Source organism: Rutidosis leptorrhynchoides, chromosome 8 (genome assembly GCF_046630445.1).
Source record: "Rutidosis leptorrhynchoides isolate AG116_Rl617_1_P2 chromosome 8, CSIRO_AGI_Rlap_v1, whole genome shotgun sequence".
In the NCBI taxonomy this organism is placed as follows: Eukaryota; Viridiplantae; Streptophyta; class Magnoliopsida; order Asterales; family Asteraceae; genus Rutidosis; species Rutidosis leptorrhynchoides.
In genome coordinates this window covers 347,258,696-347,330,784 of record NC_092340.1, presented here as the reverse complement: position 1 = coordinate 347,330,784, position 72,089 = coordinate 347,258,696, and the positions used below count along the sequence as shown (strand labels likewise).

Genomic DNA, 72,089 nt, shown 5'->3' with positions numbered 1-72,089 from the left:
TATTTAGTAAACGATAGTAACATTCGTTTATTGATTCGATTGATATTTAGATAAGTTAACTAAAGCGTTTAAGATGAACCAGTTAAACACTAATTTGTTACAGTGTTTTCAAATTGCCACATTACTCAAAATGCTACAGTGTTTTCGAAAATCACTATTTGCTACAGTGAAATTGACTTTGCTACAGTGAATTGCTACAGTAAAAATTGAATTCAGAACCCATGCTTTGAATTCAGAACAGTACTAGAACATCATATGATTATATTTTGCGTTCAAACCCATCGAAATTCTTGGAAACACTTCAACTAATGAACAAACGAGAAGACAAACCAACTACACGATATCTACGAGAAGAAAGATTTGTACTTATAATCATATATCTGGAAAGCTCTCGAAACTTAAGTAAAACTTTAACACGTATCTGTGATAAATCCTTCGGCATTATTATTACTGAAAGTAACCTTGCAATTCCTTTTTAAAAGTATCCAGTATTATCACCCATTCAACTAGTCAACGACGACCTTTCAGACTTATAACTTTGGCATATACGTTTTTGTTACTGGGGAACCTTTTATGTTCCACCATATTAGCAGTAAATGTACCAGCGACTCCGTCACTCTGCTATTTGAAACTCTCCGAAAATCACTATATATACATTGAAACCCTATCATGTACTCATCCACATCTTGTAACAATAGTTGCCATTCCAACTATCGGGAATTTGCAATCAGTATTTTGAAATCTTGCAGCACGTCTACGCCAACAGTTATATGTGTACATATAACGTCTACCTCCTCGAATTACATACTTCGAATGTGAAGTTTTTGAAAAACACCCCAAACTATGAAACTAGTTCTCTGAAATTGGAACAATGCTGATGAAGCAGCAAAAACTGTAAACGACCTTAACAGTCAAAAGTTTGATGATAAAGAATAGTATGGTGGTAAAGTAGAGAAAAAGAGAAGGTTTGGAATTGAAAAACGGATTGAGCAGACCATGAAGGAGGCTGTGGACAAATCACAAAGACTAAATCTACCTTCAAAGAATCCAAATGATTCAGAGTCTGCTGAAATCATTAAAGAATACCTTGCTCCTTACACTAAAACCTTTGCGGACAATATTCTTCATCATCATCTTATCTTAAATATTCTAAGATATCATCGTATCTCCCATTATAAATATCCTCCATATTTCTGAAAATATTTTTTGAAACCATTCTTATCTGAAATCATTACCTCTTCGCGCTATCTGTGTTACATCATAAAAGAAACTATTTTAATTTCTAAAATCTGAAAAATTCGAAAAAAATGGATGTTTTGAAGTAATGTTGGGAACTGAAGCATGAGTTAGTATAATATAATGACACTTGATCAACGTGATTATATTACAGTAAGTCATGTTGAGTTTCTAATGGAACGTGACAAAGGTTCACAGATCCCACCCTCATAATGAACCATGTTACATAACTCTTTTATTCTATTTAACCTCTAAACATATCAAGAAAATATTTTCTTGATGATTTGGTCTTTTCCGGATATTCTGGTAATTTGACAAATCAAGATCGTGCCATTACGATTACCTTCTTAGAACATTAACTATGTTCATTCTGAAATGTATACCTACGAATTCTGGACCATTATTCGCTTGATTTAAAGTCGGGAAGATAAAACAAAAGCATGAAGCTTCAAAATATCAATGAGAGTATATATAAGTAAATTGGAGAGAGTATTAACTGTGGATGTCAATAATTATGGAAAGACAGAAGCAGAGACATCGAAATATAAGGGAAGATATAAAACCCAACAACTACCCAGAAATTACAAACCGTGTATATCAATGCGTATAGCAATATAAAGACACGGGAGAATGAAAAATACTATAACCCCAAGGTAATGGTAGAAAAAAATAACTTCCTCCGGTGGTAGATGAAAAAGAAGAATGACAGATATGAAAGTTAGGAGTATATCAAGAATCAGAACTGGATGAAGCATTTTTTTACAATCTTTTGAAAATAGGAAATGAGGAAGAAGATGTAAGAGTGATGAAAATAATGAAACGGAAGAGGTCAATTTATAGCGAAATATCAAACATAGCAATCGAAGCAAATTACGCATTTAATCAAAAGAAATCTTAATTTCCTTAAATTCCGAAGAATCAAATCTTATTTAGATTATGAAGATTTTCTATTCCTTAAATTATGGAAATCAATCGTTAATACGTCAAGAGTTAAGACGAATCTCTATTCTTCATTTCACTCTTTTACGATAACTTCTCTCATACGCTTCGAAAAATCGGATTGTTTTATCCATATTATTTAACGGTGATAAAACTCTATTTATCTACACATATACGGCATGAAAACATTTTTATTGTTAGCCATGACGACCTCACTCAAATTTCGGGACGAAATTTCTTTAACGGGTAGGTACTGTGATGACCCGGAAATTTCGACTAAATTTAAACTTAATCTTAAATGATTAATGATTTCGACACGATAAGCAAAGCCTATGAAGTTGAATCTCAAAATTTTGAACTATTCAATTACCCTTCGGTTGTTCTCAACGATTCGCGAACCATTATATGTAAATAGATACATATATATACTATAACTTGAAAACGTAACAAAGTTTTAATTGCATGATACCATACATTAAACTTATTGGTTTATATATCTATTTGAATATATATGATTTCAAGTTATTTAGTAAACGATAGTAACATTCGTTTATTGATTCGATTGATATTTAGATAAGTTAACTAAAGCGTTTAAGATGAACCAGTTAAACACTAATTTGTTACAGTGTTTTCAAATTGCCACATTACTCAAATTGCTACAGTGTTTTCGAAAATCACTATTTGCTACAGTGAAATTGACTTTGCTACAGTGAATTGCTACAGTGAATTGCTACAGTGGTATATTTTATGGATGATTTAAGACTATATTTTGACAAAGGTACGATTCACGAAACGTAAAGTACAAGTTTTCTCAGCGTACGAAAGGGCGTTCGAAAAACCGAAACCGGGACATAAGTCGAGTGACAACGTACGACTTATCGGAACAAAAATTACAAGTCAACTATGCACGTGAATTTAATATAATATATAATTAATTAATTTAAATTATATATATTATATTTATATTTATTTTATATTATGTCGACAAGCTAGGAGCCAAAACAATGTGAGCTGTCCCTGGTCCTCATGCGAGTCGCATGGCCAGAAGGCCATTTCCATGCGAGTCGCATGACTCCAGATTTCAGGCCACATCTATAAATTTCAGTGTTTTCGCTCGATTTAAAAAAACACACATACACAAATATATATTACTCCGTATAATATTTATTATTATTATTATTATTATTATTATTATTATTATTATTATTATTATTATTATTATTATTATTATTATTAAGATTATTATTAATCTTATTAATCTTATTATTAGTATTATTATTTTTGTGATACAAAAATAATAATGTACATAAAATATTACGACGGAGTACTGTCCAAGTAATTTTCAAAACGAGTTTCCGAGCGAGCTAGAGCTAAGGAAAATATGGGTTATTGCCAAGGAAATTATGGGTAATGTTCGGGGGTATTTTTGTGAATCAAACCTCGTGTTTATCATCTCCGATGCGTCTACGTGCTTTCCTGCAATATTGTATATCAATATTAAACTGTGAGTTTCATATGATCCCTTTTACTCAATATATTTTTGGGCTGAGAATACATGCAACTGTTTATACATACTGAAAATACTAGATTTATATGAGTGAGTTTCATTGCTCCCTTTTTAATTGCTTTTGCAATATATATTTTTGGGCTGAGAATACATGCAATTTATTTTAAACGCAATGGATACAAGTACATACTAAATTCTACACTGAGTTTGAACCGAAAATCCCTTAGCTTTGGTAACTGTTAACTGCCAGTTATAAGAACTGGTGGGCGCGAGTAGTAGTATATGGATCCATAGGGCTTGATATCCCCGTCCGAGCTAGAGCGCTAGCCTTTTAACGGACGTATGCTATTTGAGAAGCGTACACGTTGGTTTGCGTGTATTATTAAGATGATTATACAAAGGGTACAAATTATATATACGTTAAGTTTAGTTACCAGGGTGCTCAATTTCGTAGAATATTTTGATAAACGTTTCGGATGAAACAACTGAAATCTTGTGATCCCCCCTTTTATGTAAAACCTATTGATAAACGTTTTGAATAAAACAACTGAACTTTTGTAATCCACATTGATATACGGATTATGTGTAATATGAGCTAGAGCGCTAGCCTTTTAACGGACGTATGCTATTTGAGAAGCGTACACGTTGGTTTGCGTGTATTATTAAGATGATTATACAAAGGGTACAAATTATATATACGTTAAGTTTAGTTACCAGGGTGCTCAATTTCGTAGAATATTTTGATAAACGTTTCGGATGAAACAACTGAAATCTTGTGATCCCCCCTTTTATGTAAAACCTATTGATAAACGTTTTGAATAAAACAACTGAACTTTTGTAATCCACATTGATATACGGATTATGTGTAATATTAAAACTATGAACTCACCAACCTTTGTGTTGACACTTGAAGCATGTTTATTCTCAGGATTCTAGAAGTCTTCCGCTGTTTGCTTATACGTGATACAAGATATGTGCTTGGAGTTATACATGCTATATACAAGAAACTTGCATTCACCAAACCATTACCATGTATCTAATTTTGACTGTATTGTCAACAGATGTATTATTGTAAACCATTTAAATGGTGATTGTCTATACGTAGGAATCATCAGATGTAAAAAAACCTGGAATTTATATATTCATTTATGAAATACCTTTTCAAACGAATGCAATGTTACAAAACGTATCACATAGAGGTCAAATACCTCGCAATGACATCAATGAATGACGTGTTCGTCCATATGGATTTGGAGCGATCGTCACATTACGCGGTGTGTAAGTAACACTAGTGGATGTTATGAACTCCAACGGACTATCATGTACCGTTCTCTTGTGTACTTGGTTAACCATGGTTGTGCGAATTGTGCTTAGCATATTATATTGTGAACTATATGCTATTAGTGTTGCTAGCTTAATGTGGAACGTGGGTAGTAGTTTATGCATGATCGATTGCATGTTGTTGAATTGCTAGCTTGTATGTGGTATTGTGTAATTGTATGCAAGTAAGTAGATTATATATGATCATGTATAATTATTGCATTCACTAAGCGTTAGCTTACCCCTCGCGTTGTTTATCTTTTTAGTTGCAGGTGAGGATAAAGGGAAGGGGATTGTTGGACACTAGATGTCCTTGACGATGTGCTTGTAGGAGCTTTTGGAAGTTGACCACCTTTTGGGTAGTTTAGTCCCAAACCATGCTCGTTGGGTCGTTTGGTTTATAAACTATCATTGTATTCGGTCAAAATTGTATTAACTTAATTAATGGCCTTTGTGCCTTTTGTAAACATTGGAAATGGTTGTACGTTTTAATGGAACTTGTGATTTGGTCTACATATTTAATTGGCGCATAAATGTGTATATATATATATATAAAAAAAAAATTTATCGTACGGAGTACGGGTTGGGTTGTTTCACCATTGGCAACACATTCTCAGCTTCTTTAGTCCCTTGATGTGAAACTTTCAGCCTTTTTACTCTAGAAGCTACTTCGTCAGACAACTGTATATTATCTATGAGTCAGCAAACATACGCAAGGACGCAAGATATATCTTGCGTAAACCAAGACGCAAAATGCAAGGACTTATAAACATCAGGCGCAAGGACGCAAGGAAAACCTTGCGTCCGGTGAATGTTACATACATACCTTCTCCAATGGTTTTCTGTAGCCCGGTGTTGTGAAAGGGGAATTTAAAAAATGAGTGGGTCTTCTTTCTCTTTTCCCACGTCTAACAACCCTCGGAGATGTATCATTGTCAGAGAAAGATCGAGGATCCACATATGCATCCTCGTTATTAACATACTATAATGAACAAAACGCAAAAAATAAGAAAAGAAGCCATACGCAAGGTCGCAAATAAGTCCTTGCGTCTGAGTTAGGGACGCAAGTACAACCTGCGCCTAAATTACAATTAAGACGAAAGGACGCAAGATGGTACTTGCGTCTGATTTAACGTCAGGCGCAAGGACGCAAGGAAAACCTTGCGCCAACATAACAGGCAAGACGTAAGGTCGCAAAACAACCTTGCGCCTAGTTTACCTGATGTTCCTGGTGTTCCTGGTGTTCCTGTTCTTTCAAACGTTTTTCATGATCATCAAGCTTCTTTTTACAATCAGCCAACTCCTTTTCTTGATCATCCACCCTCTTAGTCAACATATTAACCATACACAATAATTCCTGCAAATTGTTGCCTTTTTGTGTTGGATGAGGGTCCGAGGTCTGCTCTGACTCCTCCTGCAATAATTCCTTCAAACTGCCACCCAACTCCTCTTCAACTTGATTATCATCTTGTGTATTTTCCTCGTCTTCAACAACATCTCCTTAAAAGTAAGAGGAACTCTGGATCCACCATTGACAACCTCTCTCTGTCTCAGATGGGTGCAGGGAACGAAAAGGTCTTTTTCTCTTCGGACAATCATCCTGAAATGAACTTATATTAGTAAAAACAAAGGACGCAAGGACGCAAAAGTCATTTTGCGTCTAGACGCAAGAACGCAAAGAGCATCTTGCCAGTAGACGCAAGGACGCAAGAGTAAACTTGCGACATACGCAAGGACGCAAGCATGATTCTTGCGCCCGTAACAAGTATAACTCAGGGATCACACGCAAGGACGCAAAGACATCCTTGCGACATACGCAAGGACGCAAGGTGTATCTTGCATCCTCTTGCGACACACAAATCTGCTCTGTTAAAACAGAAACTGCTGTATATACACTATATAAAAAGCTCTTGGAGATATTAACTAACCATTATATGTAGAAGTTTTAGGTAGTCAGACACTGTAAAGGTTTCAGCAGATGAACGCTTCCAAAATAATGCTCTTGGTACTCCATCCTTATCAGTTTTGGTTGCAAAACTCTTAATGGTACGACGGTATGCCTCGAGGATCCAAATCTTAAATGCCCACATAAAACCAGCCAAAGTGTAAGCCTTTCCACCCCCACTCTCTAATTGGCTTTCTCGAACCTCAAAACCTTCGCTCACCACTGAGTAAGTAGCATCCCAAATACGAGACCCCCATGGGTACGCGTTCACCTTATTGAAATCTTCAACCAACCATAGAAATTTTTTACTAACCACATGTTGCCCCTACTTCCCCATAAACGCTCTCTCTACGATCAAAATTATAGCTAGTCGAACAATGTCATTGTCACTAACCTTGGGAACCTTTACATCACCTTGTTTTTTGATAAGGATGTTTTGTATATCACTAACCAAAATGTTGCTGGCATCGGGACGCTCTGGAAAACAATGCCGTCTAATGGGTGCGGTCTTAGATTCATAATTTCGAGAGATGTAATGTACCATGTCCGTCCGGCTACCAAACATAAAGTCGGTGACTAAACAAAATTCACGCCGACCAAATCTAATCATAAAATTAGGAGAAAAATGAAACCATATATCTTGTTGCTCTTCAGGGTACTTACTAGCATCTAATTTTGCTGAACGCTCACATTTCCGTTGGAGCATGGCATGTACTAGGCCAGGATCATTACCCGTGTATGAAAGATCAAACCAGGGAGCAAAGCATGTACTTCTAAATAATTTTTCTTGTCTCTCAGTCAACATTTTCTTGACCTGAGGAATCACGGTCAACATATTCTTCATGGTCAATTTACCTTTCACATAGCCCTGTAAAAGTCAGAAGAACATCAGAAGAAAATCACATAGACGCAAGCACGCAAGACAGAGATTGCGTACAAGGCCGCAAGGGCGCAAGGTTAACCTTGCGTAACCGATGTGCAAGACGCAAGGACGCAAGGTTAACCTTGCGTAACATATGATCAAGACGCAAGGACGCAAGGATTACCTTGCGTGCATATGCAAAGGTAACCTTATGGCAAACGTAAGGTAGCAAATATCACCTTGCGTACATTGTGAGGCATACGCAAGGACGCAAGGATTGTCTTGCGTCTACATAGCAACAGAGTTACACAACTTGAATCTAGCAAAAATTCCTGGGTATCGTACGCAATCTCAATAATATACAATCAAAAACACAAAATATAAACAAATTTCGTTGACACATTTTTTCGAACAGTTGGTGTGCAAAGAGTGCAAAAACTTTGTTTTAGCACATAAATCTAAGAACTATGAAGTAGATCGAATAATATAACATAGATCTAAGAAATATAACCTGTTCTTGAGACATAGTGAACGATGATGGTGATTCGATGATGTTGGTGGCGTAGAAGCTCGCTTGTACTCGGGAAGATCGAAGATGGAAGCATGAAGAAGATCTAGTAACGATGAAGATGTGAGGAGGATGACGTGAGGATGATGATGAAGATTTTGCGAGTGATTTGCAAGTGTTTGGAGAATGTAAGAAAGCTTGATAACGATCTTGCGAATGACGAGCGAAAGGGCACCAGAGAGGAGTTTGCGTATGTGTGTGGGAACAGTGAACGCAAACTGATCATTTAACTAGTTCTTTTACTGAAACACGCAAGGTCGCAACGTCGCAACGTCGCAAAGACGCAAGGTCGCAAGGACGCAAAGTGTCTTGCGCCTTGCGAGGGCAAATTGCCAAACTTTTTTTTTTAGGGCTGTCAGTCAACAAGCTTAAAAAAAAGGGCATTTTGGTGATAATCCCCAAATTAATTTAAGTGCCTTTTTAATATGAAGTATTTTTTGGTCTTATTTAATTAAACGTCTTTTGTTTTTAAATATATATATATATATATATATATATATATATATATATATATATATATATATATATATATATATATATATATATATATATGTAGTTAAATAAAAAAGGAAATGCCCCGTCAGCTTAATTCTTTCTCAACAACACCACAACAATACATTTACCAGCTCATTCATCCCACAACAATGCCACGTCAGCAAAAATCTCCCTCACAAAAACACAACAACTCCTTTAGCGTAGGGGGAATGGTCTTATAGCGTTTTGGTTTTTCACTTTTTTGGTTGATCTTTTCCATTGAAGTTAGCATGTAACAAACTAAAAAAAATACTACTGAGTACTCCGTATTATATATATATACACTCAAGAAAAGCGCTACATCCCATTTTAGTAAATACTTAATTTTGTGAATTGTTGTTTAATTTGTAAAATGTTAGTGGCCCTTGCTCTTTTTATTGACAACTAACAAAAGCTAAAAAAAAATACTCGTATATACGGAGTAATAATTAAATACATAATACGATTCACGTAGAATCAATATGTTTGAACTTTTTTTTTTCTCGCTTTTTAAAAAATAAAATATGTTTGACCATTTCCCAACCCTAGTTTCCTTGGTCAACACGTGAGCCATTGCATTCGCCTCCTATTATTCAAAAAAATACAAAATCATTCAAATCAAACTTCCAACGATCAATAAGTCAATAACTACCATAACTTGATGGCTATCTATCTATCTATATATATACCACCCACAAAATAATTAATCACACAAAAAAGCTACTCTCAAAACTATAAACGTTGTAGTTAAAGTTTCATATACAATCCCATTTACAGTTTAATAATTAGTCTTGCTATTAAATATGGCATTGATCAAGAAAGCAAGCAACTTTTTGTTTGTTATGGTGATCATGATTGTTGTTGTGAGCCCACTTGTTCAAGGTAGAGTCTTGTGTGATGACTTTTCCAACACAAACCATCTTGCTACAAGCGTGTACGAGAAGGCCACAACAGGTGTGTCGTTTTGGCTCCAACGGCTTGCTTCAGGACCTAGCCCCAGAGGACCTGGTCATTAGCTAGCTAGCTTAGTGCCAATTAATTAAGAAGATATTCATTATTTCTTTGTTTTTTCATGAAGTTGTGTATTTACAATTTAAATACACCTGAATAAAGTCTCCAAATTTTATAACTATAAGGCGTTATAAACTATAATTAATCTACTAGTGAAGTTCCTATTTGCACAGCAACAAGTCTATGTTAGTTATTTCTGAAAACAAGTAACGAGTTTTTTTATATATGACATATATAATATGCGTGAACATTCATGAACGTGTTTGTGGTCGACTAAGCTAGCTATATATTGTTAAATATGTGAAGAAAAAAAATTGAAGTATTTCAGCCACACACAAAATTTGAGATGAAAAACCTTTTTTATTGAGCTTAATTGAAGTATTTTAGCCCCACACAAAATTATGGCTCTATTAATCGAGTCAACACCAAACATCCATTTATTGACGACTTACTGTCACTTAAAGACTAAATTAAACTTAAGGCACATTTAAAATCATTGAAATTTGATTTTAACATTTTCACGTCGTCTTTCACTTTTTCTTTTTTTAAACTACTTATTGGCCGGAGGTCCATTTGGAAACAATCTCTTTATTCATTGTACATTGAGAGAGATGTCTTTTTCAACTCTTAGAATGTTTGAAAAAATGACTTCTATTTATTTTAGGATAGGAAAAAAATTGTCTACATCTTACCTCCTCCATACACTACTTATGTGAGATTGAATTTTGTTGTTGTCGTTCAATTGAAAAATGATATGAAATTAGATATTTTTATGCATCAAGCTAGGTCAAATAAATTAGTGTCAAATTTTCTAATATGTACCAACTTATAATCGGTAATCTATTAAACGCATAGAATATTTAAAAATTTAAATCGTATGTTTTCAACTTGTTTGTATGTATATTTTAAAATCAAATAGTTAATTATTCACAAATGCACAAATTTGACCCAACTTTGAAATAAGACCAGTTTTAACGATGCGTCAGATTTCATCCGTCAGTTGATATGGCAAAACTGACGGATTATAAGGGGGCATTAGTTTTAACAAGCTTGGGACGTCAGTTGGGCTTCTGACGCCAAAAAAAAAAAAAAATGTTAGTTACACGTGTCGCTGTGTGATTGGTTAATGCTTGTTGACTCACTCCAACGATCATCCGACCGTTTTCCTTATATATTTTTGTATTCCAAATTTTTTTTAATTTTAAATATTATTTTCTTCTTCTCCATATATACATACTATACTCAATATTTATCTTCATCTTCATCAACAAAAACCCACAAAACACTTTATCTGTATCTAAAAAATCATGTCACACCCAAATCGAACACTACCAAACCTCAATGACTACAACGAACGGCTGCAATACGGAAGCTATTTGGGTGGTAGTTCAACAAACTAGAATAATCTACAACAAATCCCAATCGTTATGCCTCAATATCGTCCTCTCACACAATAACAACAACGTCAACTTTTCTTGGAGCAACGACTTTTGAAACAAGCTCATCGTCAACAAACAGAAGAATCATCCGAAGATGACGAGTAGTTCACTAGTTTGATCCTTGTTTTTTTCTTCTTAATTTAAGTACTTTTTTATTTAGTATTTTGCAAAAAAAAATTATTTTAGTACTTTTTTATATCTAGTATTTTGTAATTTTTTCTATCTGACTGAATATTATATCATTAGTTTTATTTAATAAATGTGTTAATTTTATTAACAAAATGTAAAAAATAAAACTGGTGAATCCTGCACAAAACTGGCTAAAAAACTGACATTTTGAGTTATTTTGAGAGTTAAAAACTGACATTGACCCATCACAGACATTTTGCACTTTCTGGCTAAAAAAATGTATAAACTGCCTGTAATATCACATGCACCATTAAAAATGTTCTAATAAGCAGGTAAAACGTATCAACGACTAATGGAACACACAACACACGGTCCAGCACGCACCGTGTTTGATGTGTGATCAGGGGTCATTTGGGCAATTTCGAAATTTCAAGCTATATCGTTAAGCAATGAGTCATTTCGACTAACTTCCCTTATAAAAAGCTACGGGATCCCAAAAGCTATTACATTCATGCCAAACATGGGCTTGGGCCAACATCAATCTCAGGCACGTCAAACATTTCAGGCCCATAACTCTCTTTTTGCGGGCTCGCAGATAACCGTCAATCAGTTAGTGGGCCAACGCTGCATGGGCCAAAACCACCTGCAAACTATTCCTGGCATGTACACTGGTCGACAATCTGCTGGGCTTCAATCATTTATGTTGTCTCGGTAAGAAACCATTGTTTAAGTTGAGGATACAAACATGTTTAAATGCCAATGTTGTATCATATATTCGCTTTTTACTAGATTATACTCAATTTATTTAGAAAATTCTTTGGTGAAGGTGGATCAGTTAAAGTGAGTCTGGCTTTGAATGATTTACTGCTCTATTTTTTATACTAGTTTTATGAGCCCGTGCGTTACACGGAAATTTTAAATTTATGTTTTTGTAAATGTAAATAACGGTATTGAGCCTGTATGTTGCACGGAAGTAGTAATTTTATGTTTTTTGCGAATGTAAATATCAGACTTTGAGTCTGTGCATTACACGATTATTAATGAGCGGGCATAATATATGTGTAATTGTATCGAATGATGACGTTATTTAAATGGATTTGCAGTTACAACAAATCAATAACCTCTAGTGATATTATTGACATATTGATTTTGAAATTGATTATCTTATAATTGAAGAATATTATAATTTATAATTATAAGTATAATTATCTTTATTTGACACTCATACTTAAAACTCGTATTTACACATGGGTCTTCAAATTTGTTATGTCATAAATATTTGTATAATCTTTATATCCCCTACTACTGTAATAATTAACATGTTTATATGAATTAAGAGAAATGAATTGATAGTGTAGATAGTAATTTATGCAGAGATCTTAATATTTAATTAATATCTAATATGAGAGGTTTCTTTTGATAATGTCAATATTCTCTTATTTGGTATTATCTCACGTACAGTGTGATGACCTGGAAATTTCTGACCAAATTTAAACTTTATCTTTAAATGATTTAATGTTTCCGATACGATAAGCAAAGTCTATGAAGTTGAATCACAAAATTTTAGAACTGTTTCATGTATTAAATTACATTTGACTGCTCTTGACGATTCATGAACAATTATATGTATGTATATATATATATGTACAGGTAAAAACGACTTTCCTACCGTAAAACACTATTTGCTACAGTAAAACACTATTTGCTACAGTGAAACCGAATTTTGCTACAGTGCTACAGTGAAAACACTATTTGCTACAGTAAACACTATTTGCTACAGTAAATACTATTTGATGTCGACGAACTAGCAAACAAAAACAGGATAAGGCGGCCATGCGATCGCATGGCAAAAACACTGAAAACTCATGCGATCGCATGAGGTACTGTAGCAGGCCACATACTATAAAAGCTTGATTCATTCCTCTGTATTATTTTTTTTTTATATTATTATTATTATTATTATTATTATTATTATTAATATTATTATTATTAATCTTATTATAATATTATTATTAGTAGTATATATACCTAAAATACTACGACGAGGTTATGAGCGTGTCACCTTCAAAATGGGTTTTTGAGCGGGATAGAGCTAAGGAAATTATGGGTTATTGCCAAGGAGGTTATGGGTAATGTTCGAGGGTATATTTGTGAATCAAATCTAGTGTTTATCATCTCTGTTGCGTCTACGTACTTTCCTACAATATTGAATCTCAATATTGATACGTAAGCACTCATATTTTATCTTTTATACATTAATTGTGTATCCATGTCTAGTGCTCGAGTATATATATTTATGCATGCTTGTATGCTAAATTTTGTCGTTAAACAGTTATGATGAATCACGAAGTAAATACATATATTACTGATAAAAGGTATATGATATGCATGTTTTTGAAAAGCTGGCGAAAAATCAATAACTTTTCATTTAGAAATCGCGTAATTTCGGTGAACGAATTAAGAGATATGATCAACTGAATTATGATTGACATTGATTGAAATTGCTTTTGAAACTTGTTTGTAAGAATGATAAATTAGATTTTTGAATATTACCAGCCAAGTAAATAAATCCATATATAAGGCACGTCTCGCTTTGTTGAATTATTGTCAAAATTGACTTTTTGAAACGACTTTGGATAACTTTTGTATGTCGATCTCGAGCATTAGGATTGTTATACACTATGACCTGACCTAGCTTGATAGACATTTATTGACCAACATATGTTCTCTAGGTTGAGATCTACGGTTATTTGGTAATCCGAGTTTCGATCGCATTTTGGTGAACGACTTTATATGCTGCTAAGGTGAGTTTCATTTGCTCCCTTTTTAATTGCTTTTGCAATCTATATTTTTGGGCTGAGAATACATGCACTTTATTTTAAAAACAATGGATACAAGTACATACTAAATTCTACACTGAGTTTGAACCGAAAATCCCTTAACTTTGGTAACTAGTAACTGCCAGTTATAAGAACTGGTGGGCGCGAGTAGTAGTATATGGATCCATAGGGCTTGATATCCCCATCCGAGCTAGAGCACTAGCCTTTTAACGGACGTATGCTATTTGAGAAGCGTACACGTTGGTTTGCGTATATTATTAAGATGATTATACAAAGGGTACAAATTATATATACGTTAAGTTTAGTTACCAAGGTGCTCAATCTTGTAGAATATTTTGATAAACGTTTATGGATGAAACAACTGAAATCTTGTGATCCACCTTTATATACAGATTATACGAAACATTAAAACTATAAACTCACCAACCTTTGTGTTGACAATTGTTAGCATGTTTATTCTCAGGTTTCCTAGAAGTCTTCCGCTGTTTGCTTAGATGTTAGACAAGCTATGTTGTGATGACCCAGAAATTTCGACTAAATTTAAACTTAATCTTTGTATGATTAACATTTCCGACACGATAAGCAAAGTCTGTAAAACTGAATCTCAAAATTTTTGAATTACTTTTATATATTTAAATACCTTCGGTTGTTTTCGACGATTCGCGAACAATTATATGTAAAAAGATACATATATACTATAACATGAAAAGGTAACAATGTATTAATTGTTTGATACCGTACATTAAACTTATTGGTTTAAATATCTATTTTAATGTATATGATAAATTTAAATATTTATTATTAAAATTTATTTATAAATAACGTCCAATGTGTATTTAAAAACTGATTTATGTATATTAAAAAGATATATACATATATATAATAAACGATAGTAACATTCGTTTATTGATTCAATTGATATTTAGATAAGTTAACTAAAGCGTTTAAGATGAACCAGTTAAACACTAATTTGCTACAGTGTTTTCAAATTGCCACATTACTCAAAATGCTACAGTGTTTTCGAAAATCACTATTTGCTACAGTGAAATTGACTTTGCTACAGTGAAACACTATTTTAAAATGTATTTTTAGCAAATAACGAGATGATGATTTATAGAAGTAAATGACCAAAATACTCGAAAGTTTAAGATATACTATGAGTGGTATAGTTTATGGATAACTTAAGGCTATATTTTGACAAAGGTACGTGTCACGAAACGTAAAATGCAAGTTTTCTCAGCGTACGAAAGGACATTCGAAAAACCAGAACCGGGACATAAGTCGAGTGATGACGTACGACTTATCGGAACAAAAATTACAAGTCAACTATGCACGTGAATTTAATATAATATATAATTAATTATTTAAATTATATATATTATATTAATATTTAATTATGTCGACGAGCTAAATTACAAAACAATGTGAGCTGTCACTGGTCCTCATGCGAGTCGCATGGCCAGAAGGCCATTTCCATGCGAGTCGCATGACTCCAGATTTCAGGCCAAGTGCTATAAATTCTCGAGTTTTGGCCAGATAAATCACACACACATATATATTATTTTTACTCCGTATTTATTTATTTTATTATTATTATTATTATTATTATTATTATTATTATTATTATTAATAATAATAAGATTATTATTAATCTTATTATTTTTATTATTAGTGTTATTATTTTTGCGATACAAAAATAATAATGTACATAAAATATTACGACGGAGTGCTGTCCAAGTAATTTTCAAAATGAGTTTTCGAGCAAGCTAGAGCTAAGGAAATTATGGGTTATTGCCAAGGAGGTTATGGGTAATGTTCGGGGGTATTTTTTGTGAATCAAACCTTGTGTTTATCATCTCCGATGCGTCTACGTGCTTTCCTGCAATATTGTATATCAATATTAAACAGTGAGTTCATTTGATCCCTTTTTACATATATTTTTGGGCTGAGAATACATGCAAATGCTTTATTAACCGATATACAATATTTATATGCGTGAGTTTCATTGCTCCCTTTTTAATTGCTTTTGAAATCTATATTTTTTGGCTGAGAATACATGCACTTTATTTTAAACGCAATGGATACAAGTACATACTAAATACTACACTGAGTTTAAACCGAAAATCCCTTAGCTTTGGTAACTAGTAACTGCCGGTTATAAGAACTGGTGGGCGCAAGTAGTTATATATGGATCCATAGGGCTTGATATCCCCGTCCGAGCTAGAGCACTAGCCTTTTAACGGACGTATGCTATTTGAGAAGCGTACACGTTGGTTTGCGTGTATTATTAAGATGATTATACAAAGGGTACAAATTATATAAGCATTAAAGTTTAGTTACCAGGGTGCTCAATTTTGTAGAACCGATTGATAAACGTTTCGGATGAAACAACTGAAATCTTGTGATCCACCTTTTATGTAAAACCTATTGATAAACGTTTTGAATAAAACAACTGAACTTTTGTAAATCCACATTGATATACGGATTATGTGTAATATTAAAACTATGAACTCACCAACCTTTGTGTTGACACTTGAAGCATGTTTATTCTCAGGTTTCTAGAAGTCTTCCGCTGTCTGCTTATATGTTAGACAAGCTATGTGCATGGAGTCATACATGGGATATTTTTCAAGGAAACGTTGCATTCACCAAATCATCACCATGTATCTTATTTTGACTGTACTGTCAACGGAAGTACTATTGTAAACTATTATTTACAGTGATTGTCTATATGTAGAAATCATCAGATGTTGAAAACCTTTGATTTAAATATTCATTTATGGTGTGCCTTTTCAAAAGAATGCAATGTTTACAAAACTTATCATATAGAGGTCAAATACCTCGCAATGAAATCAATGAATGACGTATTGTCCATATGGATTTGGAGCGATCGTCACACATACAGTGACATTGAATGTTATCAATTTTATCGTCATTTGAAGATATGAGTGTTTTACTTATTGTATAATATAATATTAATTAATTACTCCGTAATAGATGGGAAGAACTGATAGAATGACATGTAGTAGAAATAAAATAGAAGTTCACACGTAAAAATATTTGCAGATATAATGTTGCTAAATATAAAAAAAAAGTAATGTTGCTAAATATAAATCATCGGCGCTTAAATAATTTTAAATATTAACTAATGTGTGTATGTTTTAGTTTGGACGATGGTAAAGGAATAATATATTTGAGTTTATTAAAATATGTTAACACGATATTAACTTAAATAGATGTGTGATTAAATGGAATGTTATTAAACACTTTACGTGAATATATACTTAAGAAATTATTGAGGATGAGGATCCTCTCAAGTTATAAAAGAACTTGATAGATCATGTTATGATTTTTGTGAAGAAAATTATAAGGGTCTATTAAAATATTTATTATTTGTTTAATTTATATATTTCACAACAATCATAATTTGAGAAATTTCAATTCAATTATTGAACCATCACAAAATAGTTCAATGATTAAGATCACATATTTGTAAGAGGTTTCAAGTTCAAATAAATCATGTGGTGGTGGGGATTGGTTGAAAATTAGAAAAGGCTACGAAATAATTCGAATGGACCACGTATGAGGTTAGAATCCTCGCTCTTTCGAATAACCAAAAATGAAAAAACCTTGTAACTTTTATAAGAAAATAGTTAAATGCTCAACTTGACTTATTCAAAAATTGTTTTAATGACAAAGTCACGTAACAAATAGAAACGGATGTAAGATACTCATGAATTCGCTAAGAAGTTATTAGACCTTATTTTAAATATGTATGTGGTCTAAGCCCGTATGATATACACATATTTTATCTGTATAATTAATAATATCAATATCAATTACACTAATATTGTGTAATTAAAGTTAGCAATTTATAAATTTTTTTAAGTCTTTAAGTACACTAATATTATCTATGTATACTAAATGTGGTGAGATGTGGTCCTTATTCACGATGGCAATGTTGTAATTACCTTCAACTTCAGGGATAATTTGATACCCTCTTTAAAACACTTTTAAACATTATGTTTTAACTTTTTGGTTCATTTTCTTTTTCCATCTTCGTTTTCCCTTTATTTTTAAATGTTTTACTAACCAACCGTTAACCTTTTTTTAACCAACCGATTGTTTTAACGGGTAATTTGAAAACCTTTTCTTAGACACTTTTAAACATTATTTTCTAACTATTTTTTTCATTTTCTTTTTTCACTTTCGTTTTCCCTTTATTTTTAAATGTTTACTAACCAACTGTTAACCGTTTTTTTAACCGACCGGTTTTTTTAACGTTCAAGTTAATCTTTTTTGTTAACTGTTCAATTAACCAACCGTTAATTGACCAAATTTGTTTCACTTCTTTTTTTTCACTTCTTTTTTTTCATTCCTTTATTTTTTAAACGTTCAATTAATAAACCGTTAATCGTTTTTAACGTTCAATTAACCGATAATTAACCAACCAAAACTACACCGCAGCGTAGCGCGGGTATTTTATCCTTGTTGTATAACTATAATCGAATTGAATATTTCTTTTTTACCATACACAACAAATTTAATATTGTGGACGATTAGGAATTTTTCCTTTCTTATTATATTTAGCTAGCTTTAGATTTCTTTTTGAGTTTTCATTAACAAACTGAGATCGATTAGTATTACCTCATCATAATATATTGAACTCGTGAATCACCACATAACAATAGCTAAAAAATAGCACACGGTAAATTTTATTTCTTGTATTTGCGGCACAAAAAAAAAGAAAAAGAAAAATCACCACAAGATAACAATAGAAAACTAAATAGCTTAATTGGAAACTAAATTTAATTTATATTAATAATATAATCCGTATTATTTAATACGGAGTTATAACACAACAAATACATCAAAAATTTAAATAATAAAAAAATAATTTACATAAATAGATTATGATTATTTAATATTTAATTCAGTTTGATAATAAAATGACACATAAGAGTAGTTTAATTAGAGAATGACACGTATGATTATTTTATTAACTTTAATTGTGGAATTGACACGTATGATTTATATCACACGCTTTATAATAATGTATAGATGTATAGATAGATAGATATTTATTTATTGAGAGGTGATTCTCACACACTATTTTTTATCCATACACACTTGTTTTACATAAATTGACAAGTTTGCCTTTACTTTTAACATAAAGACAAAGATAGTAATGTTGACTAATATAAGGGTAGGATTGAAATTTCATATAAAATAGTGTGTATGGATCAAAAAGTGATGTGTGAGAATCACTTCCCTTATTTATTTATTTATTTATTTATTTATTTATTTTTGCAAAAAACAAAACTTTATTACTAATATAGGTACACTTCATTAATTCGATGAACACCAACTTATACCAAGGAGCAAGAGGATAACAAAACCACAAAATCCAACCAAACAAAGCTAAAAACGTTGCCCGAGCAAGAACCTAACAATCACCTAAACAAGAAGAGGGAAAAAATATAAACACAAGAAAATATTATAACAACAACAACAATACTCAATTTCACGCACAAGATTGTAATCTTATAGATTGATCGTAATCTTACAACAAGAAAAGATTACAATCCATCTAAATGGGCTTATCCGGTAAATCGTTTTTACGTCTTTGGATCACCCCAAAATAGGATGCTAATGAGGCTTGAACCCACTATTACAACAACAACAACAACAACAACAACAACAATACCCAATCCCATATGAATGTCGTATGGGGGAGGTGAGATGTAGACAATCCTTCCTCTATCTTAGAATAAAGAGAAATCATTTCTCCACCCCGAGTTAAACACTCACAAGAGCGAAGAAAGTCTCCCTCTCTCTATTCGACGGGTAAAGAGATTGCTTTCGAGGGGACCTCCGGCCATAAAAAAATGAGAAAAAAAACTAAAAAATAAATTAAATAAATAGAAAAAAAAAGCATGAAATAAATAGATAAATATATAAAAAATACGTAGTAGAAATAATAAATAAGAAAATAAAAAATAAAATAAACAGAGACGCCATGAAAATGGTAGAATCAAATTTTCATGGATTTTACATCGTGCCTGGAGTTCAATTTAGGCTCTAAGCGGTATAATAATTGTTATTGTACTTGATCTGATACAATTAGGATATGTTCTTACTTTGAACACAATTAATTGTTATTGTACATTTGTACTTGATCTGATACAATTAGATCCCTGAAATCAAGGCATCTGATTTAGTAGACAAATGTTACTCAAATCTATCATTGTTATAAAAGTAATAATTGGATGATAATTTTATTATTATTATAGATATTGCATAGTATATTTTTTGAGTATAAATAGGTGTGTTGAGTTAGAGTTTATTGTATGTATTTTTTGATTAACAAAAACACTCTCTCTCTAGATTCCAAATGCCACCAAACTCTCATTGTACATTTTTCTATAAATAAAAACCAATTACTCATACCTTTTGTTCAACCTTTGTTTTCTCCGTTTTACAGTATCTCTATCTCTATATACCTTCTACAGTCAAGAACCACTAAAGGTAGTTATAAACCTACTGAATTATAACACGTTATCAGCACGATTATCTCAACATTTATACTAAATATGGTTGGCTCTGCCACCTAACTAATATATGGTCGGTTATACCACCTAAATGATATATGGTCGACACTGTCGCCTAATTTACATTTATGTTATCTAACATTTATTTATGTATACTAACATTTACATTTATGTTATCTAACATTTATTTATGTATACTAACATTTACAGTTATGTTCACTAACATTTATATTTATGTTATTTAAGTTATATATGGTCGGTTATACCGCATGAATTATATTTCTGTAATCTAACTTTCATTAACTTCACTAACATTTATATTTATGTTATTTAAGTTATATATGATCGGTTATACCGCCTGAATTATATTTTCTGTAATCTGACTCTTATTAACTTCACTAACATTTATATTTATGTTAATAAGACCTCATGATTGTACGCAACACGTCATTTGACAACACGGTACTTTATGTACGCAACACGTCATTTGACAACACGGTACTATGGGTCGAGATTAATTCCGATCAATACGAATACGATGGGGTCTTTATATGTTATCTAACATTTATGATTACTTATGCAATTAATCATTATTTATTTCATGCATACTAATGTTTATTCTTAAAAGTAAATCTTAAAAGTTAAAATAAGAAAAAATAGTTTGTATTTTTATTAAAAGTAAATCTTAAAAGTTAAAATAAGAAAAAGTAGTTTGTATTTTTATTAAAAGTAAATCTTAAAAGTTAAAATAAGAAAAAATAGTTTGTATTTTTATTAAAAGTAAATCTTAAAAGTTAAAATAAGAAAAAGTAGTTTTTATTTTTATTAAAAGTAAATCTTAAAAGTTAAAATAAGAAAAGTAGTTTGTATTTTTATTAAAAGTAAATCTTAAAAGTTAAAATAAGAAAAGTAGTTTGTATTTTTATTAAAAGTAAATCTTAAAAGTTAAAATAAGAAAAAGTAGTTTGTATTTTTATTAAAAGTAAATCTTAAAAGTTAAAATAAGAAAAAGTAGTTTGTATTTTTATTAAAAGTAAATCTTAAAAGTTAAAATATGAAAAAAAATCTTGTCCTTTATATTACTCATACGCGTTTTGATATAGTGACTTTATTCGTTAACGTCAACTAACGACGTTACAACGGTCATATATACATAACGGTTGTTAACGTCAACTGACGACGTTACAACAACTATATTTTTCAAATATAAAATAAACATCTCCGTTTTCACATTTTCACAAATCAATCTTCATTTTCCAGATTACTACTCTCAAAAAGTTTTTGTAAAAATGATTCACACAAGGATGATTTTTCCTATTGTATTGGTCATATTAACTATCATCATTGTTGCTAATATACCACTGGGTGAACCTATATTCTATCCTGCCCTTGTGGTTTTATTATTTGTAATCATACCATTATTCTGTTGTTTGCTGCTTATGAATTTAAAATGATTCTAATTTCATTTTATTATTTGTCTATGAATAGAAGTTGATTATGATTATGATTTATGTTATTCATCTTTATGATAATAGAAAATGTCGAATTTAAAAAGGCTTAAATTTGCTCATTTAGAACAAGTGGGAACAACTACTTAACATGGGTTATGAATGTAGAAAAACATCTCGAATCAAACTGTAATTTAGAAACCCTGAATGAAAATAACAATTATTCCGAACAAGAGAAAGCAATAGTAAGTATTTTTCTTAGCAAACATATTAACGAGTCCTTAGAATCTACATATTATATGATCGAAAATCCAAGTGTATTATGGAAAATACTCAAAGATAGATACGATATTAATTATCAAAAAATAAAATAAAAAAAATAAAAAAAATAAAAAATAAAATAAAAAATAAAAAATAATAACAGTGATCCATGAAAGAATAAAATTAAAGATATTAGTAGACGCTCTTATAAGAATTCCGGAGATTCTTATTAATGATCTGGTAACGTGGATCACCAGTCTAGTATTTCTTGAATACATGAACATCTTGTTTAGCTCTACAAATAAGTCCCAAAAGAAAAGAAAACGAGAGTGAATCTGTTGACAAATCTTGATTAAATTAACCCTGAGCTACCTTGAGACTTGAATGGTTTGAATTTTCTAAGATGCCTAGTTTTTTTTATGTATCATTCATAAATAAATGGTTTTAGACCATAACGCATATGTTTTATTAAGTGTTATCTTTTATGTACTTCAGATTATAACTTGTTTGCAGGTAATATAATTTGATTATCTTGCTGAAATATAACTCATTATTTGCATATCTTATTTGAAGTTTTAGTATGAATCCTGCAGAAATACAACATCAATTAAATGGTAAAGACCTATGTATTGCAGATAGTAGTAACATACACACTATGATCAAATCTAAGAAATATTTCATTGATTTAAATCAAATGAAGGAATTATAAATACTATATCAGCTCTTGCAAACTTGATATAAGAAACGAAAAAGGCAAAATTTCATATTACCAAATGGTACGAATTTTTTGGTAAACAATGTCTTGTTTTCTCCCAAATCAAAGAGAAATTTGTTAAGTTTCTCTGATATATATCATAATGGATATGATTATCAGTCAATGATAATCGAAAATGAGAAATATCTATGTAGCACCGAAAAGCGCATAGGATTAAAAGCGCATATGATAAAAAGCGCATATGATGAAAAGCGCAGCGCATATGATTAAAAGCGCATATGATAAAAAGCGCATATGATGAAAAGCGCATCGCATATAATTAAAAGCGCATATAATGAAAAGTGCATATGACGAAAAGCGCAGCACATATGATTAAAAGCGCATATGGTGAAAATGATATATGATGAAAAGCACATATGGTGATTAATGAAAATCACATATGGTGATTAATGAAAAGCACAAATAGTGATTAATGAAAAGCACATATAGTGATTAAAGAAAAACACATATGGTGATTAATGAAAATCACATATGGCGATTAATGAAAAGCACATTGAGAAATAATCACCAATGTTTCTTGAAAGAATTCAAGGGTATATATATGGACCAATTCATCCATTATGTGGACCATTTTTCTAATAGACGCATCTAACGCATGGTCTCATGTTTGTGTGTTATCAAGCCATAATATGACATTTGCAAAGTTTCTTGCACAAATTATTAAATTAAGAACACATTATTCTGATTACACCATTAAAAGGATGAGACTTGATAATGCTGGTGAGTTAACATCTCAAGCTTTTAATGATTATTATATGTCTACAAGGATTGTTGTTGAACATCCAGTTGCTCATGTGCATACACAAAATTGGTTTAGCTGAATCAATAGATAAACGCTTACAGCTAATAACTAGACAATTAGAAATGAGTACAAAACTCTCAATATTTATATGGGGACATGTAAATTTACATGATGTGACATTAATTCGCATTAAATCAAGTGCAAGTTATAAATATTCTCCATTACCAACTTAATTTTGGTGGAGACCAAATATTTTCCATCTTAGAACATTTGATTGTGCAGTGTATTTTTAATTGAACAACCACAACAAATGGTTCCTCAAAGAAGGATTGAAATATATGTTAGATATGAAACATCTTCAATCATAAGATATATTGAACCCATGACGGGTGATGTTTTTTACAGCAAGTTTTGTCAATTGTCACTTTAATGAAACATTGTTCCCTATATTAGGGGGAGAAATGAAATATAAATAAAATGATGTTTCATGGTGTGAACATCAATTAAGGAATATTGATCATCGCACAAAAGAATGCGAAAAGAAAGTTCAAATATAATGCATATGCAAGAACTTGCAAATTAATTACTTTATGCATTTAAAGATACAAAAAATAAGTGACTAAATTATATATACCAGCAGTAAATGCTTCAGCTAGAATTGAAATTACAAAAGCTGGCAATAATGTCACTCATGAGTCTTTGCTACGGCAGAAACGTGGGAGACCAATTGGTTCCAAAGATAAAAATCCTCGAAAAAAAATTAGCTGATAATGAGGTAAAAGAAAGTGTTCAACAAGAACCACAAATCAATACTCCTTCTGCAGAGGATATTGATAAATGTAAATACATAAATTGCAATAAATTATGCAATATTATGAAACTGAAATGAAATGAAAAATATTGATGAGATATTTTCATATAATGTTACAATGACATCATGAATAAAGATGATGATCTGGAACCAAAATCTGTCATTGAATATCAAAATAGACATGATTGAGCTCAACAGAAAGGAGCAATACGAGCTGAATTAGAATCACTCAATAAAAGAAAAGTTTTCGGATCAATCGTTATCACTTTTAAAGATGTGAAACGTATGGGATATAAATGAATTTTTATCCGAAAAAGAAATGTGCAAATGAAGATACAAGGCAAAACTAGACTTGTAACTCAAGGTTTCCCACAAAGACCAGAAATGAATTATGAGAAAAACTTATCCTTATGTAATGGATACAATTACTTATTAGATACTTAATCAACCTGGTAGTTACTTAAATGCATCTCATGGATGTTGTTACTACTTATCTATATGGATCACTTGATAGTGATATATATGAATATACCTGAAGGGTTTAAGGTATCAGAAACATCTAACGCAAAACCTAAAGAAATGTATTCCATTGAATCACAAAGATTTTTATATGGGTTGATACAATAGTATAACGGATTAAGTGATTACTTGATAAGAAAAGTGTATACATATAAACTTATTTGCACATGTGTTTTAATTATGAAAACAATGACCAGATATATATCGTAGTTATTTATGTCAATGGTCTTAATATCATAGGTACCAAAAAAAAGAGATCCATGAAGCCATTCAACTTCTAAAGAAAGAATTTGAAATGAAAGATCTCGGAAAAACCAAGTATTGCCTTGGTTTACAAATTGAACATATTCCTAATGGTTTACTTGTACATCAAACAACATATACTGAAAAGATTTTAAAACGTTTTAATATGGACAAGGCAAAACCATTAAGTACTCCTATGGTTGTTAGATCACTTAATGTTGACACTGATCCATTTCTTCCCTGTGAAGATCATGAAGATATCCTAGGACCAGAAGTACCATATCTTAGTGCAATTGGAGCTCTTATGTATCTTACAAATTGTACAAGATCTGACATTTCTTTTGCAGTTAATTTGTTGGCAAGGTTCAGCTCAGCTCCTACCAAAAGACACTGGAATGGGATCAAACACATATTTCGATACCTTCGAGGAACTACTGATTTAGGATTATTTTATTCTAACGAATCGAAACAAGATTTGGTTGGTTATGCAGATGCAGGTTATTTATCTGATCCACATAAAGCTAAATCTCAAAATGGATATGTATTCCTAAATGGAGGTACCGCAATATCATGGCGTTCTCAAAAACAAACACTTGTTGCAACATCATCAAATCATGCCGAAGTAATTGCATTACATGAAGCCAGTCGGGAATGTTTTTGGTTGGATCAATGACACAACTCATTACTGATTCTTGTGGACTAGAACGCAATAAAAGTTCAACAACTATCTATGAAGATAATGTAGCTTGCATAACACAGATGAAAGAAGGGTATATCAAAAGTGACCGAACAAAACACATACCCCCTAGATTCTTCTCATACACTCAAAATCTCATTAAGGACAACCAGATTGAAATGAGATATGTTCAGTCCAGCAAAAACTCTGCTGACCTTTTCACCAAAGCACTTCCAACTGCTATTTTCAGAACACACGTTCATAATATTGGCATGAGGCATGTTCAGAAGATGTAACAACTCAGGCGTTGCCTACTTGAGGGGGAGTCAACTCTATGCTGCACTCTTTTTCCCTTAGCTAAAGTTTTATCCCAAAGGGTTTTCTTTAGCAAGGTTTTTAACGAGGCAGTACTAGTTATTCACTAATAAAATTATCATCCAAGGGAGAGTGTTATAAAAGTAATAATTGGATGATAATTTTATTATTATTATAGATATTGCATAGTATATTTTTTGAGTATAAATAGGTGTGTTGAGTTAGAGTTTATTGTATGTATTTTTTGGTTAACAAAAACACTCTCTCTCTCTAGATTCCAAATGCCACCAAACTCTCATTGTACATTTTTCTATAAATAAAAACCAATTACTCATACCTTTTGTTTAACCTTTGTTTTCTCCGTTTTACAGTATCTCTATCTCTATATACCTTCTACAGTCAAGAACCACTAAAGGTAGTTATAAGCCTACTGAATTATAACAATCATAATGATTTCCATAAATTTTTTTTTTTTTTTTAACCATAATCGTATATATTCGATTTGACAATTTGGCAGTGCCCATTCAATTGTAGAATAAAATAAGTTTAATCACGTATAGTAATTATTATTATTATTATATATTATATTATTATATTAAATTTTAAATTTTAAATTTCATTAAAATTATTTCAGGCAAAATAATTGGTGTAACACATACATAATACAAATGATACATTGAAAAGAATACATATGATATGTATCAAATTAGTTGCAAAATAATTGCTTTCTAGATATCAATCAATCAAACTAAATATTTAAAAGTCTAACACCGAAGGTTATCACCGGGTGCAACACCAAGTTGATCGCAATATTGAGTATAGTACCCTACCCGAGCACTTACAGTAGCCGAATTACCGCCATCGCATTCCATTCCATTAATGGCTCGAATAGTGGCTCCGAATCCTTGGCCAGAAACTATTATCGAGTGGACATTGTTCATCCAAAACCACAACGCGGTCCTAAAGGAAATGTTTGGGTCTGTTGCCACAATTTCAGGATTGTTTAATCCGTCGAACCCGATACTTTGACCAGCTGGACCGTAGTTGTAATTCCATGATAGTTGGATCGGACCTCTCCCGTAGTAACCCTTGTCAGGGTTACATGGATATTGAGTGTTATTTTCGTCGCAATAGTCCTTTGAAGGACCGTTGATTTCTTCGATATAGCAAAAATCTGCTCAAGCATTGAAAATTTTTAAGAGTTAGTTTGTTGATTAGAAGTTATTTATAAATTTGCAAACAAATCCAAATTGTGAAACACTTGTTTACACAAAAAAAGTTTCCCGTTTAGACTACTCGGGATAGGCCAATATTTTTACTCAAATATACGCGCCCTAAACAGGTTAACACGTGATTGTACCCTTATCCTGGCAGCCCAAGATATGTTGTTAACATTAAATTTAGTGTATATAGATTAACTAGCAATAATGTTTATTAATAATTCGCTAATTTAGAACCATAGAATGTAGTTTTTTTTTTTTTGAAAGGCAGAAAACAATTTTATTAACATAATAACGCAAGAGTACAATACACCTCGCACCTATATACATCAACAAGAGTTATAATCGGATACTAAGAGTGGTATCCGTCGAATAACTCCTATCCACCCTATCGCAACAATTTACAAAGATAAATTAACAAATAAGAGGCTTTGGGTTGACTAGCCATGTGTTCCAATCAATCGATAACAATTTACATCTTTTCGCAATCCATTCGTAGCTCTTCGTTTGTATTTCGTTAAGCGCCATCGGTGGATTCCAACAATTGTTCTTGAAAACCTTTTTGTTTCGATTTTTCAATATGAGGTACCCGCACGAACCATAGAATGTAGTTAGACAGCAAATTTTTTACGCTGCTTTTATAACTGTTTTACGAAACAGACACAAGTAATCGAAACTACATTCTATGGTTGAATTATTAAACCGAATATGCCCGTTGGTGAAGTTTGAACGTGAGACCTCTTGTGAGTATATCAAAACCACAACCATTGGTTATCTCGTGATGATTAAAATATACATGTATATACATAAATGGAGGCTTAATAGTTTATACTTTTGCTACATCTAGAGTTGTCAAATGCTTAAAGCGTGCTTAATTTGATCCATTCGAGTAATTTTAATTGCAATTTTCGTCATTTGACAACTTTTGATGTAGCAAAGTTTTAAATGTAGAGGCGTTTTTGTCAAACAAACTTAATTGAGTCTAGTACCAGTTTTATATAGGCTCCATGTTAGGCAACCAGAACAAAAGTTAGTTACCTTGCATAATATACATTGTATGTGTTTCAGTTACTATTTCACCCAAATAATGCATAAAATTGTGACAAAAATAATACAATGAGAAGATTAGTGATCTTACGTCCAGTTTCATGTGTGACATGTGCAAAGAAAGCTGCAATCTCACGTCTCGAATCATCTTCAGAACCAACTCTACCGAACTGAGGATAGTTTCCAATGGCCTCAAGAAAAGTAGCTCGAGTATAAAACCCTCTCCCTTGACAATTAGCATCCGATTGGTCGATTATTCCATTAAAAAATGTGTCCGTTACTATACTATCAACTGACACGTCATTTGTAGGAGGTGGAGCGAAACACGGCCCTTGTTGGCACCCAGTACCACAATACGCCTCGTCGCTACCACAATAACCGTACCGGCTGCAACATAAGTCCGGACTACAACCGCAGTTTTGTGCAGTTGCGGTCAAAATTGTGGTGAAAAGTAGTGAAGTTATGATCAAGATTGATGATAATGTTTTCATTGTGTTTTTTTTTTTTTTTTTGGTTATGGTTTTTTAGTGGGATGTGTTTATATAAATTGTTGTGGTGGCTTTGGTGATTTATAATGTGCGTGCAAACAGTGTAGAGATATGAGATAATGAGATAGTGGACATGGGAAAGTTGTACTCCTTGTGCTGTTTGACTTTGCAATGAAGTTGACTTTGTCAAATTTGTTGACTTCTGTTTTCTAGTGATTGACGACGTGTTCATTTTTAGATCTTTCATCTATGATTTTTGTTTTGACATTTTGGACAATGAATAAGGTCAATATCACGCCAAAAACATGAAACAAATGTTAGAGACACAAACAAAACAATAATACATAAATTTATTTAGTAAATTATTAGACCACTTTTAAAAGGGCGTGTCCAAAAACTAACGCTCAAAAATTGATGTGACATGTGAGGTGTCAAGATCTGACGCTTCTGACATCTTTAATGAGGCGTTACCGGTGATTGAAAATGAGCGTCAATCAACTATCTGATGGAAAAAAGATATGCATGAGATTTTCTTACACCCAATCATAAGTTGACACATAAATATCTATTTTAAATTATTATTTATTTGTCACTCAACTTCTAAACATATTTTAACTCATCACTCGATACCTTTTCACTCACTCATATTTAACTTCACCACTATTTTAACTTCTCCAAAAAGAGCATCATCTAACAGCACATCACAGTCAGAGTTAACGGTGGTCTTAAAATAACTAATTTTTGATGATTACATAACAGTAAAATATCAAAGTTTTATCTTGTGTTACATGTTTTTACTTTCCTGGTTATTTGTGTTCTGCCTAGTTTACCGTTGATTTGAGTAGGTAGTTTTGCCACATGTTTGGCTAGATTTAGCTTTTCCTATTGTATTATGTATTTGTTGATATATTTATTGATTAGTTAAAATCATTACGTGTTTTTAGAAAAAATAGCGGGATTGTAGGGCTGGAATGGATATACAGTGTACGAACAGCGTGAAGTATGAATAAGTGGATATATTTTGAAAAGGAGATTATAATAGCAATAATTAAAATATTGTTGACTTTGACGAGGTAATTAAAGTTGACTAATTGACTTTATCAAACTCGTTTGATATTGAAATGTCACAAGTTAGGAAAAACTCTTATGCTATTACTCAGTTTTAGATCTTCTCGTAATAAAATTTTATTTCGTAAAGCGTATTGGTGATATATACAAAGAATATTGATTAAATTTAATCATAAAAGAGCATTCCCAACTGCCTATTACCATTTCGTTAAAACGGCATTTGTGTTTTCTTCAACTCAAACCCCTAAGATTTAGCTTGCTTTCGGCCCAAATCGTGAACCAACCATTAACCAAAAAGGGTTTAGAACGTTACCGGTGTTGAAAAATCGTGTGTACTTTTATCAAATCAGATTAACGCAGCGGATAGTTAAAATAATAATCTTTAATTATTTTATGAACAAAATTTATACAAGATTAAATTTTCACTTATTTAATGAAACATGCACACAATTAATCTTTCCCAGTGATCCAGTTACACCATAATAATTGTCATGAATATAAAATAAAAGAGGAGTTAACGATATACCTTTCTTGGAGAAATTGATGAGACGGAGAGAAACTTACGATCAAAAATATGACCGTCTCTTAGGATAGTCCACACTACACTTCAAACAACGTCAATGGATGCTAGTTCAAACCCAAGTAATAATTAATCAACCTTTGATTAATATTATGAACTCAAAATGATATTCTTACTTACTCTCTTTTTAATTCTCTCGTATCTTCTTATGAAGGCAAAAGAAAGGAATATATATTACACTTTAGAAACACCCGTGAACCTTATATCAATCCGTGAATATTTTACTTTTTGAAAGAATCCAATTTAGGATATTGAATTTGATTTACGTAATATCATAAAGTCGTATTTCTCAAATACTTCAGGGGTAGTTTATGAAACTTATAATTAATAATTTCTATCATGTCACTTTCATGTGAATAGTAAATTAATTAATTTCGTTTCATTTACTATTCATATGAATAGTAAATGAATTAATTTCGATTTACTATTTTGTTACTTGAGTAATATATATACATCATATATATATTTATTTGACGTCTCGGTGTATATGTGTGTGACCCCGAAGGCTCAAATGAATTTGGCCATATAGTTATATGTTGTACCTTGCACATTATTCCTTCAGAACTCCCACTTGTGCATGGCACAACACCAAGTAACTATACAAACAATGGTAATCGTCTAGCAACACGTCATTGTCCCCAAATTCATGTGAGGGTAGTTTCTCGAAACTGTTTATGGTAAGTGTTAAATGTCATTCGTCCTTTTGTTTCAGATACTTTAGTTAAACTTGAGATATGGATCATCGGTCATTCTCATTTGTTTAACGATTTTATTTCTCGATCTTAGAACTGAATTAGATCACCAAATTAATTAAGTATCATCTTAATTACATCTGGGTGCGGCCACACAAATATCTTATTCATTCATCGAGGAGCTCAAAAAGTATCTAACTCCAAACATTTTAGAGGAACAAATCCTATATTGCATACACGTGTCTATCACGAGCTTTACATTATACCCAATGATGGCCTTTATAACAGCCTTATTCAGGACAGCGTTTAACCATATCAAAGTACAATGCTACACTCATCAAGACGGGCGTGCATCTCAAGTCTAAGGACACAAAGACATAATCACTAAAAGATTCACTACTGACTACGATCCATATAGTGACATCTCATGGTTGGGTCATTCCAGTATTCATCATCAATGAATACATATGAATTTTAGTCTCAACAAGGTAACTATTCATCATCAATGAATATAACCAAAATTTCACATTAATCTTAATTCATGTTATTCCCATAACATGATCGATTATGGAGATTTTGAATAATCAACAATTATTCATGGATTAAACATGCTAATATAGAACACAGTGATATAAATGAAACTGATCATACCAACTATATATCAATTCATTAAGATAAAACTGCTTAATGTTCCAAAAATATCCAAATATTAAATTACCAATTAAAAAGATCAGCAGCATAACGAAGTCCAATACTACTAGCATGATCATCATGCTTGTTGTGTGTCATGGGCTTCGTGAACGGGTCAGCCACATTATCATCTGTATGAACCTTAAGAATACTAATATCATTCCTCTCAACGACTTCTTGAATGTAGTCAAATTTTCGAAGAATGTGTCTGCTACCTTTACGTACACGTGATTCTTTCGCTAGTATAATAGCACTTGAATTATCACAATACATTTCCATAGGGGATTCAATGCTGGGAACTACTCCAAGTTCAGCAATAAACTTCCTAATCCAGACAGCTTCTTGAGCAGCTTCTGATGCAGCAATGTATTCTGCTTCTGTTGTAGACTGTGCAACTGTGCTCTGCTTTGAGCTTCTCCAATCAACTGCCCCGCCATTCATGACAAAGACATACCCTGACTGGGATCGAGAATCATCTTGATCAGTTTGGAAACTAGCATCTGTATAACATCTAATACTCAACTCTTCTTCCAAACCACCGTAAACCAAAAACATATCTTTAGTCCTTCGCAGATACTTAAGAATGCTCTTAACAGCAATCCAATGTTCTTCACCTGGATTCTGTTGATAACGACTCGTCAAACTTAAGGCTAACGAGACATCAGGTCTAGTACATAACATGGCATACATAATGGATCCTATAGCCGAAGCATACGGAACACATTTCATTCGTCTTATCTCATCAGGTGAGATAGGACTTTGAGACTTGCTCAAGGTTATGCCTTTTTGCATGGGCAATGCTCCGCGCTTGGAGTTTTGCATGTTAAATCTTCGTAAGATTTTGTCAATGTATGTACTTTGACTCAAACCAATAAGCCTTTTATATCTATTTCTATAGATCCTGATTCCAAGAATATACTTAGCTTCTCCAAGATCTTTCATGGTAAAACATTTTCCAAGCCAAGATTTGACATCTTGCAAAGTTGGAATGTCATTTCCAATAAGTAGTATGTCATCAACATACAAGATCAAGAAGACAACTTTGCTCCCACTAGCTCTAATGTAAACACAGGGCTCATCTTGGTTTTGAGAAAAACCATATTCTTTGATTTTCTGATCAAACTTAAGATTCCAGCTCCTGGATGCTTGCTTTAACCCATAAATGGATTTTAGAAGCTTGCATACTTTAGTAGGATACTTAGGATTCACAAACCCTTCCGGCTGAACCATATATACGTCCTCGCTTAGGTCGCCATTTAGGAAAGCGGTTTTGACATCCATTTGCCATATTTCATAATCATGAAAAGCAGCTATGGCAATAAGTATCCTAATTGATTTAATGCTTGCAACTGGTGAATAAGTTTCCTCATAATCAATTCCTTGAGTTTGAGTATAACCTTTTGCCACCAATCGAGCCTTAAAAGTGTTTACATTACCGTCCATGTCTGTCTTCTTCTTAAAGACCCATTTACACCCCACTGGTTTACAGTTGGGTGGAAGATCAATCAAGTCCCATACTTGATTATCTTTCATGGACTGCATCTCTGCATTCATAGCATCTCGCCATTTGTCAGATTCTGGATCTGATATGGCCTCACGGTAGCTAGAGGGTTCATCATAATCCCCTAGATGAGGTTCATCTGAATTAATCAGAAGATTCAACTTCTCCGGTCGATGAGGAGTTCTACTAGATCTACGAATTACAGGTGCAACACGTTCTGGCTCATCAACAATGTGTTCAGTTTCAACGCGCGGTTGGCTAGTGCCTTCAGAAGGTATGTTACTTTGTGATTCTTGAATTTCTTCAAGATCTATTTTACTCCCACTGACTTCTTGTAAGAGAAGATCTCTTTCAAAGAATTCAGCAAAACGAGCAGTAAACACTTTGTTTTCAGCTCGGTAGTAAAAGTAGTAACCCATTGTTTCTTTTGGGTATCCCACAAAGTGACATTTGATACCTCTGGGTTCTAACTTGTTTGAAGTGTCACGTTTCACATACGCTTCACAACCCCAGACTTTCAAATAAGACAGCTTAGGACTCTTTCCATGCCATAACTCAAATGGTGTCTTTTCTACCTTCTTGGTTGGAACCATATTGAGTATGCGTGCAGCAGACTCTAATGCATAACCCCAAAAAGACATTGGTAGAGTAGTTAGACTCATCATAGATCGAACCATATCAAGTAAAGTTCGATTCCTCCGTTCAGACACACCATTGTGTTGTGGTGTGTAAGGTGGAGTGAACTGTGAGACAATCCCACGATTCTTCAGGTGGTCCAAAAACTCTTGACTCATATATTCCCCTCCCCGATCAGAGCGAAGGGCTTTAATGGTCTTTCCAAGTTGATTCTCTACCTCATTTTGGAAGATTTTGAATGTATCAAAAACTTCATGTTTATGTTTCAGCAAGTAAACATAACCATATCTACTATAATCATCAGTAAATGTAACGAAGTATGATTCACCATTTCTAGACATAGTTCTAAAAGGGCCACACACATCAGTATGTATTAGTCCTAAAAGATCTTCAGCTCTCTCACCTAAACCGGAGAAAGGAGCCTTTGTCATCTTTCCACATAAACATGACTTGCATACATCAAATGACTCAGAGTCAGTTGATTCCAAAAGCCCATCCGATTGGAGTTTTGAAATGCGTTGTTTATTTATATGACCAAGACGACAATGCCATAGATAGGTCTTGTTCAAGTCTTGCTTGAATCGTTTGGCAGTACAGGTATATACAGAATTATTATTTGAAATCACACCATGCATATCAATTTCAAAAATACCATCACGTGGAATAGCATTAAAATAAAATACATTATTCTTAGAAACTGAAATACCAAAGTGCGTAAATGTAAGTTCAAAACCAACATTTTTCAAAAGAGAAACTGAAATTACATTGCTCGTAATACTTGGAGCATAATGACATTGCTCCAACAAAACAATAAGACCACTAGGTAGAGTAAGCTCATAGGTTCCAATAGCTTCAACAGCAGCTCGAGCCCCATTGCCCACTCTTAAGTCTAGTGTGTCTTTCTTCAGTCTCTTACTTCTTCTCATTCCCTGCATATTGTTACAGATGTGAGTACCACAACCAGTATCAAAAATCCAGGAATCACTAGAAAAAGTATATAACTGTATATGAAATATACCTGACTTGCTGGTCTGGCCAGCTTTGCCTTTTCTCAACTCAGATAGGTATGAAGGACAGTTCCTCCTCCAGTGGCCAACCTTTCCACAGTGGAAACAGTCGGCGTCTTTAGCTGGGTTTTCTTTCTTGGGGGGTGGTGGAATTTTCTTCTTAGCAATTGACTTGCCTTTTTCTTTTTCCAAAGTTTTCGGCTTATTCTTCTTCACCTTACCATCCCTAATCATTAGGATACCTGGATTGGAAACCTTAGATGGAATATTCTGTTCAGCAGTTTTAAGCATCGAATGCACCTCTGCCAGAGATTTCTCCCAACCTTGCATATTGTAATTCATCACAAATTGGTCATACGATTTTGGTAGTGAATTCAAAACCGTGTTCACAGCCAAGTTAGGCGGCAAGGTAGTTCCAAGTTTTTCCAATCGGTCAATGTAGCTTTTCATTTTCAAGACATGAGAGCTCACTGACTGACCTTCCTCCATTTTGCATGTTTGAAGAAGCTTATAAGTTTCATACAACTCTTGACTAGCTTGTTTCTGAAACATATTTTTCAGCTCAGTCATCATATCATATGCTGTACGATCTTCCATTTCCTTTTGGAGGTCAGGAGTCATACTAGCAAGCATGATTAAAGCTATCTTCTCTTGCTCATCGAACAACTTCCGATAAGCAGTTTGTTGAGCAGCAGTAGCTGTCTCAGGAGGAGCATCGGGTAAGGGTTCTTCAATTTTGTTCAACTTCCCTTCATATTTGAGAACGATTCTCAAGTTGCGCTGCCAGTCTAGGAAGTTTGAACCATTGAGTTTCTCCTTCTCCAACAAAGAACGGAGATTGTTTTGGTTTACGTTTTGATTGTTTGACATCTACATAAGAACAAGATTCAATTTAGTATTTTCGATATAAAACTTTAATAAATTAACTACCCAAGTTTTATATATTTTAAAAACAATTAATTTACGAAAGCCTAAGATCCACATAGAGGTTCCATAACTACATCTGTTGATCAGCTAGTAGTTATAGAGTCTATTGGTAGGTAGCGGTTACCAATTGCATTACAAGTGCAACTCTTAGATCTTTATGGGACTCAGAAATATGTGTAGTTCAACAAACCACTATTATCTACTAGCATGTTTGTCCCATCCTTGCCTCGAACTCAGGTCTTACAGTGAATACGATTAAGTCGTCCAATTTGAAAACAGTGGAAATTCAGCCTAGTCTCACTCGTAACTGAAAATCCACCTCGTGGCTATAATTCGATTAGGTCTCACCGTAATCAAAAAATAACGAGGAGTGTTTGCAAGCTCATTGGATGGCATGACTTAAATTTGACGGGTATTTTGAAAAAGTTTGTGTTAACGAATAATGCATGCACACAAGATTCGCTACACTATTTGTTAAAAATCATTTTAACCAATTTTATATATGTCGATCGTGTTTATGCGTCTAGTTTGTTATTTTATTTTATATATAAAAGTTACAAATACACATTGTGTATCGTTTTAAAACAATTTTAAAAGATGTCGCCCATATATATTATTTGAGTTTCAAAAAAAAAAACATTTAACTTTAAACTCGTTAGAGTTTAACTTTTTAAAATCATCAATTTTAATCTTGAAACTCGTTACCGGTTTTATTTGATGTTTTCATCAAAAACATTTAGCATATATATTCTAATCAACAATTATATATAAATGCAAAAATAAAACACAACCATGCATCACACACACATAGCCTAGCCCAAAAATCCTATGCTTGATCCCATGAGCCGACATGGGATCAAGAGGTCAAACTAAGGGTAATATCGTAGCTCCCACTTAATTCAAGAATTAAGTGAAAACTTAACAAAACGCCATCGTTGTCAATTTGACCTGTTCGCCATCTTCTAAGCCAAAAGCATGTTGTATTGTATCTTCAATCTTCATCTTGTTACATTTATTTAAATTTGAAATTACAACTAAACTAATACTTTTACAAATTGAAATAAACTTAAATACAATACTATGAAAAAGAAAAATAAATATAATACAACTTTGGCTTCAAAATGGCCTTTCTAATAATACAAATAATCAACATGACATAATATTGCCGTAATCGACAATCACAACAAACATACATAGGTCGGGGCAATATGGCTATGCGTGCAATCACAATTCTAATAACTACATTATTAAAACCTACATATGGCTTGTCCATAGTTACAATGCATGTGTACAACCATGGAATATAACAATCAACAATTATAATAAATATTCAAGCCATAACAATTAAATCTACAATTTAAAATAGTGATATTCTTTCAATCATATTTGTGCGTCATGAGGTTAAGTCTAAATCAACCGTGTTGACTTTAAAAACCAAAAAGGTTTCGACTTTTACCAATTCACCACAAAGCTAAATTTAAAGAAAATCACACGACAATTAAGATGGTGTAAAAGCGGCTCTGATACCACTGTTGAAAAATCGTGTGTACTTTTATCAAATCAGATTAACGCAGCGGATAGTTAAAATAATAATCTTTAATTATTTTATGAACAAAATTTATACAAGATTAAATTTTCACTTATTTAATGAAACATGCACACAATTAATCTTTCCCAGTGATCCAGTTACACCATAATAATTGTCATGAATATAAAATAAAAGAGGAGTTAACGATATACCTTTCTTGGAGAAATTGATGAGACGGAGAGAAACTTACGATCAAAAATATAACCGTCTCTTAGGATAGTCCACACTACACTTCAAACAACGTCAATGGATGCTAGTTCAAACCCAAGTAATAATTAATCAACCTTTGATTAATATTATGAACTCAAAATGATATTCTTACTTACTCTCTTTTTAATTCTCTCGTATCTTCTTATGAAGGCAAAAGAAAGGAATATATATTACACTTTAGAAACACCCGTGAACCTTATATCAATCCGTGAATATTTTACTTTTTGAAAGAATCCAATTTAGGATATTGAATTTGATTTACGTAATATCATAAAGTCGTATTTCTCAAATACTTCAGGGTAGTTTATGAAACTTATAATTAATAATTTCTATCATGTCACTTTCATGTGAATAGTAAATTAATTAATTTCGTTTCATTTACTATTCATATGAATAGTAAATGAATTAATTTCGATTTACTATTTTGTTACTTGAGTAATATATATACATCATATATATATTTATTTAACGTCTCGGTGTATATGTGTGTGACCCCGAAGGCTCAAATGAATTTGACCATATAGTTATATGTTGTACCTTGCACATTATTCCTTCAACCGGAAACATCAGTTTCTATTATGAAATATTAGGTGAGGTGATTACGGATTCGCCTGACAAAACTTGTAATCTCTCCTTTGATTATTGATCAATTTCTTACTCTGTTAAATAAATGCTTCAAGATCTCTTTTTAAACCTAAATATTATTAGTAGTCATTTTTTTTTTCTGTTATAGCTGATGCTCATTTTTAGCTACAGCCATCCTTTTCGAGCTGATAACCAGTTCACAACAGTAACATAAAAAGGCTCCATAAATGACAACTGATTAAAATGACATAACTGAATTACAACAAACGGGTTTTTTTGGTTGATTTAAATCAATGTGCTAATGCTAATCAAAATTCAAATACGGCGGCTTACTTATATCTGGTGCTCACTTGTTTCATGGTTGTAACCCGAAGCCTTACCACTTCTTCCAATTATGAATGGCTCAGGTGCATTACTATTACTATTAATATCAAGACCTTGAAAAGATCGAGATGCGAAATACTCCACCCCTGATTTAACTGACCCTTTGACCATGGTTTTTTGGTCCTTACCATGTTCCTGCAGTGACTTCGGTGTCAAGTTCACTAAAGCAAAAGCTCCATCTTCATCTTCCGGGTTAATATCTGGTTCAACCCACAAATTAGATTCGTTTAAACTTAATGATTGTCACGTAAGATGCAAAATAAATTCAATGAAAACATGAATATGGTGCCTGCAAATCCATAAATGGACACATCGGTATCTGGCCTAAATCGATGAATTTTCAATTAGTTATGAAATTTATTTGAGAGGTCAGATGGGAAAAGAAAAACATGTCCAAAAGAAAATTGTTAATTGGTTGACTCGTCAAATTTGCCACCTCTAACTATGATAGAAGACATGATGGAATAAATCAACCCGTCAGAGTGGGTGGGTCAACTGATTGATTCATCCCACATCGTCCAGCTAAAATCTCTTAAATTAATTAAAAGATCATCATTATCATTATAGATGTACATTGTGCATTTACAGATATATACTGTACAGATCTCAAAAGGACCGAAAGTCATCCAAAGTGTTATTTTAACCCATAAAACCTCTTTATTCATTTTATCTAGAAGAATAGATTATAACTGAGGATTAATAGCTATTGATTGATTGATCTTTCTACATATTGTTACTTCAAGAAGTAATAAAAGAAGCAAATAACATGAAAATACCTTGCGAATCAGGATCTTCGATGTATCCACCTTGAAGAAACGAAAATCTTGCTTCTTCTCGTTGATTTTCTACATTTGAAGGGGTTGAAACAACGAGGTCTTGAAATTCCATCACATATTTTCCAGTCCACTCGCTTCCCCTGCACAAAATGTGATTGCATGATTTTACAAATACTTGAAGCGAGATAAAAAATGTTAAACAAGTTGAAAAAATAAAATAATAAAATAAAATAAAAACCTGTTAAATGCAAGAGTAGCCTCAAAAGGAGTAATAACAGGAGCCAAGAACTCTTTGCTATCCAAAAGTGCAGTTTGCGCGCACGAAATATAAATAAAGACATCACACTGCAAAATTAGGTATAAGAGTCATGAAACCTGTAAACATCATCTAAAAAAAACTATTATCTTAATACAGATTATTTAATTTAATAACATGTGTTATGTATACACTCGTGAGTTGTGACACTTAGGGATGGCAAAAAGACCCGTATCCGATAGAGAAACTCGAAACCCGGCACTTTTGGGCCGGGTTTGGGTCCGGGTATACGGGTCATTCCAGAAAGGTTGCAACTTTTGAGGTAAACACCTGTAACAAAGATAATTCCAAAAAGATAGTCAACTTTACCTCGGGAAAATTGGCAAGTTTTGAAGGATTGGGTCGGCCCATGACAAGTGTGTAAGCCTTTTTCCCTGACTTTGTAATCATCTCTTTTATTTGATGGATCATACTAAGATACCCAGCTGCATATAGAATCCAATATAAATAACTAAAAATCTTCATGTATTAGATATTAAAAAAGCATTGGATAATAATGTAACAGTGTATACTAATATAGAACCGTACCAACACCAAGTGTGCCAACCAATATCCCAACAATACCAGCATCCTTTGCTTTCTCAACTAGATAATATCTGCATATAATTTACCAAAAAAATAACTGTTCAAGAAACTAATAACTAATCAGACCCAACAAGAAAAAGGATACAGATAAGCAAAGTACCTACGCTTGAGGATTCTTCGTTGTTGAGAAGTGTCTGTTAATAATTGATTTTCTGTTGCATCATATCTGACTGAGACAATTACACCATAAAAATGTAAATAACATTAACAATATATAACAAATTAGTAAGAAGAAAAAGAAAAGAATGTACACCAAAAATAACATCAGAATTCAGAACAAACAGAGAGCTTAAGGAAACTAAATTGAGCTGTCATGCAAATATGAAAAGAATAACTACCGATACAAGTGGCAATTTCAACCCGTGTATGGGTAGAGGGGTTATATTGGGTTGTACTTGTTTTTAGAGGGATACATGTCAGATGATTCAAAAGTTACCCAAAGTGCACTCAAACAGCATTAAACCTCATAAACTGTTTGACAGTAATAGAATTAGACCATTCATCTATAGCTGTATCAATATATTATATATTATTTATTTCAGGGATAAAGACAAAAAGTTTGGAGTTCGTGTATTGGCTCACCCGACCCAACCCATTTCAACCTGAACCAATACAACAACAACAACAAAACCCAATACCACATAAGTGGTGTATGGGTGAGGTGAGATGTAGACAATCCTTCCCCTATCCGAAAATAAAGACAAGTCATTTCTCCACCCAGAGAAAAAAGTTGCCCACGCCCGGGCTCGAACCCAAGACCTCTCGGAAACCTGAACCAATAATTTACCCATTATGACCGATTACCCAACCCAGCCATTTTCCCACCTCTTGTAGCCACCGATTCTTCTCTAGTGGATAATATATCTACTATTACAGTAAATAACAAACAGATAAGAAAAGTAACAATGAATATTATAGATAAAGTAGTCAGCAAGAGAACTGTAAAGCAATCATTATCATGCTATACCAATATATATGAACGCATTAATCTAATAAAAATCATGAAAACATAAGTGTTACACATGCATTATAGCTTAACCATCAGACAAGTTCATATTATACATTCTTAAAAAACAGTTATGCAGACAGTACCTATGTCACAACCATTGAAAGTGAGTACAGCATTGGCAAAAGCAGAATTATCGGGACCAATCCAAAACAATGAATAGTCTTCCATATTGCGGCCCACTTCTAGTTTCCAAACCAATCCCCCAATCCTATATGTTCTGCTTACATCATCACCACAATATCCATTGGCAATACAGCTGCTACCAGAACTTTCAGTTGGAATCATAGATTGGCTCATAACGTCTGCGTAATATAGTTCAATTCTTGATGTATCACCACACAAATTTTTTGTTTCAAGTGTTGATGCTTCTATAATATCTTGTAACGCATGTGCATATTCCAACCCATATAAAACCTTCACAAGTCACAAACAAAAATGGATCAAAAATATATGAAGAGGTTAAAAAAGATGCATCGGAAAATAATTTACTTTTCACCACAATCTATGAACTATTCAGTCCTACTAAATAAGCATTATATAGATTTGAGTCATTACAAAATCACTTTTTTAATAGACTATTTTTTTATATTACTTTCATAAGCTTCATGTAACAAGACCTCAAAGCATAAGAATCTCTCGAAAAATCAAAAACTTGATATGTCATACCATCCTTTTATGTTTTTAACTTACTTGACCCTCAATAATTACATCAAAATTGAACTATACCATATGCTAATGTTCAAATTTCATTTAAGCAATAGATGAAAAATTAAATATGAGAATTAGCATATCAGTTCTTACAGAAAAGTCAAATGTAAAAAATGTGAAAAAACTCAACTCACCATGACCGGCTTCGTACTAGATAATGCATAGTTACACAAATGGTTGGCACAGTTAGACACATCAATCGGTGCTTTTCCAAAAACGAAGAAAGCAGGAAGCTTTGACGTCCTAAAACAAAGAAAAAAAACCCGATTTAAACATGAAAAGAGATCCAAAAAACATTTATTCCAATAACCATATATTTATGAATATAACGGACTCACGGGCTGAGACAAGTATGACCATAATGAATAACGCAATCGGCATTTATATGTGATGCACCAACTTCATCAACACAACAACTACCATATGTAGTATCAGCCATTACATACAACCCAATATCCTTCACATTGTTTTCATTAAGCTCGTTACGTAACGCGCGCACAACTCCTGTTGATTCCTTTAGTAGCTCATCAGGGAACTATACATAACATAATGAATCCTCAATGAGACACTATCATTAAACAAATAATTAATTTTAAATAATCACTATTTTCACATTCATACAAACCTAAAAAAACAGTACATTTAAATAAATAAGTTCAATACATCACTAAATTTACTTTCATACAAAGCTAAATAAACATTTTATTTAAATAAATACATAATCCACAAGGATTCAGCGTCTTCAATAATAAAATTAAGTTAAAAAAAACTGAATTCGCTTTCATACAAACTGATAAAATACATTAATTACATACAAATAAGTTATTTATAATCAATTTCTAGGGTATTGAGTTAATTTTTAAAAAATTGAAAATAGGAGAGCATACCTGTAAACCGATTCTTTTGAAGTTATTGCTATGAATAAATTTTGCCACGCGCGAAACTTCGTATTTGGATTCGAGTTCCATTGAAGAAGATGAAGAAGAGAAAATGAGTGAAACCTTGAATGTTTTCTTTTGCGTTGTATGACTAAGATGCGAGGTTTAGTTAATGGGCCTGATTGGGCTTTAGCAGATCAGTTGTATCTAGGCTGGCCCATTGGGGATCTGGTGGGTTAATGAAACACGATATTGATGTTCTAAAAAATCATAGTACTCACTACTCCGTATGCTTAGATCTCGACGTTATTACGTTATTCTTAGATGATATGTTAAGCTCAAGTTCTTTCTAGGGTTAGCTACTATATAAATATTCGTTAATGTAATCAATAATATTCACGAGTTTCATTGTCTAACATGATATCAGAGCGTGTTTGATAACCTAGTCGGTCGTCTCAATACCGACCGTCAAATCTAATATATCTTACATTCTCACGTTTGGTGCAACACCCTATCATCTAATTTGCAACACTTTTCTTTTTCTTTAACTTTTAATTTGTATCGGCGGCCGCCTCAATTGCCGACCACCGCTTCATGTCAAAACCATAAATATATTTTTTCTATTCTTAGTTTTTATTATTTTATGTTTTCGCCGACCACCTTCACAAATATGTAAACCATATTTCTTTCTGTTCGTTCTACCGCATCACATATCACTGTCGTGACTTTCTACTCTTTTTTAAAATTTACTTACGAAAAAAAAAAAAAAAACCCCCTCATCTTGTTTTATGATCTTCCGCTATCATTGCTAACGAGATCCACTCAATCTTTTGTTTAAGTCTAATATTTTTTGGTCGTGGTTGTCATAATTCTTTTTTTTTCATCTATCGACGTGAGATGAGCCATCTAGCTTGACTAGGTTTCAAACCTCGAAAAAAAAGAATATGGTCAAAAAAAATCTTATTTGCAATGTTGATGAAGATTGTTATCGTTGACAAAGTTCTCTACTCAAGTCCAACTGATGCGTTGAAACGTAACCTTTATTTTGAACGGTTTTGAGTTATTTTGTTACACGAATTGATTTCTTGTATATATGGTGTTTTAATGAATTCGGGTTGATTTCACACATATATAGGCAACTGGTCCTATCCGTGTAGTTTAGTTTATTGGTAAATCCGATTCGTTCCACAGGGAGATGGAGTGTTTAATGGTTTTTAATAGTCTTTGATGTTAAACTAATTTAAAGGGGGTTTTGGATTAGGAATTTATAATATAACAATAATGGAAAATAACTTAACTAATTTACTTCATAAATAAAATTACAAGATTACAAGATTTAACTTAAAAAGGAACTACATGAAATTATACTAATTATGATTCAACAATTTTATTACTAAATGATAATTAATTAAAACAATAACTTTTAATAAAACTATATGATTAGAATTTTGTTTTGAGCAATTATAATATAAATTTATTTAAATTAACTAAATGACATGTTTTAATTAAAATTAATATAAACTAATAGGAATTATAATAATTAGCTAATTACTAATTTTAAATTATATTAATACTAATTATAAGATTAAAACATTCTAACCTAATTATAACCTAATTATAACCTAATATAAATTAATAACCTAATTATAATAATATTCTATTCAAAACCCTAATTTTGACCTAAATTATATGAAACCCTAATTTTTAACCTAAAATATATGAAACCCCAAATTTTAACCTAAAAAGTATGAAACCCCAAATTTTAACCTAAAAAGTATGAAACCCTAAATTTTAACCTAAAAAGTATGAAACCCTAAATTTTATGATATGTTAATTATACGGAGTGATATGTTTAATTATACGGAGTGATATTTTTAGTGAATAATAATAATACGTAAATAATAATGATAATAATGATTTTACAATATATAAAAATAGGAGTGTTTACTTAAATGTGTCACCCCTAGATCCATGGATTGTTTTAAGTTTAAGCTCGTATAAAAATGTTTAGTAATAAACTTATATTTTCCTTTCGAAAAAATATAAAGTTTTGACTAACTGAATTAAATCTAATTTTCACCGGATTTTATTTAGTTAGTTACTAGTCCCTAAGTGTTTAAATTGAGACCCAACCCAGTTTTGACCTTCGCCAAAACCCAAATCATAACGGTTTCCCTTTTTACAATTTCACTTTTATGTGACTAGTGATATTACCCAAACCACCGAACTTTATTTCTAATTTAGTGTTAGTAAATTATTCATAAAACTCGTCTAAATCACTTTTAATGTTGAAGCTTAATTTATATAAATAAAAATAACTTTCGTTATTTTTATCTCATAAATTAAGTGACAGGGGTTAAATATCCAATTACATAATAATGGTTCATTTAATTAGGCTCAATATTAAAAACACTTAAGTTACATTTTTATTTTACAAATGATAACAATCCATTTCACTAGGGGCTCTACATCTAAGCAAACACTAGGGAAATTAGCTACTCATTATACTAAGGAAAACATAAAAATAAAAATATACAAACATAATAATAACGATAAAAATTGATAACGATAATTTTAACGGAATATACTTACTAAAAATTCTTCACTTTCATTAACTTCAAACGGTAGAAAAATTACAATAACAACACCCTTTCACGCGTACAATAATACCCTTAATCACGAACAATACACCCTTAATATTTGAAACTATCTTAATCTTGAACTTTGAAAATTAATATGGAACTAAATTATACGGATTACTTGAAGTAAACAACGATAGTAGCTAAAAAATGAGTTGTGATATCTTTTAGTTTGTATGTTGTATGGATGTTTTGAACTGTGTACTAACTCCTCTCTCCTCCCTTCTTCTATCTCTGACTCTTCTCTTTTTATTCCCAAAAGCAGCAAAAGGTTGATTAAATAATTTAAGTTGATCTCGCAATAACAACCGAAAGTAGGAGAAGGTGGATGAATACAAATATTTAATTGTATTGTGCAGCTCAAATGTGATGATCTTGCATGCCACTTTCAATTATTTAAATTACATCTTGCCTAAAGTAACTCCATATGCATTTGTCGGTTCACCAAGAATAATAATATGGAGTAGTCTTCAATCCTAATATTAAAATTAACTTCTAACTCCATTATGATTGATATTATAATATTACACTTGAACTTCTTTTGATATTATAATATTTAGTGATTGATTGATATTCTTTTGATTGCTGGCCAAATGATACTATAATATTTTTGGCCTCTTTGAGATAATAATCGATTTAGCCGAATCTAAAATGCGTAGCTTGATGTTGTGGTCGTTTGTTGCTCATTAGAATTCTTTATTGTATCTTCATTTTGATCTTTATATCATTGAAAATCCATAATAACATTTCATTCGACGCTTTGGACATTTTAACCAATTACAAACCAAAAATTACTCAAATACACATAAAATCATAACATTTAGGACCGATATTACGACTAAGAATATGTATGATTTGAGCAATATCAAATCCCCACACTTAAACCTTGCTTGTCCTCAAGCAATACTAAACTTACAAGAATCAAACATATCAAATCAATCCACACACTATTCTTTTTTTTTTTTTTTTTTTTTTTTTTTTTTTTTTTTAACACACACACCACACGAATTGAAAACACACGCTTTATGAAACACATTGGAAACACTACACAATATTTATTGGATGACACGCACACTACACGAAATGAAATTCTGACAACAGAAACAAAGTTGAAACTCGTGATTAGGGTTTAAAAATTTGGATCCTTAGGGAAATTGGACCTTTGTGAAAACGTTTTATGATTTATATAAAATGTCATGCTAGTTTTTACACTAGACACGTTTTCCGGTTTTAACCTCAAATTCCGGTTGAGGGTAACTGAAAACCGAAGTCTCAGTCGGCGATTAGCAAGCTATTCGCCCCCATGATTGTAGTATCATGGAACTTGAAGCCAAATGTCCAAAAATAGTTTTACACAAATATAATTCATAAAATAGCATAAGTTTTAGAACAAAATTATATCGTGTCCAAATATCATCGGTGAACCATGAGTTTGCACACCTCAATTTGTTATGGCATATGTATGTTGACCGCGGTCAAACATAGATGCAGTTAATCTTTACGGAGATCATCCATCTGGGGATTAGATTCATTAGTCTTAAAAGCTAATTTGCAATGTGCCCCCCCATTGTACGAGACAGATCCATCTCATGGTTAGGATAAGTCTGACCACCAAAAACCCTGTTTGATGCTGAGGTTAGGTGGATTTCCAGCCGATTTTAGGGATGACTTTTCAAGATTTTTCGTCAACCTACAGCTGTTCTGGACTACATCTTCTAACATAAGTTAGCAAGTGTGTCAATTCGGAAGACTTTACTTCCTTACGGGATGGATTTGATTCATCCTCTATTACTCGTGATAATGGAATATTCAGGTTTATACATTCTGTAGCAATGATATCTGCAATAAACTTCAAAGAAACATGTGATAAATGGTTCTCAATATAAGGATTTATAAATTCTTGTTATAAATGGTTTTCTTTTATAAGTTTTAAACAAATAAACTTATGTATTTTTAATGTATGGAGACAACAATTTCGGTTTTTACACCTGATCTTTAATTGCTTGTAGTTACCTTAAAAATTGATTAGATACATTTGTTTAAAAATTTTCAAATTTTCATAAAAACCAATAACTTATTAGTTCTCGAGAATTTATATATTCCCACCCCACACTTAAGATTATGTAATGCCCTCATTACATAAAATCAGATAATAATGTATAAATTTGAGAAGACAAAAAGTGTAGAGTATTTGGAACTTCCTTTGTTAACCGATTTGGATTTTCAAATTGTTTTACCTATGATCATATCCAATGTTTGTATCACAATGTAATTTGATGTTTCGTTTCGTCTAATTGCATTTTCGTCTGTACCTGTCAAAACCATGTTAAAAACACACAAAATATGGGGTTTTAATTCAATCGTACAACACATTTTTTTACCCCACACTATATTTTCTTGCTAATATATAAAAAAATAAAAACATTATAATTTTCAATACACACCAAAAAAATTCTGTTATTACAAAATAATTTTTTTTTTCTTTTTATATATATATATATATATTTTTTTATAACTTATAATCAATTAAATTTAAAATATCTTTTATAGATTTATATTTGTAACGGAAATTCGGTTTTTACACCTGTTCTTTATCCGTTTATAAATCTTAAAAATAAATTTATAAAATTCAATTCATTAATAGTTAAAGTTTTTAATGTTTTTCTGAAGACAAATTCAAAAATAAAATAAAAACACTCTATTTTTGTGTTAAAGATATTAACATTTTTAATTTTAGAATAAGTACATGAAAAATAAAAGTTTAAACAAATTAAAATACACTCTATATTTTTTTTTATAACTTAAAATCAATTGAATCTTAAAATATCTTTTAAAAATTTATATTTGTAACGGAAATTCGGTTTTTACACCTGATCTTAATCCGTTTATAAATTTTTAAAGTCAATTTATAAAATTCAATAAATTAAAAGTTTAAAGTTTTTATAGTTTTATCGAAAATAAATAAAATAAAAACAAGTACATGAAAAATAAAAATTAAAATAAATAAAAATTCACTCTATTTTTGTTATATACCCTTAAATCAACTAATTTTCAAACTTAAAACTTTGTTTCCTATCGTCTAGGTAGAGATTAATTTCGGTTGTCAAACCTATCATTATCCACGACAAAGATTTACAAGTTATATATTTTTACGGTTATTGATAAAAAGGTATATTTTTGCAATCTACTATAGACTTTTAGAATTTAACAAATACTCTGTACAATTTTGAAGAATGAAAATTCAGTTGTGACACCTAACATTTTCATTTTCAAAGAAACAAGTTAAACTCAAGGCGTTTCACCTTAATTTAGTAGAAAGATTTTTTTTTTTTCAATTTTTATTTTGTTTTCGTGATTTACTATTTAAATGATATCTTAAAAATTTAACAATTAATTTCGTGCAATTTGAACAACAATAATTCAGTTTTAACACTTTAACATTATCGTTTTCAATGAAAACAGGTTAAATTCAAGTTTAATCAATTTTAAATAGTAGATCTTTTTATAAAACTCACTGCAAACAAATATAAACCAAAATACACACAAAATAAAAAATAAAAATAAAATATGCACATACATACAATCGACGAGAAAAAGAATTAGATAGTGAACCCACGTTGACTCGCCTCGTAGTCGAGTCGTGAAATTTCGCTTCCCATTGCCTCGTAGGCGTAACCTCGTGGGTTTAAGAGGTTTTCTTCTAAACATTTGAAAGGCCCTTCTCGGCATAAAGTTACGTACTCGAAATTAGAGTCCGTTTGGTTCTTTGGGCAATCTCCGGAGTGAGCCGGTTTTCCACATTTTTCACATTTACCCAATTGACGTGCTCGACGTCTCTTAGCGCATTTTGATTTGCCTTTTCCATAATTTTTCTCATTATAATCTTGTCTCTCTTCTTTTCTCGTCGCATCGCATCTTTTCTTAATATCTAACACCACATCCCTTGGTAAAATCTTATCGCACATTAAAATGAAATGGTTGTAGATATATTGACTCCGCATCTTGAAAATAAAAAAATAAATACAAACCAAAAGAAATTAAAAAGGTAGAATGGAGGGAGAAGACTAGTTCTTTAGGGTCTGCTAGGGAAAGACCAATCTAACCCCACTCTTAAAGATAAAAAATAATACAAATCGAGAATGGAGTTTAAAACCTTAGAGTTACCCTGAATTTATTTGTCCTTAGGGTAGAATGTGACTTCGTCTCTTTCCGTAGTGTTGATTCCGTCAAAGTATAACTTGAGTCTGTGTCCGTTCACCTTGAAAGTTCCACCGTCCTTGCTATATAACTCTGCATATCCAGATGGAAAAACTTGTTTTATTATATATGGCCCAGTCCATCGGGATCTTAGTTTCCCAGGTGAAAACTTAAAACGTGATTGGAAGACTAATACTTTATCTCCCTGTTCAAATTCTTTCTTTTCTTTTAATCGTGCATCGTGCCATCTTTTAGTTTTCTCTTTATATGTTTTAGAGTTTTCATATGCTTGTAGTCTTAATTCATCTAATTCATTAAGTTGTAAGAATCGGTTTTCTCCGGCTTGCACAAGGTCGGTGTTACATTCTCTTAAAGCCCAATATGCCTTGTGTTCGACTTCGACAGGTAGATGACATGCCTTACCATAAACTAATCGGAAAGGTGTAGTACCAATTGGCGTTTTAAATGCGGTTCTAAATGCCCACAGCGCATCATCTAGCTTTCGATGCCAGATTTTTGGATTGTTTTTTACCGTTCTTTCTAAAATTCGTTTAAGACCTCGATTCGTGTTTTCAACTTGGCCACTCGTTTGAGGGTGGTAAGAAGTTGAGAAACGATGATTAACTCCGTACTTTTTAAGCACTTTCTCGAGTAATTGATTTGTAAAATGAGTTCCACGATCACTGATTAATGCCTTTGGAATCCCAAAATGTGAGAAAAGGTTTTTAAGAAAGCTGACAACAACTCGAGCATCGTTAGTGGGTAGGGCTTTTGCTTCAGCCCATTTAGAAACGTAATCGACTGCTACGAGAATGTATTTACATTTGTTAGAAGCGGGGAATGGACCCATGAAGTCAATACCCCAAATGTCAAATACTTCGCATACTAGGATGCTTTGTTGTGGCATTTCGTCTCTCTTGGAGATATTTCCAGATCTTTGACAAGAATCACATGTTTTAACCATGTGGTGTGCATCTTTGAAAATAGTTGGCCAATAAAAGCCTGAGTCAAAGACCTTTTTAGCTGTATAGCTAGGTCCGAAATGACCACCAGCTGGGCCTTGATGACAGTGCTCCAATATTTGTTGAGCTTCTTTACCATATACGCATCGGCGGATAACTTGATCGGCTCCTATTCGAAAAAGATTAGGGTTTTCCCAGAAGTAAAACTTTAAGTCAGCAAAGAATTTCTTCTTTTGCTGGTACGTTTGGTTTTTAATTAATACTCCTGCAGCAAGATAGTTTGCAAAATCAGCAAACCATGGAACTTCAAATTCGGTTTCTATTCTCATTAGAAACTCATCGGGAAAAGTGTCATGAATAACTGACTCGTCTAGTTTTTCTAGGTCGGGATTCTCAAGACGAGACAAGTGATCAGCAGCGAGATTTTCAGCACCCTTTTTATCCTTGATTTCTATATCAAATTCTTGTAAGAGAAGAATCCAACGTATTAATCTAGGCTTTGCATCTTGTTTCTTGAACAAGTACTTTAGGGCTGAATGATCGGTAAAAACAATCGTTTTGGATAACACAAGATACGATCTAAATTTATCGAAAGAAAATACAATTGCAAGGAGTTCTTTTTCGGTAGTTGTATAGTTAATTTGTGCTCCTGTTAGTGTTTTACTTGCATAATATATTGGTTGAAATTTCTTATCTTGGCGTTGTCCTAAAACGGCTCCTAGTGCGAAATCACTAGCATCACACATTAGTTCGAATGGTTTGGACCAATCGGGAGATACTATGATAGGTGCATTCGTAAGTTTATCTTTTAGAATGGAGAAAGCTTGTAAGCATTCGTCATTGAAATCGAATGTACTATCTTTCTCAAGAAGTTTAGTCATGGGTCGAGCGATTTTGGAAAAGTCCTTTATGAATCGTCGATAGAATCCCGCATGACCTAAGAAACTACGAATTCCTTTAACGTTAGTTGGAGGAGGAAGCTTTGAGATTACATCAATCTTAGCTTTGTCTACTTCCATTCCATCTCGAGAAATCTTGTGTCCTAAAACAATGCCTTCCTTCACCATGAAGTGGCATTTTTCCCAATTTAAAACAAGATTTGATTCCTCGCAACGAATTAACATTCGCTCGAGGTTTGAAAGGCATGAATCGAAGGAGTCTCCAAAAACAGAGAAATCGTCCATGAAGACTTCCATACTTCCTTCTATCATGTCATGAAATATTGCCATCATACACCTTTGGAAGGTGCCTGGCGCATTGCATAATCCGAACGGCATTCGTCGGTATGCGAAGGTACCAAATGGACAAGTAAAAGTTGTCTTGTCTTGGTCTTTTGGATCAATGGGAATTTGAAAATAACCGGAGAATCCATCAAGGAAACAATAGTACTCTTTTCCCGCTAAACGTTCTAGCATTTGGTCAATATAAGGAAGTGGGAAATGATCTTTCCTTGTGGCGTCATTTAAACGACGGTAGTCTATACAGACTCTCCAACCAGTGACTGTCCTCGTAGGAACGAGTTCATCTTTATCATTAAGGACGACAGTTGTACCCCCTTTCTTGGGTACTACTTGAACAGGACTAACCCACGGACTATCGGATATAGGGTATATTAACCCGGCATCAAGTAACTTGATAACCTCCTTCTTGACAACTTCTTTCATGTTAGGGTTTAACCTTCGTTGCCTTTGTACCACGGGTTTAAAATCTTCTTCCATTAGAATCTTATGAGTACAATAAGCTGGGTTAATCCCAGGAATATCGGTTGTTTTCCAAGCAATTGCCCTTTTGTGAGCTTTTAGAACGGACATTAACCTACCCTTTTCGTCATCGGAGAGTTTTGATGAAATTATAACGGGTAATTGTGACGTACCTTGGAGATAAGCATACTCCAAATGTTCCGGTAATTCTTTAAGTTCTAAGGTTGGTGGTTCTTCCAAGGAAGATTTTATTCGGAACCTATTACCATCGGTAATTTCTTTAAAGGGTTCATCTTCCTTGAGAATTTCTTCCTCAATGTCATCTTCATCGATGACTACCTTCAACAATTCTTCAAGTTCAACCTCGACATCAAATTCTTCACTTTCACCCGTCGAGGTTAAATCCGAGGTGTCTACATTTAGTAATTCTTGCAATTCTTTTTCAACACAACAATCCACAATGTCTACCTTATAAACTTCGTCATCGGAGGAGATAGGTTGTTTCATAGCTTTATCAATGTTTAAGGTAACTCTATCTTCCCCTATACCTAGACTAAGTTTCTTATCTTTAACACGCACAATCGCGTCGGCGGTATTTAGAAAAGGTCGCCCTAGAATTAAGGGAACCTTGCTATCTTCTTCCATTTCAAGGACAACGAAATCGGCAGGAAAAATTAAATGATTAACTTTAACCGGTAGGTTTTCGGCAATACCAATAGGATAGTTAAAAGTTCTATCGGCTAGGCGTATACACATCCTAGTTGGTTTTAGATCACCTAGGTTTAGTTTTAAGTATAGGGAGTGTGGCATAAGATTAATACTTGCCCCTAAGTCAGCTAATGCATCGTACATTACTGAATCTCCCATCAGACACGGAATAATGAAACTACCAGGATCTCCAAGTTTCGGTGGCATCTTTTGCTTTTGCAAAATTGCTGAGCATTCCTCATTGAGGAATGTGGTTGAAACTTCTTCATATTTACCTTTATCGGCTATGAGATCCTTGATAAACCTTCCATAATTTGGCATACCCGCAAGAACATCTACAAGTGGTACATTGATACAAATTTGCTTAATCATTTCGGAAAACTTGTTGTACTGTGCTTGTAATTTATCTTTCTTCAAACGTTGTGGGTATGGAATTGGATGTTTGTATTCTTTTAATGGCGGTTGAGTTTTAGGTGCACTTGTGGTTGGCACTTTATCCTCTTCCACGGAAGACTCTTTTTCGTTAGGAATAGAAACACGAGCAGGAGGTTTTGGAATATCGGGGTTAATGGTTAACCCACTTTTCGTAGTTATGGAATTTACTTGCTCATTCCTTGTTTGACTGTTGTTGGGATTCACTTGAGTATTTGAGGGGAGAGTACCAGGCGGTCTCTCTGCTAGTAACTGTGAAATCCTTCCAACATCTCTTTCTAAATTCTGAATCGTAGCTTGTTGATTTCGAATTTGCTGATTTTGAAGTTCCGCGGTTTGCTCGTTCCTAACCATAAAATCTCTCAAGAGATCTTCTAAACCGGATTTCTTCTCGGGTTGTGGTTGTGTAAGTGCTAATTGTTGTGGTTGTGGTTGATTGTGTTGGAAATTATTTTGATAAATTCGTTGAGGTTGATTACGGTTGTTTAGGTTATTATAACCTGGTGGTGGATTTCTTTGAATTTGATTTTGATTTGGGAAATTTCGGTTATTTTGGTAACCTGGATTTCCTCCTTGATAGTTATTGTTATTTGAACCTGAAGGTCCTCCTATTTGATAGCTGTTGATAGGAGGATATCTTCGGTTATTTGCTTCTATCGCTGGAAAATCGCTAAAATTCATTTCACCTTTTCGCAAGTAACCTAAGAAATTTGCTTGCTCTTCCATCGTTGCTTGATTACAATCTTTAGTAAGATGGGGACCTTGGCATAGTTCACATCCTACCCTAATAGCATGCATTTCCTTGGTTACTTTCTCGATTTGCCTTGCTTGATTTGCTATTTGAACTTTTAAAGAAGCAATTTCATCATTACTTTCAATACTAGCAACATTTGATGATCTAGAAAATTCTATTTCTTGATGCCAATTATGAGAATGGGAGGCTAAATCAGCAATGATTGTGTGAGCGTCTTCAGGTGTTTTCTTCATGATCGAACCTCCAGCTGCAACATCTATATCTTTTCTAGTTGTCACATTGACTCCTTTATAGAATATTTGGACCTTTTGGAATGTATTCAACCCGTGTTGAGGACATATTCGAAGCATTTTATTGAATCGGGTCCAAGCTTCATAAAGAGTTTCATTAGGCTTTTGTTTAAAGTGATTTATGTCACTTTGTAATTTTGCTGCTTTTGAAGCAGGAAAGAATTCTGACAAAAATTTATCCATCATATCATTCCAGTTTTCAATATATCCTTCTGGTAATGAGTCTAGCCAATCCCTTGCATCATCTTTTAATGACCATGGAAAGATTTTTAAACATGCAACTTCATCGGTTACATCTTTGATTTTGAAAAGCTTGCAAATGCTTACAAACTTACGAAGATGCTCGTTAGCATCCTCATTTGGGGCTCCACCGAATTGACATGTATTAGTTACCATGTGTAAAAATTGACCTTTTATTTCAAAGCCATCACTCATCGTGGGTTGGATGATTGCGTGGCCTTGACCTTTTCTTGTGGCCTTCATTAATGCTTCCATCGTTTGATTTGTATCAGCCATTTCTTCTTCTTCTTTAATAATCGGCTCTATGATTGGTTGAATTATTGGTTCAGAGTCGGATTCTAAGGAAAGTGATTCTAAATTTTTAGCAAGAGAATCGACTTCTTGAGCTCTTAAGCGTTCGTGAAATTTTCTTTCAGGTTCAGGATGTGAAGGAGTTAATTCAGCGTTGGAGGAACGTAAGTTCATACATTAATTTCTATTATAATAATAAAGGTTTATCTAGGGTTACCTACTTGTTTCTAAATTTTTTAGTGTTTTTCGCTGTTTTAAAATTACTAGTACTTCTTTTTGTTGTTTTTGTCTTTTATTAATTCTTTGCAGTTCCGTATTAAGTTTAACGAGTTTAGGATTGAACGGATCATACAATTTGGGAAATTGTACAAAGAACTAAAGGATTTAAAAAATTTTGAACTTTCTTGGAAATGAATTTCCTCGAGAGGATCGAATAACATAAAAACAATGATAAAAACCTTTAAACAAACAGATTATCCTTCTGATTTTGCCCACGTTTCGAATAGCCAAAAGATGCAGCAGAGGGGCAGGATCCTTCAAAGACCAATAAAATTGGTGATCCAACAACCCGGTCCACGTACAAATCCAACTACTACTACGAATCAGAAAAATTATCTATTTATTTAACTGCCAATTCCCCGGCAGCGGCGCCAAAAAGTTGATGCGTTGAAACGTAACCTTTATTTTGAACGGTTTTGAGTTATTTTGTTACACGAATTGATTTCTTGTATATATGGTGTTTTAATGAATTCGGGTTGATTTCACACATATATAGGCAACTGGTCCTATCCGTGTAGTTTAGTTTATTGGTAAATCCGATTCGTTCCACAGGGAGATGGAGTGTTTAATGGTTTTTAATAGTCTTTGATGTTAAACTAATTTAAAGGGGGTTTTGGATTAGGAATTTATAATATAACAATAATGGAAAATAACTTAACTAATTTACTTCATAAATAAAATTACAAGATTACAAGATTTAACTTAAAAAGGAACTACATGAAATTATACTAATTATGATTCAACAATTTTATTACTAAATGATAATTAATTAAAACAATAACTTTTAATAAAACTATATGATTAGAATTTTGTTTTGAGCAATTATAATATAAATTTATTTAAATTAACTAAATGACATGTTTTAATTAAAATTAATATAAACTAATAGGAATTATAATAATTAGCTAATTACTAATTTTAAATTATATTAATACTAATTATAAGATTAAAACATTCTAACCTAATTATAACCTAATTATAACCTAATATAAATTAATAACCTAATTATAATAATATTCTATTCAAAACCCTAATTTTGACCTAAATTATATGAAACCCTAATTTTTAACCTAAAATATATGAAACCCTAAATTTTAACCTAAAAAGTATGAAACCCCAAATTTTAACCTAAAAAGTATGAAACCCTAAATTTTAACCTAAAAAGTATGAAACCCTAAATTTTATGATATGTTAATTATACGGAGTGATATGTTTAATTATACGGAGTGATATTTTTAGTGAATAATAATAATACGTAAATAATAATGATAATAATGATTTTACAATATATAAAAATAGGAGTGTTTACTTAAATGTGTCACCCCTAGATCCATGGATTGTTTTAAGTTTAAGCTCGTATAAAAATGTTTAGTAATAAACTTATATTTTCCTTTCGAAAAAATATAAAGTTTTGACTAACTGAATTAAATCTAATTTTCACCGGATTTTATTTAGTTAGTTACTAGTCCCTAAGTGTTTAAATTGAGACCCAACCCAGTTTTGACCTTCGCCAAAACCCAAATCATAACGGTTTCCCTTTTTACAATTTCACTTTTATGTGACTAGTGATATTACCCAAACCACCGAACTTTATTTCTAATTTAGTGTTAGTAAATTATTCATAAAACTCGTCTAAATCACTTTTAATGTTGAAGCTTAATTTATATAAATAAAAATAACTTTCGTTATTTTTATCTCATAAATTAAGTGACAGGGGTTAAATATCCAATTACATAATAATGGTTCATTTAATTAGGCTCAATATTAAAAACACTTAAGTTACATTTTTATTTTACAAATGATAACAATCCATTTCACTAGGGGCTCTACATCTAAGCAAACACTAGGGAAATTAGCTACTCATTATACTAAGGAAAACATAAAAATAAAAATATACAAACATAATAATAACGATAAAAATTGATAACGATAATTTTAACGGAATATACTTACTAAAAATTCTTCACTTTCATTAACTTCAAACGGTAGAAAAATTACAATAACAACACCCTTTCACGCGTACAATAATACCCTTAATCACGAACAATACACCCTTAATATTTGAAACTATCTTAATCTTGAACTTTGAAAATTAATATGGAACTAAATTATACGGATTACTTGAAGTAAACAACGATAGTAGCTAAAAAATGAGTTGTGATATCTTTTAGTTTGTATGTTGTATGGATGTTTTGAACTGTGTACTAACTCCTCTCTCCTCCCTTCTTCTATCTCTGACTCTTCTCTTTTTATTCCCAAAAGCAGCAAAAGGTTGATTAAATAATTTAAGTTGATCTCGCAATAACAACCGAAAGTAGGAGAAGGTGGATGAATACAAATATTTAATTGTATTGTGCAGCTCAAATGTGATGATCTTGCATGCCACTTTCAATTATTTAAATTACATCTTGCCTAAAGTAACTCCATATGCATTTGTCGGTTCACCAAGAATAATAATATGGAGTAGTCTTCAATCCTAATATTAAAATTAACTTCTAACTCCATTATGATTGATATTATAATATTACACTTGAACTTCTTTTGATATTATAATATTTAGTGATTGATTGATATTCTTTTGATTGCTGGCCAAATGATACTATAATATTTTTGGCCTCTTTGAGATAATAATCGATTTAGCCGAATCTAAAATGCGTAGCTTGATGTTGTGGTCGTTTGTTGCTCATTAGAATTCTTTATTGTATCTTCATTTTGATCTTTATATCATTGAAAATCCATAATAACATTTCATTCGACGCTTTGGACATTTTAACCAATTACAAACCAAAAATTACTCAAATACACATAAAATCATAACATTTAGGACCGATATTACGACTAAGAATATGTATGATTTGAGCAATATCACCAACTGAATCCTTAGGCAAAACAAAAGTCATGACGTAGAAAAATAGACCTTACGGAAAAAGGAATGCAGTCAAGGAAGACGCAACGATATCAGCGAAATCAGTCAATTCGATGCAACAAATGAGAAAAAAAAATCTTTTGTCTTTATATAATGTTTATTGTTTGTTCCTGTCCGAACTTTCGAGATAGGTGATAGGTTAAGGCCATGTCCAATTTGTGTGCTTGAGTTCGTTAGGTTTTCTAGGGTTAGCTACTCTATAAATAGTTAATGTAATCAATAATATTCACAGGTTTCATTGTCTAACACTTATCTTTTTATTTGAGTGAAACTATAATTCGAGTCTCGAGCTTCGTTTCCTTAATTTATTTTTATTTTTATTTTTATTTTAGACATTAATAGACTCAAACAACCTCCTATTTTTCTACACAACATCACTTTAAAATATACACTCCATAGTAATTATAACTTGTTAGGGGTGTAAATGAACAGATATACTCGCGAGCTCTTCGCGCTCGACTCGTTAAAAGCTCGATCCGAGCCGTAAAACGAGCACGAGCCCCAGTTTGAACTTATTTTAAAGCTCGTTTAGTAAACGAGCCCGAGCTCGAGCTTCATATCTCGAGCTCGAACAAGTTCGCTAGTGATATTGCACATTTCTCGTATATTTATCATGGCAATATCCGTCATTCTTAGTCCATTCGGATACGGTTTTAGTTATTATTCGCGATTATTTGGAAGATTATGATTTGAGAGCCGAGAAGTGTTATTTGATTGTTTTATGGTGTTTATGGCGTGTTTACAGCAGTTTCTATGTTATCGGGTGAATTTGGTTGTGATTGAGTCGAGTTATAAGTAAAAATTCATGAGAAATTCGGTGTACAGGGATGCGCGCTGAGCGGAGGACTGCGCACCGCGCAATTGTGCTTCAAAACACAGCAGACAACTTTAAATTCCGAACAACTAAAAACCTTTGGAAGTGCGCGCCGCGCACTTAAACGCGCACCGCGCGAATCGAGTCGGCCAGATTTTAAATCCTATAAATAGGGAGCAGTTTTTTATGATGAGGGGTTATGTTTTTTGCAGCCGATTTTGAGAGCATTAGGGGCGATTTTCAGTCACTATTGGGGAATTCCAAGGTCACTTTAACGCTCCAATCATTCAGATTTCAAGGATCAATCTCAGCACCCATCAAGATTCATCGTGTTAGCTTGATTCTAAATTATCAAACAATGTTTTCTTTATTATTTGTTATTTTGATTTCTTTTGTTGCCATGGTTATTGGCTAAGTTATTTAATGTTTGTCTAGACTTATAAACCTATGTTTGGATGCTACTTATCAGTTATTCGTTTAATTTATGATGATTTGATGTTTGAATTAAAGAACGATTCTTATTGAAGCTAGACTTTTCGATTCAATTGGTTGTGTACTTGTTTGATAGGATGAGAGTTCATTAATTTAGTGCATAAATTTACAATTGGTTTGTCTTAATTGATTGTTTGCTTACTCGGAGACGAGAGTAAATTGGATTCAAAAGGCTAGACGAAATAGGGGTGAATTACACACAACGAGAGTTGGTGTGATTGTGATTTGAGTCTTCATCTCAGTTGAAACATTTGGTCACATTTAGGAGGTCTTAGGCTACGGGGAATTCAGTGTCGTGTAATCTTAATTGTAGTGTTTGCGCTGGGGAATTCCAGGTGAACCGACTAGATAATTCACATATGTTAGATAATAATTGGGGCTTAATCTAAATGCATCCAATACTAGGTGTAAAAGGTCTAGACGAACATTCGTTCTCCTATTTGATTACAAATATCTTATTTTTATTTGTTTGTTGCTTTAAAGCTTAAATCTTAAAATACCAAAAATATTGTTCTTTTCTGTTCTTAGATAAATCATTATTTGATTTGTCTAATCGTTAAATAGCCACCCAAACTATCATCTCGCAATTTCCATTTCAATATATTAACTTAGTTTAATTTCATTAGTAGCAACCTTAATTTTCACCTTTAAACTGTCCTTGGAACGAATACGGATTTACCAACTTTATACTATTGCACGATCGGGTACACCGCCCGTTAATGTGTAGTAATCCTTTTTAACCGGTATTTCCCATTATAAATTAAAGACGCGATTTCACACATCAAGTTTTTGGCGCCACTACCGGTACAGTTGTGTTGAAAATTAAGATTGTTATCTAATTGTTTTTAGTTTAGTTTTAATTGTAGTTTATTGTTATTTTCCGTTTATTCTTAGTTGAATCGGTGCGTTTAATCAGTTGTTAGTTGTGATTTTCCAGATAACAGGTAGTGCATGCCACATACGCGTTCTTCAGATTATCCGATTCTTCAACCATTTGACGAACCCGAAAGAGAGTTATTTAGAGCGTTAAGTCAAGAGCAACAGTCTACAGTGGATTCATCAGCTTCTTCGAGTGATAATACAATTCATTTAGATAGTAGTTCTGAGACGTGGTGCCCAATACACCACCTGAAATCAACGAAGAGGAAGACACGTTTCATTAGATATTTTCGAGACTGAAGAGATGGCTGTGCAACCACCTCATCCTCAGACTATGGCAGAAAAGTTGAAGGCCACCCGAGCTGGTCAAGGAAATTTGATTACTCAACCAAACATCACTCAGCCTTTCCAAATCACAGGTCCAATTATGAGTTTGATTTCATCTGATTGCCAATTTCATGGTAAGGATAGTGATGATGCCAACGAGCATCTTCGTGTTTTCAATGATGTTTGTAACTTATTCAAGCTGAATGAGGTTGCTGATACTTCGATCAAGACAAGACTTTTTCCCTGGACTCTTAAGGGAGAAGCTAAGAGATGGTTAGATAAGCAACCCGAGTATAACGACCCGCATTTTTCCATTCTATATTTTTCCAATATTAAATGCCCAAACAATATAATTAAAACTTAATAATTAAACCTTGATCAATAATTTTTAAGTATTAAGAATTTTAAAACATATTAATTAACTTTGTACAATAATTTACAAGTTAATAAAATATGAAAAATAAAAGCTAATTAACTTTCATAAACAAAATGTAAAACTCTAGAACTTGTAGCCTTTAAATATTTAAACTTGAACTTAAAAGGAGCCATTTTAAACAACAAAAAGTACAAGGTCTAAAACGAAAAAGTTCCAACCCTAACCCTAAACCCTTTGGCCGATTTTTTAATGGGCAAAAGGACCCTTTTGCCCTCCTATTTACGGCCACAACCACCACCAAAAACCCTAACCCTAATCTCCAACTTTTGCTCCAAGTATTTCCATTAAACCATAGATCTAGAATCATCCTAATACAACTATAAATAGAGGAGCCATTTGTAGGTTTTCTTCATCCCATTCTCATACAATAATCCTCTCTCAAAAACAATCTCTCCCTCTCCCCTCTCTCTTGGATTTACGGCCAAGAACACCACCACCACACTACCACCATCTTCAAGTGATCTTCAAGCAATCTTCAAGAGTGTTCATCGTGTTCTTCGTGATCTTCAAGCGTGTTCTTGATCTTCAAGTGCTTTTGATCTTCATCTTCAAGTCATCTTCATCTTTTTCTTGTTAATCTTCATCAAACATCATCAAGGTATAACCCTAAATCCAAACTTTTAAATTCTATCTTTTGATTCGTGTTTATGTTCATAATCATATTCATATTGTTCATGTAAAAAAATATATAAATATACATATACGTACATACATACCTACGGCTATATATATAAAAAAAAGGAATTAATCTTCAAAACCCTAAAACCTAATCATGTTTATGTTATCACATGTGTTTATTAATTGTAAGAAAATGTATATACATATATACATATACATACGTCACATACATACATATATTTAAAAAAAAAATTATATACATACATACATATACACGATATATATATATATAAAATGATTTTGTTTGATCTTTAAACCCTAAAAGATTTATCAAAAGATTTGTTAAATATTTAAAAAAGGAAACAAATAAATATATACTTAACATATATATATATATATATATATATATATATATATATATATATATATATATATATATATATATATATATATATATATATATATATATATATATATATATATATATATATGCGGTTTATATATATACATAAAATTTTTTTTTTTCTATATATACAATACATACATGCGGATATATAAAAAAAAATATAAACTATATATATACATATACACGATACATATATATATATATATATATATATATTAAATACTTAAACCCTAATTAACCTAACCCCGATTTATAAAAACCCTAATACTACCTAAACCCTAAACATTAATTATATAACCCTAATCATTACTTTCCTAAACCCTAATCATTAAATACTACTTTAATTAATTAAACCTAATTAATTAATACTACTACTTACAACTTAACCCTAATTACTAATACTACTTAAATAATAAACCCTAATACTACTAATCATTTACTTAATGCTACTTATACTATACTACTACTTAATACTTACACACTTATACTACTATTAATACTTATAATATACTACTTATAGTATAACATATGATAGTCATTCACGATAACGTGAGGATTACTCAAACATCAATGCTACTTAAGGCCTAGGGTGATCCTTGGTACCACTATGAGACGCTTGTGGATTTTGAATGCCAAACTTAGATTTTGGTCAAGAAATCATGGGCCAACCGGTAACAATTGGTCATTCTGGTGACTCGGTGGTGGAATAGATGTTTGGGTATGGTGTACAATGTCAAACCCGACTATGGTGATCATACATTTGCACACTTAGTAAGTGGTAGAGTTATTAAGGACAACTCACTAGTGTTTAACACTAACTTACTAAAATGGAAACTTACTAAAAGTGGAAACATGCTAAGAATGGAAACTTAGTAAAATGAACTACACTTAAACACTTGCATACTTAAACTTAAACTTGGGCAAAACATTTAACTACTCTTAAATGTCATTAGGTTGACTTTCTGCTCACATTCATCCAACTCTTCTATTCCAAGGAATAATAACTTTTCTTCTACTTACTAAGGTGAACTTCATAGACCCACTTTATATTGTGCACAACTTATTTAACTTATTGGGTGAGACACATGCTACTTTTACTATTTACAATTTAGACACAAGTACCAACTATCAAACTATGCTATACTTGGTTATGTCCAACAAAGTCCCTACAGTGATATTCTTAATTGCTCATTAAATGCATTCTTAATTATTGGGGGTAGGCCTATCGGGATTAACGTCCCCGATACATTTGACTAAGTCTTTGTATTACTTGATAATGAAATTAAATCGACAAGGACAGAACAACTTGTCATTGGGGCAAACTTGAACGTTTAGTCTAAATATCACGAACTGGCATAACTTTTTGATCTGTGAGATCAACTTTATAAACAAAAATCTTGTGGTCTATGTAGCGACCCCGACAAATCGTCAAGTGACGGCGTCGTCTACATGGGTCCCATTACCTGGTCATAAGTCTTTATGACAACGTTTGACCAAAATATGTCGCCTTCATTTCAACATAAAGATTGTTTCCAAAGTTTAAAAGAATTGTTCAACCAAAAGTTAAATTACAAGGTTATAAGTACAAATGAAATCTAGGCGACACGGTTTAAAGTAAAGTCATAAGACGCTCCATGAAATGCATGTATACTCGACATCCAATGCAAGTATCAAATAATGAGCGGAAGCATGTATCACATATCGTGCAAGACCTGAGAAAAACATAGAAATCTGTCAACGAAAACGTTGGTGAAATCATAGGTTTAAGTAAGTAAGTGAGTAAAAGTAAGTAAGTCGAACCACAAGGTTTGCAAAGTTGAAATAATAGTAATACATTCTAAAAGTTAATATTCACGAGCACCCAATTATCAAAGCTTAACATTCCATCCATTGTATACCCCATCCATAGTGCTAGAACAAACACTGATTCTCGAAAATATATTTCATCCGTAGACGGTAGCGAACCGTCAGAGATGAGGGTTGTCAACCCATATGGCCATATAACATAAGTTCTCGCTTACACCCGTCAAGTGTAACTAATGATAATCGAATTGAGGATTTTTGTTCTAAACTCGTATGTAGAATGTTTGTTTTCCCGTTCTTGTGTTCACTTAGTTCAAAAGAATCGTTTATGTTTTCTCATCCCAAATATAAGTTCAAAAAGAGTAAAAGTGGGACTATGATCTCACCTTGAGTGCGAGAGTTATAAAAGTACTCAAAAAGTAAACGCGTGCAAAGACAAGGCTAGTCTTGACCTAAACATATAGGTTATATCAATAACGGTAAACACAAACGGTCAAAGATGTTCAATTAGTCCTATGGCTCGTTACGACTCGATTATATTAACATGTGAATCAACTAGTCAAGTTTCATGCAAGATACAAGTAACTAATCATGTTAGAAAGGTTGCATAAGTATTTGGTTAAGTTTGACAAAAAGTCAAACTTGGTCGGGTCAAAGTCAACGAAAAAGTCAACGGGGCCGGGTTGGGTATCCGACAATTTTTCTAAGTTAGATAATCATATATGAGCATGTTAGCCAAGTTTCATGTTAATCGGAGGTCCGTAGCATAGTAAACATTTTACGTCAAAAGATCAAAGCAAACAGCCCATTTTAGTGTATCAGGACGGTGTCCCAAAAATCAGGACGGTGTCCTGATATGAAGAGTGGGACGGCGTCCCAAATATCAAGACGGCGTCCCAATATGAAGAGTGGGACGGCGTCCCAAATATCAGGACGGCGTCCCAATTGCCTTCCAGGCCCTGTTTGCTGAATTTCTCAAGTGCACGACCCAAACTTCAAACAATCACAATTTATGATCCGCAAACAATTAGAACAGGTATTTTATATCATCGGAAAGCTATTTCGACAAGGAATACAACTAACCACATATAATAAATCAAAATCATCATTTAAGACAACAAAAACCTCGTCGAAAGTTCGTTAAACGTTCCAAATCAAGGTTTCAAGTTCATCAATTGCAATTTAAGTTTCGGGAATCCAATTTATACATATGATATGCCGTTTTGAAGGTAATGAAACATGTAATACAACTAAATACTTACTAACAACATTTCATGGCATTCAAATCATCAAAAGTTCATTTAAAGTCTATCAAACTCTAACGAAAATTCACAAAATTCAATAGTCATGAGTTTGATGTTTCCTTAATCAACCTATACATCAAAACGAAGCTAAAGATACTAGTAACACTTTTAAAACATGCACTTTAACAATCTAACAACATTTGATCATCCAAAATCAAGGATTTAGCAAGAAATTTTCATATTGAACTAGTTACACCAAAAACAACGAATCGGGCATACAAATTACATACACGACATCACAATGAGCCATAGACACTAATTAACAACTTTATAAGTCAAGAACACGAATTTAAAGAAATCTAGTATTTTAGAAATGTTACCCAAAATCGAGGTAGTTAGCATCAAATCGAAGAGGATGATGAGAGGATCAAGAATATGTAGTTTGTTTTGATGTTTACTTCCTTGGTGTGATTTGGATGATGATTTTATGTTTGAGAAATGAGAGAGTTTGAAAGTATCAAAAATGGAAAAGGGAGGATGAATGAAAGGGATGAAGGAGGTTGACTCTTTGACCTAGTCAAAAGTTTGATACTTTGGCAAGTTAGGTCCCTCAACTTTGAATCGGGTGCGGAAAATAACCGAACGAATTATTTTAAGTTACACGGGAGTACGGGAGATATTAAAATCTGATAACGAAAATATTTAAAATGTTACATAACAAAGGATACGAATTTAGATACGAAGGGTATTATTTAAAAAGAAAAAGACGGGCGTTAAAATAATTTAACGGAAAAATGCGGGATGTTACATTATCCACACCTCAAAAGAAATTTCGTCCCGAAATTTAGTTGAAAGTAGTAGTCGATATCTCCTACTCGAGACTTTACGTTGTCAATGCTATGAATTAGTGAAAGTACGTCCTTGAGTGTTCTCATGAATTTGGATAGTCAGGGTTTTACGTTGTATTAAGGTTTGGTTTTACGATCCCCAGTTTCAGCTGGTTTTCCCCTATGAAGAGAAGTTTGTCATCAATAGTTGATGTATCTAGCAGGATTGCACGTTCCTGTTCCGCAGGACACGTTTCTAAGTTTGTTACACGAAAAGTAGGGTAAACGGAAACTTAATTGCATCGGAAGTTCTAAACGGTAGAAAGCGGTTCCAATACGCCCCAAGGTTTCAAAAGGTTCAATATTGCAGATATAGCCTTTCTCGATTTCCTAAAATGGATTTCACCTTTCCAAGGTGCGGTTTCTCAATATTACGCGATTACACACTGGGATTTGTGAGGTTTTCATCTAAGTTTGGTATAACTCTTCTGGCGACCATGGGTTGTCTCTAGCCCTCCTCGGACTTGAACGATCTCAATTGTTGTTTCTTGATGGAGTTCAGATTCGGCGATTTGCTTGCCGCATGCTTTGGTTAAATGAACAGGGGTATGACATTAGCGGTCATATAGGGTTTCGGAAGTGCTGCGTTAATATACGAGTGATAGCTGTCGTCGTAAAAGGAACTACTAAAGGTGACAATACCAGTCTGTAACATGTCTTTCCAAGATTGAATCGTACGTTTGCTCGGTTCGTCGGTTGTGGGAGATACGCGGTACGTATGTCCAAGTGGGTTTCCAAGGTTTCTTGCAAAACTAGAAGCGATACGAGTATTTTGATCCGAGGTAATTGGCAATGGTACACCGTGTTAGAATAGGATCTCTTAAGATATGTTTGAACAAGTCAGTTAGGGTTCGAAAAAAAAAAAATGTTCGTTAGGACTATTCACCCTCGTGGCGAATACTAAGGTAATATGAGGAATTTCTCTATCCATGGAGAAATGTTACAAGGAGTTCCCTTAAACGGAAGTGCGAGCGATAAAGATAGGAGTGAAACGAGGACTTAGAATAGGATGAGCTTACATCTCGAGGTTGCCATAACGTGCCTCTAGTTGTCAAAAAAAAAAAATGAAGTCTGAAAGAGAAACGAGATAGTACACGTAATTGTATAGTTCGGGGTTGAATAATGGTTGGACGATTATCAGCGACGCAAGGGCGTTAAGTCAAAGAAGAGTGAAGTATCGTTGGATTGTGTGTTATCTTAAATTCCAGTAATATCAGACGGTAACGGTGAAATAACATAGGTATGTAGTGTGGTACGTGATGACGAGAAAGTTGATCGGATCCACAATTTAGTATTCGAATTCTTCGCGCAAAATAACGAATTTTAGTTACGTTGATTTTGAGTCGAGAGAGTATGCCTTTCGGCGTTCAAGTAGAAATATTTCCATGTTTGAGTTCCATCTAGTGCTATACGGATTTAGCTAGGAAGGTTGGTGTGAAGAATCACGTTCAAGGCTCAGACATGAAGAGGTTTAAAGTTGTGTAACACGAGAAAAGTCAGAAATGAATCTTCGGTAACAACCGGTGAGATCTAAGATTTTTACGAATACAAGTCTGAGTTGGGAGAGTTTCCTGATTACATGTGGCTTGATTTCGAGATTGATTGTAACGACCTGACCATAAACATCATGGTCTAGAAAATTGGACTTCGTTCAACAGAAATTCTCACTCAGAGACTTTGGTATAGAGTTGCTCTTTTCTCAAAAGTTCGAGCGGGAGATGGTGATGTTGTTCGTTTTCCTTCTTTACTTGGATAGGTCAAGATATCATCTATAAATACGATAACGAATTAGTCTATATGAATTTGCATACGCGGTTCGAGAGGTTTGTGGATACGGGCGTGCCTTGGATAAATCGAATGGTACCAAGAGAGATTTACAACTAACGTTGTGAGTTCGGAAGATGGCTTAGGAGACATCGTCTCCCTTAACCCCCAATTGGTGATAACCGGAACGGAGGTCGATTTGGAATACACACGAGTTTCACGCAAATAATCATGAGGTCATGGATACGAGGAAGTGGGTATCGGTTTCCAACCGAAAATTATTTAGTTCACAAAAATCCATACATAATTGTAGGAAAGAAAGAAAAAAAAATTTCTCCTTAACGAATAGGTCTTGAGCTCCTTAGTTCTATAGGTGTCAAGTCATAATTCTTAACGTATATCCTCTGATAAAATTTATAGGCACACAATATATTCCGTTGGTCACTTAAATTGCCTAAGTAGTATCTAGGGAAAAAGTGGAGTGCAAAGAGCACGAGTCAAAGACTTGGTTATAAAACGTCTAGCGGTAATGGAATCGAATAAGTATGAAGTATACGGTTTGTTGTGAAGAAACGTACCCGTTACTAGTCCATCGTCGTTCCGGGCATCCTAGGTGTCGATGTTGAAGGTTCAACGGCGTGGGTTGGGGTTGATTTTCTTATTTGGGCACACATTCCTAAAATGACCCAGTTGGACACATTCGAAGCAAGCACCCGTTCTGTGTGCGTTGGGCATCTTTCGAGCGACGGGTCCTTGGCGCCGGTGGCGAAACCTGCCACATCCTTCAAAGTGATGCTTGTGGCATTCGTTACAAAAAGGTAGTTTTCCGGCATAGCCTTTCTTGTCGTTGGAGGTAAAAGGCTTCTTGGCGGGGTTGTTGTTATTGTTGTGGTTGCTTGATTGAGAGGCTTCCCATGTTCTTTTGTTGTTACTCGGGTGGTTCTCGACCATTGGTGCCGGTGCTTCCATTTCATTCACCGTTTCTAAGGCTTGGCGGGCCATTGTTAAAGCCTCTTGTAGGTTAGTGGGTTGAGATGTCATTACCTTGTGTTGAATGCTCTTAGGGAGGCCATCCATGTAAAGTTCGACTCTTAGGGATTCGGGAGTCATGAGATTTGGACACATCGAGACTAGTTCGGTAAACCGTTGATTATAAGCTTCGAGGTCATTTCCGACCGTTTTTAAATTCCTTAGACCCTGTTCGAGCCTTCGAGTCTCGTCGCGCGGGAAGTATTCGGTGATCATTCTTTCTCTTAATTCGGTCCAAGAGAGTGTGTGGGCTTCATCGCTTCCCACTAATTGTACATACGTGTTCCACCATGAGAGAGCAATACCGGTGAAAGTGAGGGTGGAAAACTTGACCTTATCTTGGTCTCGACAACCGCTTGTGTTAAAAATGGTCTCCATTTGTTCAAACCATCGGGTGAGAGTAACCGGTCCCCCGGTTCCATCGAAAGTGGGAGGATTGTACTTCATGAAGTTCTTGTAGGAGCAACCTTCGATTGAATTTCCGGCTCCATGATTGTTGTTGTTAGAAAAGTGATCGGCCACGGCCGTACCCACGGCGGTGGTTATCATTCGTTGAAGAGCTTGTTCTAGAGTTTCGAGAGGAGTATTGTGTAGACCTTGGTGAGCCATTGTTCCTTCATGAGACAAGAATATCGTTGGTTAGTATTTTCAACAATACTAACCGTGGCATGGAATAAGGATAGAGAGAAAATTTTCCTTGACTCGCCTTAAATTCTCTATGTCATAATGTCGGAACGTCCATGTGAATCACCGTAATATAATCCCGGAAATTATATTACCCTGATTCTCATGTGCATTTAACATTACTTCATAAAGTCAAGGTGGCGCATCAACAAAATTTATCAACGTAAGATCAAGATCGAATACGAGTTAGATATGATAGAAGAGTTCGAGTATAAATGCACAATTAGTCAAATAATTCCTACTTCAGTCTATATGCCGGTTGTAGTCTAGATTCACCTATGTACCCTATGACTCGGGGTGGACACAAATGAACTCTAAATCCCTACAACCAAGGCTCTGATACCACTTGTAGCGACCCTGACAAATCGTCAAGTGACGGCGTCGTCTACATGGGTCCCATTACCTGGTCATAAGTCTTTATGACAACGTTTGACCAAAATATGTCACCTTCATTTCAACATAAAGATTGTTTCCAAAGTTTAAAAGAATTGTTCAACCAAAAGTTAAGTTACAAGGTTATAAGTACAAATGAAATCTAGGCGACACGGTTTAAAGTAAAGTCATAAGACGCTCCATGAAATGCATGTATACTCGACATCCAATGCAAGTATCAAATAATGAGCGGAAGCATGTATCACATATCGTGCAAGACCTGAGAAAAACATAGAAATCTGTCAACGAAAACGTTGGTGAAATCATAGGTTTAAGTAAGTAAGTGAGTAAAAGTAAGTAAGTCGAACCACAAGGTTTGCAAAGTTGAAATAATAGTAATACATTCTAAAAGTTAATATTCACGAGCACCCAATTATCAAAGCTTAACATTCCATCCATTGTATACCCCATCCATAGTGCTAGAACAAACACTGATTCTCGAAAATATATTTCATCCGTAGACGGTAGCGAACCGTCAGAGATGAGGGTTGTCAACCCATATGACCATATAACATAAGTTCTCGCTTACACCCGTCAAGTGTAACTAATGATAATCGAATTGAGGATTTTTGTTCTAAACTCGTATGTAGAATGTTTGTTTTCCCGTTCTTGTGTTCACTTAGTTCAAAAGAATCGTTTATGTTTTCTCATCCCAAATATAAGTTCAAAAAGAGTAAAAGTGGGACTATGATCTCACCTTGAGTGCGAGAGTTATAAAAGTACTTCAACAAGTAAATGCGTGCAAAGACAAGGCTAGTCTTGACCTAAACATATAGGTTATATCAATAACGGTAAACACAAACGGTCAAAGATGTTCAATTAGTCCTATGGCTCGTTACGACTCGATTATATTAACATGTGAATCAACTAGTCAAGTTTCATGCAAGATACAAGTAACTAATCATGTTAGAAAGGTTGCATAAGTATTTGGTTAAGTTTGACAAAAAGTCAAACTTGGTCGGGTCAAAGTCAACGGAAAAGTCAACGGGGTCGGGTTGGGTATCCGACAATTTTTCTAAGTTATATAATCATATATGAGCATGTTAGCCAAGTTTCATGTTAATCGGAGGTCCGTAGCATAGTAAACATTTTACGTCAAAAGATCAAAGCAAACAGCCCATTTTAGTGTATCAGGACGGTGTCTCAAAAATCAGGACGGTGTCCTGATATGAAGAGTGGGACGGCGTCCCAAATATCAAGACGGCGTCCCAATATGAAGAGTGGGACGGCGTCCCAAATATCAGGACGGCGTCCCAATTGCCTTCCAGGCCCTGTTTGCTGAATTTCTCAAGTGCACGACCCAAACTTCAA

General features: G+C 33.1%; 2 protein-coding genes across 2 annotated transcripts; both read right to left on the bottom strand.

Annotated features, from left to right (window-relative positions):
* Window positions 1-27,280: 27,280 nt before the first annotated feature.
* LOC139862872 (endochitinase EP3-like) lies at window positions 27,281-29,443 on the bottom strand. Its single transcript, XM_071851503.1, has 2 exons — window positions 29,009-29,443; window positions 27,281-27,824 (listed from the first exon to the last, which is right to left on the bottom strand). Exons 1-2 carry the CDS (start codon window positions 29,406-29,408, stop codon window positions 27,415-27,417), a joined length of 810 nt encoding a protein of 269 aa, XP_071707604.1. The 5' UTR covers window positions 29,409-29,443; the 3' UTR covers window positions 27,281-27,414.
* Window positions 29,444-39,112: 9,669 nt separating this feature from the next.
* Window positions 39,113-43,656, bottom strand: LOC139862554 (uncharacterized). The gene is made up of 10 exons (XM_071851169.1): window positions 43,555-43,656; window positions 43,006-43,202; window positions 42,802-42,910; window positions 42,043-42,373; window positions 41,051-41,120; window positions 40,894-40,961; window positions 40,675-40,790; window positions 40,288-40,394; window positions 40,050-40,189; window positions 39,113-39,473 (listed from the first exon to the last, which is right to left on the bottom strand). The coding sequence occupies exons 1-10, from the start codon at window positions 43,633-43,635 to the stop codon at window positions 39,223-39,225; spliced, it is 1,470 nt and encodes a 489-aa protein (XP_071707270.1). The 5' UTR covers window positions 43,636-43,656; the 3' UTR covers window positions 39,113-39,222.
* Window positions 43,657-72,089: the final 28,433 nt, after the last annotated feature.

What these genes read in the sequence shown, in the direction of transcription:
- LOC139862872 (XM_071851503.1), bottom strand. Translation starts at nt 29,408, where the DNA reads ATGAAAACATTATCATCAATCTTGATCATAACTTCACTACTTTTCACC. An exon ending in TGTCACACATGAAACTGGAC is followed by an intron (nt 27,825 to 29,008) that starts GTAAGATCACTA and finishes ATGCTTGAGCAG; the next exon opens with ATTTTTGCTATATCGAAGAA.
- LOC139862554 (XM_071851169.1), bottom strand. Translation starts at nt 43,635, where the DNA reads ATGGAACTCGAATCCAAATACGAAGTTTCGCGCGTGGCAAAATTTATT. An exon ending in TCAAAAGAATCGGTTTACAG is followed by an intron (nt 43,203 to 43,554) that starts GTATGCTCTCCT and finishes TGTTATGTATAG; the next exon opens with TTCCCTGATGAGCTACTAAA. An exon ending in CTAGTACGAAGCCGGTCATG is followed by an intron (nt 42,374 to 42,801) that starts GTGAGTTGAGTT and finishes TGACTTGTGAAG; the next exon opens with GTTTTATATGGGTTGGAATA.